This window comes from Camellia sinensis, chromosome 3 (assembly GCF_055761805.1).
Source record: "Camellia sinensis isolate YWXY chromosome 3, ASM5576180v1, whole genome shotgun sequence".
In the NCBI taxonomy this organism is placed as follows: domain Eukaryota; kingdom Viridiplantae; phylum Streptophyta; class Magnoliopsida; order Ericales; family Theaceae; genus Camellia; species Camellia sinensis.
In genome coordinates, this window is record NC_138963.1 from 223,172,084 (window position 1) to 223,244,172 (window position 72,089).

At 37.1% G+C, this 72,089-nt stretch overlaps 3 protein-coding genes, 1 non-coding gene and 1 pseudogene across 8 annotated transcripts; 2 read left to right on the plus strand and 3 right to left on the minus strand.

Moving 5' to 3' along the window:
- Positions 1-1,026: 1,026 nt before the first annotated feature.
- LOC114284243 (uncharacterized) lies at positions 1,027-3,654 on the plus strand. Its single transcript, XM_028227153.2, has 3 exons — positions 1,027-2,607; positions 2,697-2,827; positions 2,925-3,654. Exons 2-3 carry the CDS (start codon positions 2,716-2,718, stop codon positions 3,416-3,418), a joined length of 606 nt encoding a protein of 201 aa, XP_028082954.2. The 5' UTR covers positions 1,027-2,607; positions 2,697-2,715; the 3' UTR covers positions 3,419-3,654.
- A 4,414-nt stretch (positions 3,655-8,068) lies between these two features.
- LOC114284253 (dolichol-phosphate mannosyltransferase subunit 1-like) lies at positions 8,069-10,988 on the minus strand (annotated as a pseudogene). Its single transcript, XR_014365318.1, has 9 exons — positions 10,859-10,988; positions 10,630-10,781; positions 9,908-10,007; positions 9,777-9,810; positions 9,630-9,706; positions 9,345-9,370; positions 8,967-9,131; positions 8,763-8,877; positions 8,069-8,451 (listed from the first exon to the last, which is right to left on the minus strand). The product of XR_014365318.1 is annotated as a dolichol-phosphate mannosyltransferase subunit 1-like (transcript).
- Positions 10,989-34,589: 23,601 nt separating this feature from the next.
- Positions 34,590-46,039, minus strand: LOC114284252 (1,4-alpha-glucan-branching enzyme 1, chloroplastic/amyloplastic). Its single transcript, XM_082922339.1, has 14 exons — positions 45,674-46,039; positions 45,104-45,223; positions 44,613-44,823; positions 44,140-44,209; positions 43,775-44,044; positions 42,548-43,454; positions 42,137-42,253; positions 38,435-38,497; positions 37,815-37,922; positions 37,204-37,305; positions 36,699-36,766; positions 36,419-36,500; positions 35,617-35,733; positions 34,590-34,981 (listed from the first exon to the last, which is right to left on the minus strand). Exons 1-14 carry the CDS (start codon positions 45,749-45,751, stop codon positions 34,775-34,777), a joined length of 2,520 nt encoding a protein of 839 aa, XP_082778465.1. The 5' UTR covers positions 45,752-46,039; the 3' UTR covers positions 34,590-34,774.
- A 1,601-nt stretch (positions 46,040-47,640) lies between these two features.
- On the plus strand, positions 47,641-47,713 carry TRNAE-CUC (transfer RNA glutamic acid (anticodon CUC)). Its single transcript has one exon. It is a non-coding gene; the product is annotated as a tRNA-Glu (tRNA).
- Positions 47,714-48,550: 837 nt separating this feature from the next.
- Positions 48,551-52,560, minus strand: LOC114284251 (G2/mitotic-specific cyclin-2-like). 4 transcript variants are annotated; one of them, XM_082922340.1, is made up of 12 exons: positions 52,092-52,560; positions 51,850-51,913; positions 51,565-51,700; positions 51,380-51,448; positions 51,234-51,282; positions 50,986-51,138; positions 50,766-50,888; positions 50,033-50,122; positions 49,712-49,933; positions 49,345-49,443; positions 49,069-49,247; positions 48,551-48,953 (listed from the first exon to the last, which is right to left on the minus strand). In XM_082922340.1, exons 2-12 carry the CDS (start codon positions 51,902-51,904, stop codon positions 48,809-48,811), a joined length of 1,320 nt encoding a protein of 439 aa, XP_082778466.1. In that variant the 5' UTR covers positions 51,905-51,913; positions 52,092-52,560; the 3' UTR covers positions 48,551-48,808. The 4 variants fall into 4 exon arrangements, with proteins under 4 accessions (XP_082778466.1, XP_082778467.1, XP_082778469.1 ...); XM_082922341.1 differs by having other exon boundaries at positions 52,088-52,552; XM_082922343.1 differs by lacking the exon at positions 51,380-51,448 and having other exon boundaries at positions 52,088-52,377.
- Positions 52,561-72,089: the final 19,529 nt, after the last annotated feature.

Consider the following 72,089-nt stretch of genomic DNA (forward strand, 5'->3'; position numbering starts at 1 on the left):
TTCAAATAGGCGATCATGTATTCCTAAAGGTCTCACCAACAAGAGGGGTTATCCGATTTGGGAAGCGGGGAAAGTTAAACTCACGTTACATCAGGCCATTTGAGATACTAGAAAGGATTGATCCTGTGGCATATCGCCTAGCGCCTCCACCCGAACTATCCAACGTTTAAAATATGTTTCACGTTTCGATGCTTCGGCGGTATCTTTGAAATCTGGAGCATGTTGTTGATTATGAGAACTTGAAAGTTCAAGAAGACCTCTCTTATGAAGAACAACCCATGTAGATTCTTAATTGTCGTGATCAGGTCCTTCGAAACAAGACTATACCTCTTGTAAAAGTTTTATGGAGGAACCAACATGCCAAAGAAGCGACATGGGAAACTGAAAGTCAAATGCGAGCCAAATATCCACACCTTTTCGAAACCCAAGGTACGTCAAGTCTGGGACAAACTTCTTTTGAGGAGAAGAGAAATGTGACACTCGAATTTTTAATTTAATTCAATACCGTGATTTTATCAATTACTCATGAATAGGATATATATATATATATATAATAATAAATAAATACATAAATAAATAAATAGAATTCCTTAGTATATCAAAAAGTGTTTCGTGAAAGCTTGTGGTTTAAAATGTTGGCTGTTATTAATTTTAAAATAATAGAAATCTTTATTTAAAGAGATAGATTGTGGGACATCACATTTTTAATATTAAATATTTTAAGCAGTAAGTGATGTTTTATAGTTTGATGGTGAGATTGTTAGACGTGAACCTAATTTATAATTATACCTAATTTTAGAGAGCATTGTAAATTACCAAGAGGGTAATAACTGTACCAATTGCAAGAAGTCAAATCAAACTTTTTCTTGCGCCAAAGAGTTAAATGACTCTTGGAAAATTTAGGGGTTAAAACGTGAGGGGTGAAACAAGTGGCAAGAGGGGAAATTACGGATGTGTATGCTTCTCTTGCTTAGGCCTCACATTTAGTCATGTATAAATATGGAGGGTGGTGCTGTAGTAAGGGGCATCCAAGCAAGAATCACGCATATAAGGGGGTCAAGTTTTAGGGGAGCCTTAAAAATGGGGAGTGAGTCAAGGTTAATTTTGGAGTAATTGTAAGGTGAACTATATTATACCTTGAGCTACCATAACATGTTTTATATATGTCTTGAGTTATCATAATATATTTTACGAATGTTTTGAGTTTCCACAATTTATTTTATATAATTTATGCTTTATGGTTGAGTTAATGTTTTAATTACGTGGATTATTTTCTGAACTTTATTTGCTTAAATTGAAATCTATGAATATGTTTGTTTAAATTTTATAAATTATTTGACAATAATTTTATAAATAATTATTTTCTGTAAGTACCATTACGGGAGTCCCATACCATGGAGGACTTAAATAAATCATTGACTTCTATTTGGCCACTTTGTGGTTCTCTGTTTGTTATGGATTCATTGATCTCTGTTCTGTTTGTTACTCCAGTGACATTTGCTCTGTTCTATTCTGTACCGTGGTCGCAGTTATTTACATAATTTCTATATTTCAGTTTTTGCCACTTAAACAATTGGGTTATTTAAATTAAGTTAGGTTAATGTTTTAACTTAATAACTATCCATGATTATTTTGTGCCCCTATACTTACAGTATAATATTTCTCACTATATCATGTGCTTATAGCTATTACCCCTTTCAGGTGAAGAGATTTAGCGAGATCAAAATGGGAGATAAATTGCAGTGTTTTTTTTATTTATTATTTGTATTTTTGATAGGACTCTTTTAATAAAATAAAGCCAAATGATTATTTTTTTCCATTTTTAATAAACTTTTAGTACCTTTTTTATTTTATTTAATTTATCCACTTGCGTTACTATTACAAAATTTTTAGAATTATTTAATTTTTATTATCTTGTTGCGAAGCTGAACCTTTGGGTACCGGGTTTGGGTCGTGACAAAAATAATCAAAAAGACAAAATAAATTTTTAGCTAAATAAGACAAAATATCACATCCAAATCATAATCATTTTATTTTTTCACTCACAAAATCAAAAAAAACTAAAAAACATATCCCAAACAAAATTTTGTAACCCCAAATTAAAATAGTTAAAAAATTAAAAAGTAAAAAATCAACCCACATCCCAAATCAATCCTAACTCAAGGGGTGTTTGGAAAAGGTTTTATTTGACTTTTTAAACTAAAATTCACAAAATAACAAAATATAACTAAAATAATTAATAAGATAAAATATCACATTAAATTTATAATCATTTCATTTTTTTCTCACAAATATCACATCTAGCTACAAAAAAAAATCTATCTTTCTAAATATAAAAATTTTAATATACTAAAATAGTCAAAAATTAAAATAACAGCAATACTACAGACTTCCAGTGGAAGTGATCCAGTACCACGTGTCGACCTGAGATTGACTGAAAATTAAAAAAAAAAAATTATATTTTAGACCAATAGGAAGGGACCCAGTGAGCCCTCAGTGGGCCGGAAGCTTTATTCTTAAAATAACTTAGTAAAATAATAGTATCAGCCCACCCTCAATCTGCCCGTTGGAATTGGAGACGCTCCCGTGCTTTCAAAAATCAAAAAGGTATTTCCTTTTATTGAAGATTTGTAGAACAAAAAAAAAGGTAAAACTACTCTCTCTCTCTCTCTCTCTCTCATACACACATTCTGCAGATTTCTTTGAATTCTATCCATGTCCAAGATGAGATCCGATCGCAAGCCCCCACTCGCCGCTATATCTCCTTTGCGTCTTCGTCCTCGTCGAATCCTTCGCTCCAGTTCCAACACCGTCCAATCTCCGCCGGGTACGTTAAAATTCCCAATACACACTTCAAATTCACTTTATTTTCAATGTATTCGATTCAAATTTTAGTTTTTCCCGATTCTTGTTGAGCTATGCAGGTTTTTTGACGAAAACCCAATCGCCGAACCACCCTTGTGAAATCAAAGAATCGGTGCTTCGTCCCGAGTACCACACGATCTCTTGCGAGTTACGCGCCTTGGCGAAGATGGTGCAAGACGAATTTGCAAATGTGGGGTTTGGAAATACGTCTAGTGCTATTTCAAGTCCTCTTTTCGAGAGGGGTAGGTTTTACGATGAGTACTCTGCAAGAAGGAATGAGAGGCTGAAGAGGAAGAAGGGGGAAACAGGGGTTGAGAAGAAGACTGTGTATGATCTCGGTGTTAAAGTCGAATCTGCGAAGAGAAGGGACTCGAAGAGGTTCGGGGGATTGAGAAAAACAGTCCCATCTACACCGGTGATGACGGGTCGGACAGAGAATCAGCGGTATTTGCTGAGAAGCATGACCAAGAAACCCCCTTTGCCTGTGAATTTCGAGAAATCTGTGGCCGACGGTGACCGGAAAACTGTTGCTAGAAAGGGTCGGAAAATCTGATTTTTTTGAAATGGGTTTGTGAAAAAGGTCTCAAGTTTGACTTTTGCTTTAGGGGAATTGGGCTGTTTTGTTTGTGCTAGTTCTGTTTTCTTTGAAACTAGTTGTTTGATATGGTGATTGTGGTTGGTGGTGATTGAAAAAAACAGAGTTCGAAGAGCTCGGAAAAACTGAATCTGTGGAGTTTTTCCTTGGAAATTTTACTTCTGGTTTAAGGAAATTGGGGCTATATTTCATTAGATCTCTTCCTCCGGTTATGGCTCTCACTTTGATTATATTTTTGCTTGTCTGTCTTTTTTTTGTTTGGGTAGTCTATTATTTGAATGTGTGGAGGACATACATGCCTTCATGATTTGGCTGAATGACTGTGTTGCTCTCATTCAAATTACCAGTAGTGATTTAGACCCCCTTAAACTTCAACTTTCACCACCCACACACACCGTGTGTGTGGCGGGTGTTGATTGGAAGAGGAGAAAAAAAAGAAAAAGAAAAAGTGGCCAATCAAAAAAGAAAATGGGTCAAAAGGGGGTGGGGGAAAGGGGTAGCATTTTGACAAATAAGAGAGCTTCTAAATGTTATTTCAATTCAAAAAGAGAAGTATTGTTTGAAACGCTCTAATTATTAGGGTGGTTTGCTTTTACATTTGTGAAAAACTGCTTTACAAATAACCTCACTCCAACTCGTCAAATCTGAAATTTCAATCACTGCATTCCCAATCTCATCTCAAACCAAAAAGGGGGATCCAAAGACCCAAATTATGCTGGTGTGGTGGCCATCGCCATTAAACATTAGCTGGGACAATGGGCACAACAAAAGGGTCATCTCAATCAAAACTATCTTCTTCTTCCTTTCATTTTTTTATCCCTCGGCAAATAAAATAAGAAGTGATAACTGGTGCATGTCCATCCTATATGGACGTGAACATAATCGCCCTACATCTATTGGGAAATTGGACAAGATGGATCTAAACAAGCTCACAAACAAACATGGGAATTCATAACAAAAAACTGGTGATCACAAGATAAACTCATCTCCAAGCCACAAGTGAGAATCAAACTCATGCCCTGTTGCCACCAAGCCACATGGGAGGAAGCTTCACCACAAGGTCAATCAAACACACCTTTAACATGTGGAAGTTCATCACCCTTAAAATAAGTAAATTTGTAACCTTGTGATGCGAAATGAATCACCTAGAATTGCATTAGAGCAGTTGCAATCGTTTTTCACCAGCATAATATTTGTTAATATATATAATATATCTACATAGATAATATATATAATCTATATACATAGATTAGATTAATGTATAGTTAGTGGCAGTAGTGGCATTGTGCTTTCGGCTGCTTTTCCTTTCTGTCCCTTTCCTATGATGGTGTCTGTATAGCTTTAGCATCTTCCCATCTCCTATATATGAAGGAGTGTGTGTATCTATTGTAAATAAACAAATCAATACATAATTCATTTTCTCTATTTCTCTATACATAAACTCTAACATGGTATCAGAGCAAGGTTAAGAACTTAGTATTTTTCGCTTCACCGGCGGGCGGCAACCTCGCCTTGGCCGCCCGCCGGACCTCAACCTAGTCCGCTCGAATTTTCTACACATACCTTGAAATTTCCTTTCTTCAACCTGATGAGTGCACTACTGTTCAGTCGCCGGAGACCACCGCCGCTTGCACGTCGATGTCCCTTTGCCGAAGCTCCGTCGCGACACCGGCCTTCCTTGCGTCTGGTTTCAATCCTCTGCACATAGCCGCAACTCAATCCTCTCCCTGATCACACACAGATACATGCATACACTAGCTCTCTTCTCTTCCTCTCTCTAGCTGGGTCTCTCACGAGACACACCCATCACACACCCAACACATGGCAGAACACACACAGACCAGCCACACCCAACACAGACCAGCCACACATAGACACCATTCACACTCTTCTCTCTCAAGATCCGTACACACCAAAGAGGGACGCCCAGCAGATGCATACACACTGATACACAGACATACACTTCTCTTTGGGGTCGGGGGAGGACAGACGGAGCACTCACACACACACAGATGCACACACGGGTTTAGTGAGAGGGAGAAGAAACCATTAAGAGACACCCATGCACACCTACACACGGACATGCACTAGCTCTCTCTCTCTCTTCTCTCTCTAACACAAACCCAGCAGCTCACACACACACCCATCACCTCTCCTTCTCGGCATACACACACATATGCATGGCAGCTCTCTCCCTCTCGGCAACTCTCTCTTCCGGAAACCACACAGACAACCTCACCACCCCAGCTCCGCCGAATACTCTAGCTCCGACCCCAGCTCCTCAGGCAATGCTACCTACTGTAATATCATCTCCGTCAGCTGTTCCTCTACTTCTGCCGCCATGGAAGCTAGATTTGAAGCTTTGAGAGAGAGAGAGAGACTCTTCTTTCTCCATGGACCCAACTTCTTAATATAATATCACCCACTCATTTCTTATGATGAAAACATTTTCTTTTATTAATATAATATCACCCACTCATTTCTTATGATGAAAACATTTTCTTTTATTCAACCCACTCTCTCTCTCTCTCTTCCCTTTGGCAGTTTGAAAACACATGGGCATGTCCCTCCGCCAATGCTCCCATCATTTTTCTTTTTTATATATATATTTATTCCGCCAAACAATACCACTTTTTTAATTCCTTAATTTATTCTATATTTTAATAACATGAGTGGCCTCACTTTTCCACCACCTCTCTCTTTTTCTAAACAATATTTTTGTACCACCACCCACTCCATGATACCCATTTTATTATTATTATTATTATTTTTATTACTCCGGGTGACATCCCTCTCATCAACTATCTTTTATTTTCTATATATATCTATATCTATGTACTTTTCAACCCACCAGCGCACATGCTTTCGCCATTAATATATTATTATTATTATTATTCACAAAAAAAAAAATACCAAACACCATTGCAGGTTTAAACAAAACCGTGGGCCAAGAAACCCACGTGCACCAATATCCTTTTCCCCTCACTCTTTCGTTTTTGATTTCAAATATATTATTATTATTTCTTTCTGACAGGGATCAACCCTGATCACAATTTTACACACAAAAAAGAAAAAAAAAAAAAAAAACCCAAACAAACAAACCAACAAAAACAAAACAACCACATCCACAGGCGGGATTTTTCTTCTCTACTCTGTCGCCTGTCTCTTCTTCTTGCCTCCGTCCTGAGCGGTCCTTGACGGTGCTGCCTCCGTGTTTCCCACGCCACCGAGCACATTCACTCCCCCCTACTCCTCCACTACAACATATGGCGGACCTCCAAATCGGAACATAACGGTGGCCTTCCGCTTCAGCTCCTTATTTTCCGCCTTTAGCACACTTATCTCTGCTCGCGCATCCTTATACATGCACTGGAGCAGAGCCAGTTGGGCGTTTAACTGCTGCACCTCATTTGTCCTACTCTGAAGCCGGTGCGACAAGTTTGTGACCGCAGTCATGGTCTCCACGCATGACTTCAAAGTATACTGATTGGCTTCAATATCCGTTTGCACCGCCATTTTTTGCTCCACAGACAGCATCAGAAAGTTCAACGGAGCAAAACCGGAGGTGTTTGGTTGAGGTTCACTGGCCACCGCACCAGTTATCTCTCTTGTTGCCTCGTTGAGGTCGGGAAAGAGAGTGAGCAGACCACGTGACGACGAAGCCATTTTCTGGGCAACAGAGTGTTACAGAGTCTCTCTCTCAGAAACGGAAGAGCCGAGGCAGACACGCGCATCCGTCTTGGTTAAATAGCCGAGGCAGACACGCGCATCGCGCGCCACTTGACGCCAGACGACAAAACGGGCGCGCAAGCCAAGGTAGTCACGCGCCTCGCCATCATGTCCGGCACACCTTTTTATGGCTTGGGCACGCCTTTTGATGGCACGCCTTTTGAAAGATTGGGCACACCTTTTGAGGGCGCGACTTTTGAGGGCTCGATATATATATCTACATGTATATCTTTTGGGCAGCCTATATCCACATCATACAGTGTCATCTACATCGGTCCGACATGACCCCGTAAACTGTCACGACATTTATTCCGGTTAGCTTCTACAACAACGGTCTGACACGACCACACAGTGTCTGTTACATCGGTCCGGCATGACCTCGTAAACTGTCCTGCTACAACGGTCTGACACGACCATATCGTGTCTTCAACACCAATTTGACACAACCATACAGTGTCTCCTCTCCTATTTTATTTTATTTATCCGTTTACTTTCCTGTTTTGTTACTCTCTCCAAACTCAAGTTGGTTAGTACCTATCCTCCTTGAGTTTGAGGGGGGCTGTTAATATATATAATATATCTACATAGATAATATATATAATCTATATACATAGATTAGATTAATGTATAGTTAGTGGCAGTAGTGGCATTGTGCTTTCGGCTGCTTTTCCTTTCTGTCCCTTTCCTATGATGGTGTCTGTATAGCTTTAGCATCTTCCCATCTCCTATATATGAAGGAGTGTGTGTATCTATTGTAAATAAACAAATCAATACATAATTCATTTTCTCTATTTCTCTATACATAAACTCTAACAATATTGACAAATTCGTAACATCTAGGTTTAAAAAAAGAAAAAAAAACACTGCTGAAATCATCTATTTAACTAGAACAAAGTGTACAACCACATGGATTTCAATAAGTCAGTAAAATTCAACAAAGGCTTTGTCCCCGAGGTCACAAAGTTAGTAAAAAAGAAAACTCTTTATGATTATAAGTTAAAAGTGAGAATCAATGAGTCAAAAAGAAAAAATGATGATTTTTGCTGATCAAATTGAACCTATGATCAGTTGTTTCTCGACCAAAACTTTTGACTAGAGCAAAGACAATGACTCGCTATAGGTGAAAAAGATTACATGGATAACAATCTCCCTCCACCTCAAGTAGTAACCAAAAGATACACAAGACCCTTGAGATATTCTACTATTTCTGATCCCCCAAGCTTTGAACTTCCATATACCCTATCAACAAAAGTAATTGGAACCTGTGGACAAATGTCAAAGCCAAGTCAATTGCTCGAGCTATAGACAATAATTTTGGGTTAGCAGATGAAAAAATATCTTAAGTAAACACAATTCAGACACCATCCCACAAATCAAAGCAAAATTGCCAGTGTTTTGTGCAGGGCACCTGACTCATAAAGTTGCATGCCCATGTCTAGCTCACCAGAGACAAACCGAATGATAAGATTTGACACTAGGTTACTAACTCTTCAATACGGTAGCAGGAAAAGTTGACACAAACTCAGTTTGTAAATCATTGTCATCAACTCATATAATAAAAAATGAATACTACCTCTTCAATATGGTATCCTTTTCTTGAAACCCTTACAATCATCTCCATCTGAAAAACGTATCCCTTACTGAAACAAGAGCTTGTGACATCCTCAAGCATAGATTTCCTATAGAGCCTTCAAAAGAATGGAACAAAATATCAGTTTTTAAAATGTCAAAAGTGAGAGGAAGAGACAACTTTTTATCATAAGAAATTTAATAATACCGAAAAGATCCAGTTAAGTCTGATACACCCGGCCAAAGAAGTGTGTGCGCAAGTACATTAGCTCCTCAACTTGTCAATTTGCGCATCAGATTCCACCCATGCACACCGCCACCTTTGACATACCGGGTTCCAGTATCTATACTTGCACTAGTCTCCATTTGTTTCCTACAAAAGTATCACACAAACATCACTCACAATTTTTTTTTGGACTACTGCACACGATATAATATAACTCCAAGACTTAAAAGGAAGGTTTCTTACTTGATGAAGCTTGGCAGGTAAAGTATCACACAAACATCACTCACAATTTTTTTTTTTTTTTTTTACTACTACGCAGAATATAATATAACTCCAAGACTTAAGAGGAAGGTTTCTTACTTGATGAAGCTTGGCAGGTACTTTGGCTGTGGAACAAGAACCAAAACAACCAGACATTGAATATTAGAAAATATGGCAAACAGAAATAAATGCCTGTAAATGTACTTCACGTGGAAATCTGCAAAATGTGAGGAGATACAAAAAAATGCATATGGCAAAGAAATTACCCCAATGTTCACATGGAGCATATATGGTGGATTGCTGGATTTACGACTCAGCTTATATGTTCCTAATTTTTCCCCAAAGTAACTCAATTGTCATTTAAATACAAGAAAACATACTTACATGGTGTGATAAGTCAGCATCCATGATAACAACAAAATTTCCCGAAGCATGCTTCAAACCATGGACATAAGCAGTACCTAAAATTAAAACCCGCATCAGGGAACAACTCATTGTTTTCATTGCAAACAGAAGAACTTATATACATACCTAATCCAAGCTTCTTAGGTCTAGCTCTCAACAGCTGCATTTGTAGCAAAAAGTAAGGGTGGTTTACAAGTTAAGAATGAGAAAAAATCATTTATCATCAAAATATCTTTATTTGCTTTTATGATATTTACAATGCGATCTTCTCCATACACCTCCTGCAACTTTTTGACAACATCTTGAGTTCCATCAGGGCTTCCATCATCCACTATTATCATTTCAAAATCAACATCCCTAAACAGGGAAAAACAAGTATTGTGAGCCCGAAATTCCATACATACATGGAGGTTTGTAGTCAAATTCTTATTATGCAGCGAACAGAAGGGAAGTTTCATTAAACCAGCAAACAGATTGAAAAACGAACGAGTGATTAACTTCAGGAAGCTCCAACATAAATGTGGGAGTTTTGAAAGTAGATGCTAAGAGTTGAAGGGAACAAAAATACAAAAAGAATTTTTTTTTTCATAGAAACCACACTAGACCGCTCTTTTTATAGAACCCGGAATACACCATCATCCAAATAAACCTACTACCAAACAAAGCATAACTGAATCAGAGCTCACTCTAATGGAACCCTGAATCCACCATCATCCAAATAAACCAACTACCAAACAAAGCATAACTACCAAGTTATTCTTATTAAGAAAGCAAACACACATGCATAACGAGTTGGTCTACAATCTTTAATCATTCTTTTACATGCAATATCGTCTATGAATTACTAAATCCATTTAATTAATTGAATAATCATAAGGATGATTAAAAATTGTAACCCACAAAGATTATCTAATTCGAGATCCCAAAAAATCAGAAATTAGCCCCACAGTATAAATCAACAGAGAGAAAGAGAGAGTACGGGAGATGTTTGAAAACGAGATAGACAAGAAGGGCAATGTTGAGGCGTTCGTTGTAAGTGGGAACGATTATACTGTACTTGTTTCGCTCCTTGCTCTGCTTCTGTTCCTGTTCCTCCATTCCCATAACCTTATCAACTCAAACTTGGTTAGCCTGAAAGAGAAAAAAAAAGGTTAGATGGATCAGCGATACCCAATTTTCTCCGATTCTTGACGAACACTTCGATCAACCTTCTACGCAATCTCCGCTACAATAGAGCATAAAATTGAACACCCTCTCTGACACTGATTCTGATCATCAACACTTCGATCAACAGATACTGTAGAGATGATCTGGACACCCGGTTCGGACCCGAGTGCCTGTTATTAGTTTCACACTCAAGTTCTCAATATGGGTCGGGTATTGAACAACCCAGCTGGGGTCGAGAAAACAAAAAAGAAGAGAAATTTGGGTTTGAGTTCAAGTTTTGAAGATATTTTTTCAAGAATTGATGTCAAGTTTATTTAAATTATGCTTTCCAAAAGTTTCTTTTACAAATTTGATGAGAGTTTAGAGACAAATTTTCAATAGCCACTTTATCTTTTCAGAGAGGTTTGAGAAGAAATTTTTTGAATTTTTTGGGCTAAATTAACATTAAAAGACTAAATGAGTTTAAATAATTAATAATATAAAATATTAAATTAAATTTATAATTATTTTATTTTTTCCCTCACAAACATCACATGTAACTATTAAAAAAAAAAAACTTCAAATAAGACAAGTAATTACAATTATTGTGATTTAAAGCGGTTAAATTATCAAGATAATAGTATTTAGAATTTGTTTGATTTTCTTTAATTTTATCACATGATGTTTAAAGTTTAGCCTTGTCCTTCCACGCGTGCTTATTTAGACTTGTCTTTTGTTCCATTTAAGGACCAGTCACAAGTAATTGATGATTGGATGCAATTATTGGCCATCATTATTACCAATTATAAAAATAGTTGGTCAAAGGAAAAAATTCTTGATTATATTGCAGCAACTCACCCGAGAGATGTGTTGCAACAGTTAAGACAGTGAGAAAAATCTGAAATTGGAAAAAGTCAAAAAAAAGCTTTGTTGGCAAATTTTCTTACACTTGATACAATATTATCATAATTTACAAAAATCATAAAACAAAATTTATGTAGTTTTGCAGGAGATACGAATTTACAAGCAAATGCAAATTATATTTTGATTAAATTAGAATTATATAATATTTGTCTTTTTGAAGACTATATTCAAGTTTTAAAAAAATATTATTATCTTATTGATCCACTAGCAAATCAACTCTAGTTAGATCAATTTTTCCATAAACTCCCTAATCCTTTGAATGAATTATGTATTAAAACATATCCAGACTTTCTCAAAAAAATGGGGGAAGAAGAATATGATAATCTTAGTTTTCGCATTAATTATGTTCTAAGACTGATAATAGATCGATGTCTAGAAGCAAAGGCGAAAAAATAAATAAAAAATTAAATTTTCAACTCACAATATGGACAAAATTGTTGTGATAAAATTTTGAAAGAAAATTGAAAAATTGGTTGTAATACATCTTCCAAGCAAAAAAGATTTTCTAAAAAACAGAGAAAATATAAATGGAAACCTTGGAAAAAGAAAAATTATATTTGAAAAAAGAAACCAACAAGAGTTTCAAAAAAAAAAACTTGTAAATGTTACATTTGTAACGAAGAAAGTCACTATGCACTCGAATGCCCAAAAAGGGAAAAAGTGCAAAGAAAATGATCAAAAGTCTTGAAAAGCAAGATTTTGAAATAATATATGGCGAAAAAATTTTTGATGAAGAAGAAATCTTGTACGGAATTTCTAATGATAAAGAAAGTTCAAATTAAGAACTAATCTTCATGATGACTAATATTGATAGTCAAGAAATATCTTAAGAAGCAAATAGTGTATCTCAAGAAGGATTACAGGCAATTCGACTTGGAGATGTAATCGAAGAAGAAAAAATTTTTACCGACGAAGAATTAGCAAAATTCGAAAATATGCAAAAATTTGTTGTGCTAGAAATTTATAAAGTTTCACAATTCAACTTCTTTTCAGTAAGAGTGTTTGAACAATACAGTGGCAACACTGAAGCAAAATGGTCAAAAGAAAAAAATATTGACATTCCTTTTTTTGATAAGAAAAATGTTGCAAGATGGAAAAAGAAATATCCTGAGATTCAATATATTCATATTGGATTAATATAGGTAACCATAACAGCCTTATTCCTCCATGGGATAGATACTTTTATTTGACAGTAATTTTTTATAAAAGATATTCTGACCCAATGAAAGCAATCATTGGAAAAATTCAATCTAATTTAGCTAATGGAGTAGTTTGGTTTAATGTTAAACCAAATTTATTTATTTCCATAAATGATCATAATCTTGAAAACACAGTCAGAATAAGAATTAAAACACAAAGATTAGGAATGAAATCGAATTCCCATGATTTGGCTATCATTGGAAAACAATTTACGAATTGATCAAATTTCCTGATACAAAAACAAGATCAAACGATAATAAAATCGTTGAAATCTTTGAATCAAGACTATTTGACACGGTAATCCAACCTCGTCTAACGAATTGAAGGAATTTAGAAGTCCCTCGACAATAGTTAATTCATGACCTAGTGGGACAAGGAGAATCTTTTAAAATAAAAAATCCTGCACAAATACAAATGCAAGCATCAGGAAAAAATTTATATAGTGAAAATACAGTTCCAAAAATTAAAAGATCAACTTTTGTATTTGAAAAAGATTTTCCAAACAAATCATTTTCAAAATTAAGCATTGGTGAATCAAGTAATAATTCTAATCAGGAATCTATTATTTCAAACAATGTTCACATTCCTATTTTCCCAGGAACAAGAAGACAATCTAAACATATTAAGTCTGCATATATGTATCATTTTCAAACAAAAAAATTGTGATATTATTTTTTTCCTAACTAAGGAAAAAGAAGATACACATATGTATTGGAAACATTTAATTTTGTATGTTATAAACCCTATAGTCTCAGTGTTCTCATAGACACAGGAGCTACAATCAGCTCATGTAAATCGAATGTCATACCAAAAGAAAAATGAACATTAATGAAACATCCAATTTTGGTTACTGGAATTGATAGAAACCATACTTCCATACAATTCAAGGCTAAAAATATAAATATTTGGTCAAATGATAGTAAGTTCGTTATACCAAAAATTCTATGTTTTCCTTATATGCATGGAGATTTCCTTCTTGGAAATAATTTTATACATAAATACCTTGCAATGCAAATACAGGAAAAAACCATTTCATTAAGCATAAATAATGTCTTAATTCATATTCCATTGTTAGAACAACATAAATATATTTGTGATAAAGAGTTTGCGCTCGTTCCGCGTAGTGATTTAACTCTCATCATCAAAACTATAAACCCTATAGTCTCAGGTAAACAACCCGCTTAAGGAGATTGGATGACAATTGCTAAAAAAGCAATCCCCAAACAAGAAAAAGTTTATGTTGTGTTTGCAGGAAAACAACCTGAAATTTACACAGAATGGAATGAGTGCAATAAGCAAGTTTGCGGATTTCCAGGAGCAAGTTTTAAATCCTATGATAGTATGATCAAAGCTAAAAAAGTTTTTTACAGTGCACCAGCTATGCCTGTTTATCAAAATAATTTCTGTCAAATGAGAAGTAACATAATTCCAACTAATATTTAGACATCTAAACCAGATGAATCTGAAATAAAAGATTTTTTTAACCGTAGTATATCTAGAGAAATTTATACAAAACTTAATGGAGTTTGGAAAACTCACATTATAGAAAACAAAGTGAAATTTTGAAAACACATGAGAGTTCTGGCCAACAAAGTAGTTGAGCAAACAACTAAATTAAAAGATTTGCAAAATATTTGTTTCAATATCCTTAAACAAATAAATTAGAATGAAGATTTTAATTTTGAAAAAATAAATAATTTTCTTCAGCTATCAGACCTCATATCAGATGAGTTTTCTGATATAGTTTTTGAATAAATAAAAAGATTTGTCTTTTTGGAAAAGTAAGAACTTTGCTTCCAAAAGAAATTTTTCTGTTAATAAAAAATCGAGTTGAGGATCATCGTGATAAGATTAGACAAATCTTAGAACGATCTTACAATAAATTGAATTTTAAAGATGGAATTCCCAAAATAAATTTTATGGCAAATCATGACATGTGATAGTTTGAAGGTATAGATTGAGGAATAACTAATCAAGTTATTTTCTAAATTTTAGATCCAATCCAGTGGATAAAATATCCAAGCAATGCTCTCATAAGTAGTAAAAGTCTTCCGATAGAGTAAATATTTTACTTTCTGGATCTCCAACACTATTGGTTGGCGAGAACGAGAGCATTTTTTCCAACCATACCCAAATTGGTATCTCAAAGAAACTGAAGATTTTGAATTTGAAGATGATTATTTGGATGAAGATTTGGAGGGCAGCGATTGGAAAATATTCAAAAACTTTCTTTGACAGAATATTAGATAGACAGTCCAAAATCTGTTTCACAGGCATCATCCATTATCCATGGTTCAGCAAAATTGTCATTCATGGTCACAGATGGTAGAATACTATTTGTAACTCATTTTTTCATAACATATCAAAGGTCTCCTACACAAATTAATGAGGCCCTTGACATGTTATTAAATCTCAAAAAGATAAATAATTTGGATCTTTTGTTACAGCTAGCCATGACTACGGATGATATAGAACACTTTCGGAATGAGCGATACAGTCAGGATCTTGATTCCCCTCCATCAGAGACTGATGAAGAGTATCACAATCTCATCAACCGGATGGAAGCATAGTGGACCCTACTATTACATACAATTGTCTTCTGATCGACTCCAACCTTATCTAGGATACGTGGAGCAACTTGCATTATTAGGCGGTGTAACGCCCTAAAAAAAAAAACATAAAACCCATCTCTTTAGACATGCATTGATACAAAGAAACAAACCATCTTTCCATTAATCTGAGTAGTTCTTACAAAAGTATTACATGTTAATAACAAAAGCAAATGCCCTACGGGCTTACAGCTTTCCAAGTTAACACTTGGTTACAAAAAGGAGAGTACTAACTTAATACATATTAAGCCCTTGGCTTGAATTTACATGTAATACATCAAAAGAAAGCAAATAACAAAGCAGTCTGTCTGCCCCTAGCCTCCCAAGCTATGTCCTTGGAGGTGGCATGTTACTTGTACCTGAAAATGATATCCCATAAAGGGTGAGCCACAGCCCAGTAGAAATACACTAAACCAGCCATGAACAATGACTAAAAGATTAGTAGTTGATAGATGGTCAACACAAATACATCCACATATATCACATTTCGATTTCATGACATTAAGTCCATGTTACATTTCATTTCCCATGTCCTTTCCAACTTTGAGTTTGAAAACAAGGCTCAACACCTAACCAAATAACTTAATGAGATTTAGACTCATCGTTAAAACACTTTCAAAATTCATGAGGGATACACATTCTAATGCTGCATCTATAACACATAAACCATTCCCATACTTTGCGAAAGATACACATTTCGGTGCTGTATCAACATTACATAGAATCACTTCTATACTTTACAATTGATAACGATATACATTTTAGTGCTATATCAAATCAATTCAAACACTTCCATAATCAACACTTGATACACATTGTAGTGCTGTATCAATGTCACACGAAATCCGGTTTAGAGGTCCATCCTCTATCTTCCCCTAAACCGTGGAGTACATCCCCTATCTCCCCCCACACACACATAATGTATATAAACATAGATCATATACATAAGCAACCAATACATAAAGTCGATGTATTATTCCAACCGCTATATTCGATAGCATACTCAATCGATTAGTTTCAGTTTGCCTAATCATCATGCATTATCTACAACAATCATGACTATCCTCCACCGATAGCCCAAAGCAGTTATTTCTAAACAGGAAATAAATGTACAAATAGATATATTATCAACATTCGACCTAGATGAGTGATTAAGTGAATCCAACTACACCCGTTAATCCCATAATCTCTTTCAATTTGAATACTCTCAATTTAATTCCTCATTTCTCAAAATTAATTATACAAATTAATTTATCCAACTAATTAGGGCATTTTTCCATAATTAACATAACAACTCCAAGGCTCCACTTTTATCCATAGTCATCATCTATGTCATTTCTCCATACCAAACATGCATATAGGTTTAATTATAAATAAAATCCCATCTTTTGTAAAATTACACAAAGACCCAAACTTTCTCGAAATTACCCAACAACTCCCAACATATCGAAATGCTAAAATTCAAAGACAAAGCTCATAAAGAGGAGTAGGGTATCCCTACCTCGAAGTTAGAGCTCAAACGGGGAAGTTGAAGAAAACCAAAATACTCCAAACTCAAAGATCCACGGATCAAAATGAAGCCCTCGACGGTCAACACACTTTTTACAAAGGCCGGAGGATAGGGGGACACTCTAACTAGATCAAACCCTAGAGAGAAGGGAGTTTCTAGAGAGAGGAACTCTCAAAATATCTTTTTAGAAAGTAAGAAAGAGAGAGAGAATGTAAAAAGTGATTTTAAAATGCCCAACTGCCAACTGATATACGACATTCCCGCTCGAGCGGAGAACACAACGCTCGAGCGTCAAGAACAAAAAACTAGGTACGCTCGAGCGCCAAGACACAAGAATAAAGTACATCCGCTCGAGCGCGAAAACCAGTCCGCTCGACCATGGATTTCCCCCTCCCAGAACTTACACCAAAAAGTACTACCCGCTCGAGCGCCAGAGTACCCGCTCGAGCGCGACCGCTTGAGCATAAAGAAACCCGCTCGAGCGTAAAAATCACACCTGCAGAAGTTTTGTAGGGACACGGAAAACTGGGAGTGTGCAATCTCCGCTCGAGCACAACAAGGCCCGCTCGAGCAGAACGACCAAAAACCTGGCAACAAGATTTTAGACCAAGGTTCAACCCACCTGTTCGAAACATGCCCAACACATCCTAAAACTCAAACAAATGGAATTAAAGGTCGACAACAAGATAGATACAACTACCAACTCCACGAAACCGAGTCCGGAATACAACAGAACAGTAAAGGGACAACCGGGATCGCTATAACCTCCCCACCTTAAAGAATTTCGTCCCCGAAATTAAACACAAGTTTTTCAAAAATAGATTTTCTCCATTCTCAACAATATTACAACATAATATTAAACAATTCGACCCATTACCGGTCATTTCATCTCTTTTCAAGAGGCAGTTTACAACATTTTCCACAACATGCATTATAGTTATGCATTTCCTGAAATTCCACAAATTTCAATACTACATTCCACAATTCTATATCATATTCAGTATTCATGATATATTTCCATTTCTACAATACATCCAACATATGCAATGTTACATTAGACTTCCATTTTGAGGCAAGTTTCAAAATACTTCCATTAAATCAAAACATAAACCATGTTTTACAACCTAAGATATATTTAATACTCTTAAGGTTCAACAATACAAAATTACCAATGCATGGTTACACATCAACAAACAAGTCCGGATAATTCTCACGGACATCCGCCTCACGTTCCCAAATGGCTTCCTCCACTCCGTGATGTTTCCATAAAACCTTTACCAAGGGAATGGTCTTGCCTCGCAAGACTTGATCCCTCCTATCCAAGACCCGAACCGGTCTCTCCTCATACGAGGCATCCTCATCAACCTCTAAGTCAGTCCAATCCAACACATGGGATGGATTCGGCTCATATTTCCGAAACATACTCACATGAAACACGTCATGCACTCCAGACAACTGCGGTGGCAAAGCTAAACGATAGGCAACCTCGCCAATCCTCTCAAGGATTTCAAAAGGGCCAATAAACCGAGGGGACAACTTCTCACTCTTCCCAAACCTCATCAATCCCCGCCTAGGTGATATCTTCAGAAAGACATGATCACCCACCTCAAATACCAAAGGTCGCCTCCTACGGTCGGCATAAGATTTCTGACGACTCTGGGCTGTAACAAGCCTCCTACGGATAAGCTCAACTTTCTCCATCGTTTCCCTAACCAACTCCGGATCCAACAAAGGTGCATCACCCACCTCGGCCCAACACACTGGAGACCTACACGGTCGGCCATACAAGGCCTCAAATGGTGTCATACCGATACTAGACTGAAAACTGTTGTTGTAGGCAAACTCCACCAAGGGTAAGTGCCTCTCCCACGTCCCACTAAAGTCAAGGGCACAACCTCGAAGCATATCCTCAAGGATCTGAATAGTATGCTCGGACTGCCCGTCAGTCTGAGGATGATAAGCCGTACTAAAGGTCAACTTAGTGCCCAAGGTACTCTGCAAACTCTGCTACAACCTAGCAGTAAAATGAGGATCTCTATCTGAGACGATCGTCACTGGGACCCCGTGCAATCTCACTATGTCCCGAATATACAAGTCGGCGAGATGATCTACCGAATCTCTCACGTGCATAGGAATGAAGTGCGCCGACTTAGTCAACCGGTCTACAACCACCCAAATGGCATCACTACCCCGCTAAGTCCTCGGAAGACCTACAACAAAGTCCATAGTGACATGCTCCCACTTCCACTCGGCAATAGGTAAGGGTTACAACAAACCCGCTGGCCTCTGATGTTCGGCCTTCACTTGCTAGCAAGTAAGGCACTTCGATACGAAAACAGCCACATCTCTCTTCATACCCCGCCACCAAAACTAGTGACCCAAATCCCGATACATCTTAGTGCCTCCCGGATGCACCACAAGCCGTGAATGATGGAACTCTCGGAGTACTTCCTCTCGGCAAGACTCCGGCACAAACAAACGGTCTCGGTATCTCACACTCTGGTCGGGATACACCGTCAAACCCTTCTCAACTTTCTCACTGGAGATCTTCTCTCGGAAGGACTCTACCTCAAGGTCACCTCTCTGTGCCTCTAATACTCGGGTCACAAGTGTAGGCTGCGCAACAACAGAAAACAAGACCGCAACCTCAACAGATTCGCCCAAAAACAAATCAAACTCGCCAAGTGCACCCAACATCTCCCATTCCCGGATGGCTATACAAGCTACATCACTAATGGATTTCCTACTAAGGGCATCGGCCACAACATTGGCCTTTCCCGGGTGATAGTGCAACTCAAAATCATAGTCCTCAATGAACTCCATCCATCTCCTCTACCTCAAATTCAAGTCCCTCTGTATAAACAGATATCTCAAACTCTTGTGGTCCGAGAACACCTCGAACCTCTCACCATAAAGGTAGTGCCTCCAAATCTTCAAGGCGAAGATCACTGCTACTAACTCTAGGTCGTGTGTAAGCTAATTTTTCTCGTGTATTTTCAACTGACGTGAGCCATAAGCTACCACTTTCCCCTCTTGCATCAACACACAACCCAAACTCTCTCGTGAGGCATCACAATAAACCGCGTAACCCAACCCTCTCTCCGGAATAATCAAAACCGGAGCGGTGGTCAATCTAACCTTCAACTCCTGGAACGACTTTTTGCAAGTCTCACTCCACACAAACTTGACCCCTTTTCGCGTCAATCTAGTCAACGGCGAAGCTAGCCTGGAGAAATCTTTCACAAACCGACGGTAATACCCAGCTAATCCCAGAAAACTGCGGATCTCAAACACACTCTTAGGCTGTGCCCAATCTTGCACTGCCTTTACCTTGGATGTATCAACAGACACCCCTTCCCCGGATACCACATGGCCTAAGAATTTGACCTCTCCTAACCAGAACTCACACTTCCCAAACTTGGCATACAGCCTATGGGCTCTAAGCAACTCAAGCACCACTCTCAAGTGTTCCTCGTGCTCCTCCTCAGAAGGCGAATAGATAAGAATGTCGTCCACGAAAATGACTACAAATCGATCCAAGAATTCCCGGAAGATCCGGTTCATCAAGTCCATAAAGACTGCGGGTGCATTGGTAAGCCTGAATGGCATCACTAGAAACTCATAATGGCTATACCGCGTACGGAATGCCGTCTTAGGAATATCCTCCTCCCTGACTCTCAACTGGTGGTAACCCGATCTCAAGTCTATCTTAGAGAAACAACGGGAATCCTTCAACTGGTCAAACAGATCATCTATACGGGGCATAGGGTACTTATTCTTGACCGTAGCCTGATTCAACTTCCGGTAGTCTATACACAGTCTCAAGGCACCATCTTTCTTTTTAGCAAAGAGGGCCGGTGCTCCCCACAGCGAAACACTAGGGCAAACAAAACCCTTATCTAGCAATTCTTGGAGCTGAATCTTCAATTCACTCAACTCGGCTGGGTCAAAACGATAAGGTGCCATAGAAATCGGCATTGTGCCGGGCACTAAATCAATAGAGAACTTTATCTCTCGGTGAGGTGGCAAACTAATGAGACCCTCGGAAAAAACATCCGAATACTCACAAACCACCCTCGGCAATACAATCTGGGTCTCATCACACTCACCACTCAAAAAGCTAGCAAGTAGACCACTAAGCTCACTCCGCCCTCGCGGATCATACACTAGTGGCAACACACTACCAACCCGATCCCCCAAGAAATGGAAACACTCCCCGCTTAAGGTACAAACTGTGACCCTCTGGCGGTAGCAATCAATAACAGCCCGGTATGACGATAGCCAGTCCATACCCAAAATAACATCAAAATCCTCCATGGGCATGACAACAAAAGGAAAATGAAGCCTATGATCGGCGACCTCTATATCACAACCTCTAACACCTTGTTTTAAGATCAACTCACCACCAACAGGCGATACTACACATATAGGAGATGCTAACTGTGCTAACTCCAATTCCAAAACAGATGCAAATGCAGCAGATACAAAGGAATGAGATGCACCCGTATCAATCAATACACTAGCAACCGACTTACAAAACAGAAAGGTACCTCTCACTACTGATAGAGCCGGTACTAGGTCCTGCGCGGTAACAGCATACACGCACCCTGTAGGCCCCTGATCCAACTGCTCACCCCTCGGAGCAAACGAGTGCTGCACTGACTGGGACGACGAAGCTCCCGGATTGGCCCTCGAGGCCTGTACAGACTGAGCTGGCTGAAAACCCTGCGTCTGCCTAGAACCAGACGCGCCCGAAGTGGCACTCAACTGTGGGCAAAACCTCTTCAGGTGCCCAGGCTGACCACACTGATAACAAGACAAAGGCCGACCCCTGCCCTGACTCTGGCTCTGCGGTCTAGCTGAAGATGAAGCAGCTCTCTGACCTCCTCCCCTCTGTGGGCAAACTGAAGCCTTGTGGCCCAACTGACCACACTTGAAATAGGTGAACTCCCCCAGATTACCTCTCCCCGAGCCTGCACTCGGCACTGGAAAGGTCGACCTAACAACACCACCCTGAGACTGCTGAGGGCTAGCACCCCTCTGTCTCCTACCATCACCCTGACCATCTTGGCTCCTCTTGGAACCTCTCTGTCCCTCCTCTTCCTGCATCATGATCTCCATATGGGTTGCAGCATCAACCAAGCGCCCATAATCTCGGATCATCGAACCTCCAACTCTCATCTTGAGGCCACGTCTCAACCTCTTCTCGAACTCGATACAGCGGCGTTCCTCAGATGCCACAAGTTCAGGCGCGAACCTGGACAAGCTAGTAAAAGCAGCCTCATACTCGGCTACTGAAGAACTCAACTGCAAAAGCTGACAGAACTGGTCTCTTAGCTTCTCCCTGACTGCTGGAGACAAATACTTCTCCTGAAAGGCCTCCACAAAAGCCTCCCATGTGCCAGCAATACGACCCTTCATGTATTTCCACTACTGACCTGCACCCCCTTTAAGCTGGAAGGATGCCAAGGTCACTTTCAACGCTCCGTCCTCGATGCCAAGCATCTCGAATGTCTTACTCATTTGCTCTAACCACTCGTCAGCCTTCAGTGGCTCCTTCGGATCCCCAATAAACTCGTCCGGGTTGGACCGGAAGAACTCCCTTTCCAAGAAAGAAGTCCTTGCCTCAACAACCTCCTGAACTGGAGCCTAAACTGGATTCTCAGCTCGGAAAATACCCACAGACTCCCTCAAAGCATCGGCTATCCCTCGGGCTAAAGCGCCCATAGCCTCCTAACCTGCTGGTTCGGCCACATTGGCCTGGCCAACCCCCTCCTGCTGTGCTGGAATATCATCCGGTAAAGGCATCTCCTGCCTACCACGTCTGCCACGTCTACCACGTCATCGTCCTGACATCCTAATAAAGGTAATGAAGAGCGTTAACACATTCATAAATGTGCCAAAACTAAACACTCGCGTCCTAATACATGGACAACTGTAATTCACTCCACGTAAGCACATAAACACATAAGCACTTACGAATTTCATTTCCGGATAATAATAGTCCCGAGGCGTTACTAGAGTTCCGGTTAGAAACAGCATTGATCAAGTGCTTTTCCAACAAGACTCACAGAAACCCAAGGATCCAATCAACATCCTAGAAACTAAATCCCGTACCCAAGTAGTCACATAAACATGTTATCAAATAAACACATAATGTCGCACATAAGTCTCTAACAAGTGAGACAAACCCATTGTGATACTAATCACTTCCCATGTACCCAAAGTATTCGAACCCGGTACGCTCTGATACCAAGTTGTAACGCCCTCAAAAAAAAACATAAAACCCATCTCTTTAGACATGCATTGATACAAAGAAACCAACCATGTTTCCATTAATCTGAGTAGTTCTTACAAAAGTATTACATGTTAACAACAAAAGCAAATGCCCTACGGGCTTACAGCTTTCCAAGTTAACACTTGGTTACAAAAAGGAGAGTACTAACTTAATACATATTAAGCCCTTGGCTTAAATTTACATGTAATACATCAAAAGAAAGCAAATAACAAAGCAGTCTGTCTGCCCCTAGCCTGCCAATCTATGTCCTTGGAGGTGGCATGCTACCTGTACCTAAAAATGATGTCCCATAAAGGGTGAGCCACAGCCCAGTAGAAATACACTAAACCAGCCATGAACAATGACTAAAAGATTAGCAGTTAATAGATGTTCAACACAGATACATCCACATATATCACATTTCGATTTCATGACATTAAGTCCATGTTACATTTCATTTCCCATGTCCTTTCCAACTTTGAGTTTGAAAACAAGGCTCAACACCTAACCAAATAACTTAATGAGATTTAGACTAATCGTTAAAACACTTTCAAAATTCATGAGGGATACACATTGTAATGCTGCATCTATAACACATAAACCATTCCCACACTTTGCGAAAGATACACATTTCGGTGCTGTATCAACATTACATAGAATCACTTCTATACTTTACAATTGATAACGATATACATTTTAGTGCTATATCAAATCAATTCAAACACTTCCATAATCAACACTTGATACATATTGTAGTGCTGTATCAATGTCACACGAAATCCGGTTTAGAGGTCCATCCCCTATCTTCCCCTAAACCGTGGAGTACATCCCATATCTCCTCCCACACACACACAATGTATATAAACATAGATCATATACATAAGCAACCAATACATAAAGTCGATGTATTATTCCAACCGCTGTATTCGATAGCATACTCAATCGATTAGTTTCAGTTTGCCTAATCATCATGCATTATCTACAACAATCATGACTATCCTCCACCGATAGCCCAAAGCAGTTATTTTTAAACAGGAAATAAATGCACAAATGGATATATTATCAACATTCGACCTGGGTGAGCGATTAAGTGAATCCAACTACACCCGTTAATCCCATAATCTCTTTCAATTTGAATACTCTCAATTCAATTCCTCATTTCTCAAAATTAATTATACAAATTAATTTATCCAACTAATTAGGGCATTTTCCCATAATTAACATAACAACTCCAAGGTTCCACTTTTATCCATAGTTATCATCTATGTCATTTCTCCATGCCAAACATGCATATAGGTTTAATTATAAATAAAACCCCATCTTTTGTAAAATTACACAAAGACCCAAACTTTCTCAAAATTACCCAACAACCCCCAACATATCGAAATGCTAAAATTCAAAGACAAAGCTCATAAAGAGGAGTAGGGTATCCCTACCTCGAAGTTAGAGCTCAAACGAGGAAGTTGAAGAAAACCAAAATACTCCAAACTCAAAGATCCACGGATCAAAATGGAGCCCTCGACGGTCAACACACTTTTTACAAAAGCCGGAGGATAGGGGGACACTCTAACTAAATCAAATCCTAAAGAGAAGGGAGTTTTTAGAGAGAGGAACTCTCAAAATATCTTTTTAGAAAGTAAGAGAGAGAGAGAGAATGTAAAAAGTGATTTTAAAATGCCCAGCTGCCAACTGATATACGACATTCCCGCTCGAGCGGAGAACACAATGCTCGAGCGTCAAGAACAAAAAACTAGGTACGCTCGAGCGCAAGAAGGCCCGCTCGAGCGCTAAGACACAAGAATAAAGTACATCCACTCGAGCGCGAAAACCAGTCCGCTCGAGCGTGGTTTTCCCCTCCCAGAACTTACACCAAAAAGTACTACCCGCTCGAGCACCAGAGTACCTGCTCGAGCGCCAGAGTACCCGCTCGAGCGTAAAAATCACACCTGCAGAAGTTTTGTAGGGACACGAAAAACTAGGAGTGTGCAATCTCCGCTCGAGCGCAACAAGGCCCGCTTGAGCGGAACGACCAAAAACCTGACAACAAGATTTTAGACCAAGGTTCGACCCACCTGTTCGAAACATGCCCAACACATCCTAAAACTCAAACAAATGGAATTAAAGGACGACAACAAGATAGATACAATTACCAACTCTACGGAACCGTGTCCGGAATACAACAGAACAGTAAAGGGACAACCGGGATCGCTATAGGCAGAAAGTGGTCAAACAAATCTTTTCAACTGACACTACAAGACAAATAAGATCAGCCAAATCTTACCTATATCGATCTATCGCTTTGAACAACGGGGATGGTAGACAGTGTGTACATATATAATTGTAGAAGTGTATATAATTGTAGAGGTTGTCAGAAGATATGGAATAGAAAGTCAATATAATTATTATTGTTTAGACTTTTGTATTCTATTTTATTTATTATGTTAGGAATTTTTTGATTTCTAGTCTTTGGAAAAACAAAAAAGCCTACGGTTAGGCTTAATGACTTTTGTTTGTATCTATAAAGTTGTAGTCTATAAATTGGCATAGATGCCAACATAATAAAGCAATGTAAATTCTCTCCATCTTCGTTGCCTAAACTTCTCCTTTCCTTGTTCCGTTTTTGTTTTTGTTGCTTAACTTGATAAAATAAAAAAAATAGTAGAATAGACATAGTAGAAAGCTCCTTTTCTTTGTCATTGTAATTCGTATCAGAGCTTGGTGAAGAGCTTTTGAAAGCAAGATCAAGCTATGCAGGTATTTCTATCTACGTATAAATTTTGATATATATAAGTGTGTAAGATGTTCTTAATGATATAAAATATATATATATATATATATTTTTTCAAAAAAATATTATTAGTCAAGTTTAGTCTTTAATTGTGTATCCTTTGTATTTTATATCTTCATAATTATTTGTTTCATTTATAGTTGTTGTAAAACCTATATGCTTGGTGCATGTCAAAGCCCATATACTCATTAAGATCTTTTGACTATTATCCATAATTAGGCAGTTTTAAGTCTTTAAAATCATAAAGAGAGGTTTTAGGCACCAGATAAATACACTAGAAGGGTCTTAGGTACTAACAACAATCTATAATGACAATTAACCCCGAAGATATAATATGTTTTGGAAATACAAAAAATAACATTAATAATAAATATGATCATAGCTTGCATATTACCAAAGAATCTGCAAATATAAACAGTGTGTGTTCTAATTTAAAAAATATTACTGATATTGTGTGTTCTTGGTTTTCTAAATTAGATAAAAATCAAAAAATAAATCAAAATTTTCTAGAATCCAAAGTGGAGTCTATTGAATCTAAAATAGACAATTTAGGTTTTATAATAAATATTGACTTAAACAAAGAAGCAAAAACCTAAATAAATAATTTGGTGACAAAATTAGAAGCTATATTCTTCATAAACAATGATGGAATGAATAGTTCAGAAGATAACTCCATTCCTAGGCTATTTTATGATACAAAAGATATTCTGGTACTTCAAACCAATACCTATAATAGGACTGAATATGAAAATATTGTTGAAATATTGGATTATTGGAGAAAATTATACAAAGATCCAGATTTAGGTATTGATGAAATAAATAGGCTACTAGATCAGATAAGAGAAACTTATCTAGAACATGAAACCCTTTTACAACACTTTAATTATGATATTAATATGTCAACTAATGATGATGATAGTCAATCATCCTCATATGAAGAAACAATAGATCAAGATGTTTCACCAGAAATAAATAAGGGGAAAAGAAAGACAGAAAAGCCAATTGATCCCGAATTATTTGGCACATGGGGAGATGGAGAAAATCTTGACTTTATTCAAACAAATGAAGTTAAAAATGATACTAACACTGGAAGTACCTTCAATCCTACACCTGAGCCAATAATATCTAGAAAAGATAAAAACTATAAGTATCCAATAGCTCAAAATGGAACTTATTTAGACTTATCCAACCACAAGCAATTGATGATTCGGCACAATCATTGTCCATCATTATTACTAATTATAAAAATAGTTGGTCAAAAGAAAAATTCTTTGATTATATTGCAGCAACTTTCTAGGGAGATGTGTTGCAATGGTTAAAATAGTGGGAAAAATATGAAATTAGAAAAAGTCAAAAAACAGCTTTGTTGGCAAATTTTCTCACACATGATACAATATTAGCAAAATTTGCAAAAATCATAAAACAAAATTTATGTGGTTTTGCAAGAGATACGAATTTGCAAGTAGATGCAAATTATATTTTGACTAAATTAGAATTGTGTAATATTTGTCTTTTTGAAGACTATGTTCAAACTTTTAAAAAATATTATTATCTTATTGATTTATCGGCAAATCAACCCTAGTTAGGTCAATTTTTCCATAAGCTCCCTAATCCATATAATGAATTATGTATTAAAACATATCCTGACTTTTTTTAAAAAATGGGGGAGGAAGAATATGATAATCTTTGATTTTGCATTGATTATGTTCTAAGACTAATAGTAGATCGGTGCCTAGAAGCAAAGGTGAAAAAACAAATACTCACAATATGCTCAAAAATGTTGTGATAAAATTTTGAAAGAAAATTAAAAAATTGGTTGTAATACATTTTCCAAGCGAAAAAGATTTTCCAAAAAACGGAGAAAATATAAATGGAAACCTTGAAAAAAGAACAAAATTTTTTCAAAAAAGAAAAAGTACATTCGAAAAAAAAAAAACAAGTGTTTCAAAAAAGAAAACTTGTAAATGTTATATTTGTAATGAAGAAAGTCACTATGCACCCGAATGCCCAAAAAGGGGAAAAAGTGCAAAGAAAATGATCAAAGTTCTTAAAGAGCAAGATTTTGAAACAATATATGGCGAATAAATTTTTGATGAAGAAGAAATCTTGTACGAAATTTCTAATGATAAAGAAAGTTCAGATGAAGAACTAATCTTCATGATGACTAATGTGGGGATATATTTTCTGAGTACCAACACGTAGCCAAGGTGACGCCGACGCGCAGCCGACATGCCACATGTCCTGATTGTTATGCCGAGGTCATCTTGGATAGGCCGAGGTTACCTCCGAAGATATCGAAATCCGAGATAAGCGGACGAGGGGCAAGAGTCCTAGAATAAGAGAAAACTTCAGTTTGTGTTAAGATAAGGCTCTTAGAGAACTTATCCTAATCTTACTAGGAGTCCAAGATTAGCAGTAATCCTGAGTCCATAGAAGTTAGTCTTCTATTGGGACTAAGATTGAGTTGGCTATAAAAGAAAGGCACCCCCATGGGTCTAAGGTATACTTTTGATACTCAAGCTTGTGAGTTTAGCACTTGATTTATCTTTGAGAGATATACTGACTTGATCGTCGGAGTGCCCCCGGGTGGACGAACCACCGCTGGAATCTTCTCTTTCTGTTGCAGGTCAGCTAGGTGCCATCTATTCTGCCGGTGCTCTCCAACTGGTTACTAAGCGGGCAATGTGGTCAGAAAATCACTCACACAATTTGGCGCTGTCTGTGGGAACGAAAGGAGAATAGATGGCCAACGACAGACCGAAAGAGAAGGTTGGGGACGACACCCCTACTGAGAGTGGGAAACTTATTGACCTTGGCATCGAAAAAGACAACTACAACGAAGAAACTCGTGATAAGAATCATGGAGAAGATGACGTCGGCCAGGAGGGCGACGTGCCGAAGAAATCAGACCGAAGCAAGTATTATAACGAGGACGACCTCCAGCCACCGTTCACGTCACAAGATACGCTGATTCCAGTAGTCAAGAAAGATGCCCAGGCAGGGGGGCAGAAGACAACTCCTACGACTCCTCAGCACGATAGGACCAAGGAACATTCTCACCGGCTTTCAAGGGAGGTCGGACGAGGAGAATCAAGAAGGGGAAATTCACAGAGGACACATCGCACCAAGGAAGCTGACTCCAAAGAACATCGGCATGTTCAGGGAAGGGACCTCTGTTTTGACACGACCAATGGAGGAAGGTCTAAAAGGATTCGCAATGACACAAGAAGTAGTGCACCAAAGAGGCTGAAATCCGGAGATAGCCGAGCTCCTGGACGAACCAAGAAGGATCTGAGGGATTACCTCCAGAGAAAGAGACAAGATGCCGAGGTGACCTCACCTCTCAAGCTGAGATAACACTGGATATGAGAAGACAAGAAGCTCAGCCCAAGTAAGCCGATCCCGGATTCCAGATCTCGGATCCCAGATCCCAGAAGACAAGATCTCGGCCTAAGATGATTAAGTCCGAGAAGAGAAGAGTTAACCGAGATGATGTTTAACACTTGTTGAAATTTGTGGACAATTTACAAGTTGAAGTTAAACCGAAATCATTATTTAACACTTGTTGAAATTTGTGGACAATTTACAAGTTGAAGTTAAACCGAAATCATTGTTTAACACTTGTTGAAATTCTGTGTGAATTTACAAGTTAAGTTAAACCGAAATCATTATTTAATATTTGTTAAAACTTGTGGACAATTTACAAGTTGAAGTTAAACCAAAATCATTGTTTAACACTTGTTGAAATTTGTGGACAATTTACAAGTTAAGTTAAACTGAAATCATTGTTTAAACTTGTTGAAATTTGTAGCAATTTACAAGTTGGTTAAACCGATATGATGTTTACCACTTGTTGAAATTCTGTGTGAATTTACAAGTTGGTTAAACCGATATGATGTTTAACACTTGTTGAAATTCTGTGTGAATTTACAAGTTGAAGTTAAACCGATGTGATATTTAACACTTGTTGAAATTCTGTGTGAATTTACAAGTTAAAGTTAAACCGAGATGATGTTTAACACTTGTTGAAATTCTGTGTGAATTTACAAGTTGAAGTTAAACCGAGATCATATTTAACACTTGTTGAAATTCTGTGTGAATTTACAAGTTATAGTTAAACCGAGGTCGTATCGAAAGGGAGATGGTTTAACACTTGTTGAAATTTTGAGAAAAATTTACAAGCTGAAGTTAAGCCGAGGTTATGATAAAGGACGATGGTTAAAACACTTGTTGAAATTTTTTAGAAAAATTTACAAGTCAAGCTCAAGCAATATCTGCGTACTTGCCGAAGCTACTAGGTTGTCAAAACTTGAAATATGGAAAACTGAAGTCTTAATAGAAGACATTGAGAAAGTGACAAGTCCTAAGCAACACTTGTAAAAATATTTGTTATAATATTTTCAAGTGTTAGGACAAGGCCGAGATGAGCAAGATTAGAAGTTGTGACAGAGGTATTTTACCCGAAGAGATTGAACGGTCAAGGTGTACTTTGAAGACATGCAAATAATTCTAAGTGTAGAATCATACAAGAACAGAAAAAAAAAGACATTCATTCAAAGAAGAAATTAGAGAAATGCATTTAAAGAAGAAAGAAGGCACTTCGGCCTGAACATTGAAAAATAAATTATTCAGACTACAAAAATGGCACGTCGACCGGATTAAAAGCATACAAAGAAAGACAAAGTACAAGGTACAAGGTACAAGGAGTAAAAGAAGGAAACAAAACTACTCGGCATCAATGGCAAGATATAGAAGACAGTTGGGAAGACTTCTCAGTAGCCTTTTCGGCCTCGAGCTCAGCATTGATCTCCCGAAAAGTTTGATCAAAGCTCTTCTCGGCGATTGGCACCTCGGAGTTTGAAGGCAAGGATTGAAAGCAAGAATCTGAAAAAAGACACTGAAAACAAGAATGTAATTCGTAATCAAGAATGGTGATAAAGCTATCAGGAGATCAAGACAAAAAGATTGCACAGGTGTGTCAAGCCAAGAACAGTGGCAGAAATCAACAGATGTGTGAACAGTGTGCATTCAAGAAGATGATTTGGAAACAACGGGTAAAACAGCAATGGTGATTAACAATGAAGCAGAGCTTCTTGGAAAGCAACAAGAAATAAAACTAGGAGGAACAGTGGCTTACTAGAAAGAGGGAAGCCGGAATGAGAATTGCCGAAGTCTGACGACGGATGCGAAAATGACAGAATGACGTAAGCTTCACCAGAGGAGAGGAACGAAAACAGTTGCAGAGCTTGAAAGCTTGGAACAATGACGGATTTAAGCAAAAGAGTTAGAAAAAAAAAAGGCTAGAAGATTGAAAGAAAAAAGAGAAAAATCAGAGTCAAGAAGACGACAAAGTTCAAGAATAAGGCCACGTACACAGGCACTAAGTAAGTATGTGAAGAACAATAAAGTAATGACCCAGACACGATACTAGCAACAGAAAGCGGATATGGCAAGGACAGTGCCGGGCGTTCAAACAATTCAAAACTTGAAAACAGACGAAAATAGAAGACAACAGAGAGCAAGTAAACGGATTCAGAAGAGTTATGAAAGATTGAGCTTAATAAAAGAGTTTATGAACCTACCAAGAGAAATGAACGCCGATATGAATATCGCCGGAGTCAAATAGATGACTGGAAGTCGGGAACCCACCGAAGAATGTGAGTGGAGCAGTTGCAAAGCTCTTGGAGTTTACGAATTAATGGAACAAGAACCTCGGCTAGGAGGTGTGATCTCGAGCCGCTTGGAAAGCATGAAGCTTGATACTTGACAAAAGTGGACAGTAAAGTCCAGGAAACTTTGAGGTCGACGAGTTTGATCTCGGACAGAGGGGCACAGATGAACGAACAGTGTAGGTTCCATCACCTCAGAATACCGAGGTAATAGAACCTAGGGGCAGTTGTGGGGATATATTTTCTAAGTACCAACACGTGGCCAAGGTGACGCCAACGTGTCAGCCGAGGTGCCACATGTCCTGATTGTTATGCCGAGGTCATCTCGGATAGGCCGAGGTTACTTCCGAAGATATCAGAATCCGAGATAAGCAGATAAGGGGCAAGAGTCCTAGAATAAGAGAAGACTTCAGTTTGTATTAAGATAAGACTCTTAGAGAGTTTATCCTAATCTTACTAGGAGTCCAAGATTAGCAGTAATCCTGAGTCCATAGAAGTTAGGCTTCTATTGGGACTAGGATTGAGTTGGCTATAAAAGAGAGGCACCCCCATGGGTCTAAGGTATACTTTTGATACTCAAGCTTATGAGTTTAGCACTTGATTTATCTTTGAGAGATATATTGATTTGATCGTCGGAGTGCCCCCGGGTGGACGAACTACCGCCGGAATCTTCTCTTTCTATTGCAGGTCAACCAGGTGCCATCTATTCTGCCGGTGCTCTCCAGCTGGTTACTAAGCGGGCAGTGTGGTCAGAAAATCACTCACACAACTAATATTGATAGTCAAGAAATATCTCAAGAAGCAAATAGTATATCTCAAAAAGAATTACAGGCAATTCGACTTGGAGATGTAATCAGAGAAGAAAAACTTTTATCGACGAAGAATTAGCAAAGTTTGAAAAAATGCACGAAGTTGTTGTGCCAGAAATTTATAAACTTTCAAAATTCAACTTCTTTTCAGCAAGAGTGTTTGAACAATACAATGACAACACTCAAGCAAAATGGTCAGAAGAAGGAAGTATTGGCATTCCTTTTTTTGATAAGAAAAATGTTGCAAGATGTAAAAAGAAATATCCTGAGATTCAATATATTCATATTGGATTAATACAGGTAACCATAACAGCCTTATTCCACCAAGGGATAGATACTCCTATTTTGGCAATAATTTTTTATAAAATATTTTCCGACCTAATGAAAGCAATCATTAGAGGAATTTAATCTAATTTGGCTAATGTAGTAGTTTGGTTTAATGTTAGACCAAATTTCTTTATTTCCATAAATGATCATAATCTTGAAGACACAGTCAGAATATGAATTAAAACACAAAGATCAGGAATGAAATCGAATTCCCATGATTTGACTATTCGTTGGAAAACAATTCACGAATTGACTAAATTTCCTGAAACAAAAACAATATCAAACGATAATAAAATTCTTGGAATCTTTAAATCAAAGACCATTTGACACGGTAATCTAACCTCGTCTAATGAATTAGAGCGATTTAGAAGTCCCTCGACAATGGTTAATCCATGACCTTATGGGACAAGGAGAATCTTCTAAAATAAAAAAAATCGTACACAAATACAAATGCAAGCATCAGGAAAAAATTTATATATTAAAAATACAGTTTCAAAAATTAAAAGATCAACATCTGTATTTAAAAAAGATTTTCCTAACAGATCATTTTCAAAATTAAGCACTGGTGAATCGAGTAATAATTCTAATTAAGAATCTATTACTTCAAACAATGTTCACATTCCTATTTTCCCAAGAACAAGAAGACAATTTGAACATATTAAGTTTGCATATATGTATCATTTTCAAACAAAAAATTATAATATTATTTTTTCTCCTAACCAAGGAAAAAGAAGATATACATATGTATTGGGAACATTTAATTTTGTAGGTTATAAACCGTATAGTCTCAGTGTTCTCATAGACACAAGAGTTACAATCAGCTCAAGTAAATAGAATGCCATACCAAAAGAAAAATGGACATTAATGAAACATCCAATTTTGGTTACTGGAATTGATGGAAACCATACTTCCATACAATTCAAGGCTAAAAATATATAGCTATTTGGTTAAATGATAGCAAGTTCATTATACCAAAAATTCTATGTTTTCCTTATATGTATTGAGATTTCCTTCTTGAAAATAATTTTATATATAAATACCTTCCAATGTAAATACAAGAAAAAATTATTTCATTAAGCATAAATAATGTTTTAATTTATATTCCATTGTTAAAATAACATAAATATATTTGTAATAAAGAGTTTGCACTTATCATCAATATTTGCCTCAACAAGATTCGTGAGTACTAACTCAAATGACAAGTCCAGAGAAAAATAACATTTATTTGGTAAAAAATTTGAGACTTATAACATTTTCTAAAGTATAAAATTATGTGAGACATTTGATCCTTTATTTGATAAAAAATTTGAGACCTAAAATATTTTCTAAAATATAAAGTTTGAGCTAATAGGTCATCTCACATTCGAAATTTTATCCTACAACCCATCAAAGGATAATGGTTACTTTTTATCCCCCAAAAAAAAACAAACAAACAAACAAACACAATGTCTCAACAAGAAAAACATTTAAATACCTTCTCCATGCAAGTACCCTCCTTTCAATGGTGATCTGATCCTAAAATATATGCCCCTTGAACAAAACTAGCTATGAAGTAGGCAAAGAAATTTAGAAGGAAGCATTACAAGGTGCTGTCCTACATACATAAACCTACAAAATAGTTCTAGACAACCTCTAAGCAACGAAAAAAGCTCTAAGTTGAATCCATCTGCAACAATTATCTGACAGTGGGACATATTTTTATTATTATGTACAAATTATTACAAAGGCCCAGTATTTGTCATCAGGGAAATTTTACAAACAAAAGATCCTGTGATAGGTCTTTTTAACTTTAGTAACTCACACCGATACATGTACACACATGTGGACTAAATATTTTATTGAATTCATGAAGCGAAAGATCATTATCAATCATCTGATGTGCCTTCTCCAATCTTTTCCATTTCTAAATCTCCTACCTCACTTGGATTGGCATCAACATCTTCATCAGGAGCTGATTCTTCACTGAGTCTCTTGTCGCTATCTACAACATTTTTTGCCTCAACTGTCTCATTTACACTCAATGTTTCACTATCATTGCTTTCTTCCACCATTTCTTCAACTCTATAATAAACCTTTACAGGAAAATAAGGGAATGTCAGCCTTCTGCTTAATCATCATTATAAACATGGAAAATTTTACCATAACTACTTTTGAATTAATAATTCACTAGGTCAAGCTTCGAGAGAGAGAGAGACTTGACTCTGTTGGGAAGCTATACAGTCATAGTAAGCCATCTTAACCGATTAAAACAATAAGATTTCAGTGTATCTTTTAGCATCATTCAAAACAGCATTAATTTTAGTAAGTCATAGACTGAGATTAAACCAGCGAAGTCATTATCACAATTGATTAAATTTCCTGCATGTGACATGCCCAGCTGCACATACAACAAAAAAGCAGAAGCTATTTACTGTTATTTTCTGTAATTAGTCATGATTTCAATTATTTAAACCAAAAAAAATCTTAATTCTTTATTTTTTTTTTAAGGGGCATTTCATCATTTTTGTATGGTAAAAAGAGATGCATGCACTCATTTGACAGATAACAACTCTGTCAAATGAGTAATTAATCAACTCATCCATGGCATTCCTTAGCCAATAAATGGTTTCCATAGCAACAAATTGAGCCTTTCTGTTTTGATGCATTTGATCACTTATTCTGGCAAAAACATAAAGTAGAAACAGAAAAGACCCAAAGAGAAGCATACCACACAAGTGCGCGGCGGTGAGAGTACTTTTAAGGAATTGGGACGGTTGTTAAAATTTGTTTCAGGAACTCCAGGTATTCCTTCAGGGGATGTGAAATGATCTGCATCATGGCCCACCTGCCAAACAAAATTATCCACTATATCAAGAGATGCGTACATGTTTCTGACCATCAATGAGAATTGAAGTAGCTTAGAAGAAGGGTAAAAATGATTTTTTTTTTCATTAATTTAATTAGGGGTCCATGGAAATTATGGGATGTAAAGAGGTTTTCAAACCCCATAAAAATGCTCCATAACCCCGAGGCTGTGGCTCCATTTGAATTAATCGTCCAGCCAACTGGACAAGAATGGCGGCTCATGGTTGGCCCTTCAGGCAATGGAGTTTACTGTAAAATGTATACCATCTTTGTACGCATGGGCGATAGCAAGTGATCAATCGGGACAGTAAAACTTTTAGCACAACTAAAGTCCAGATACATCATTGTTAAGCATAATTAAGAGTTCCATTTGGAGATTCTGTTAAAGATGTAAGCCCAAAGATGACATCAGCCTGTTCGGATAACAACTCTGGAAAATCATCTTAAAGACTTGTGTGCAAGTCTCCCCATGAGTTTGGAGGTCCCAATTCTTAGTCATCCCACTTTGGGCCACCCCTAAAAAAGTTTCCTGGAAATTACCTAATGGATGCTGCATTTGGAGACTACATGTGCCCATGGGTCAATTGGGTGCTCCAAGAGGCAAGGACAACTAGTCCGCAAAAGTGCAAAACAATGAAAGAACAAAAACAAAAAGGGATCCTTACTCTTCCATGTCCACCAAACTCCCAAGCATCACTATCCAGTGCAACCCTATACTTTCCAGGCAGGTCACACCCAACTTTGTACCTGTATGTTTCATAGCACAGATCACATAAAGAATTTTAAAAAGCTCATAACTATAACCTTACCACCATCATCACAATCATCAAGCATAATTTAAAAATATTCTAAACTTAATTCCACAAATTCAGTTCTTCCATTCAGTCTATATGGAACCACATTCACATACAAAAAAGCAACTACCCTGAATATATTGATACATACCCATCGTATGTATTCTCTGGATGAAAGTTGAACACAAAAACTAGATCACCTCGTTCAAAAACAATAACCTGAAGGTGAAACAAACAATCAACATTTCAAACATTAGTGAAGCTGTTTGAATGATATTCTTCTTCCTTGAATAAACCACAGTCCACACCAATAAGAATCCCGAACATATGGAAAAGCAGAAGACTTTAACTAGCAGCATGGCACCCAGACCACTCTATGGCCATTATTCTTGTTCATATAGTTAAAGATATACACAAAGATATCTATAGTGTGAAGGTTCCATCAAATTAACTCCCACTCCCACACAAATGCACAAGTTCAATGAATTGCTTGGATTTGATTACAACATCCCAAATACCTACCTGTGTAAACCCTTATGGAATGAATACTTCTCGGAAGTAATCTTTCCCGACTAAATTAAAAATTAAGTTATGTATTTTCAGCATTTAAAATTCTACGTGAAAAAAAAGAGTATAAATCATGAGCATATCTGTACCTTGTCATCTTCATTTGAGCTGCTCACAATCAGTTTTGTAGATGCAAGGAACGAATATTTATCATCAAGAGAATTCATAGCTCTGTCAAAAGCATTCATAAACTGCAGAATTTCCAATCAAAAAGCATGAAAAACTTATTAGAATTCAATTACAAGAAGCAAAAAAAAAAACTAAATATGAAATAGCAAACAACATTATTGTCAGCAGGGAGGACTAGAAGTTAACAACAAGATTCTTAATGATTTCTACAGCAGTAGCGGCATCCCGCCATATAGCAACACAACACAGCCTACTGTCATAAGCTGAGCTAAGTAGGTTCTTGAGGCATTAGTAATATGGATTTTAGCTAAACCATAAATGAAAATAATTTCAAATTTTGCAAATGTTAAAAAAAATTGAGAAGTCAAGGCCACAAAAGTCCAGCTATAATCTAAGGAATCTCAACGGAGTGACCGTAATAAATTTTAGCTGACATCCTTCTGTGAGGACCTTATTTGTATGTGGAAGTGGGTAGGGTTGAGGTTGCCGAATAATGTCCGGAACCAAGTACTGTATGAAAGCAACAAACCAAAGATAACAAACAATTAAATTAGTAAAAATTAACTTTAACCTTGAATCTCAAATGATCTGTATCCACCAGGTCCCATTGACGCCTGCATTTGCCATAACTCCAATCATTGCCTTCTCTTGGGAAGTCAATCCAATCAGGATGGCCAAACTATAATCAGCATTCAGGACAGAGAATATTAATATAAACACATTTTTAAAAGTACATGTATAAAGTGAAATAACTGTATTTGTTTGTCAGCCTCATTCTACAAATGGGTTCCCCAAAACAGATTTATACTGAGCAGACTCAGCAGAGGGAGTAAACTCACCCTTGGAGAAGAGTGTCCGGGCTTCTTTTCACTTTTTAATATGATTTCTTTAAGCCTATTTAAAAAAGAAGGATCCAAAAAAGTGGCTTTCCAACCTGTGCTTGTTTTATCTATTTTGCTCATTTATTCGCATGTTTTGAACTTTGAGCAATGTTTCACAAGAGCATCCTTACAAATCTTATTTGAGCAGAAATTCATCTTTCTTTTAAAAATGAATTTTCTCAAAGGAATCCAAATTAAAATCTTAATGTGATACTACAACTTTATTATTTCACATATATCTGAGCCTTGATATGCATTAAATCCGTGAATTTAGCAGGTTAGGGTGGGGGGCTGGGGACCTACTACTTACCTCATTTCCCATGAAGTTAAGGTAGCCCTCTCCTCCTAATGCCATTGTTATAAAATGAATCATCTGCGCACACACAAAAAAAGTTGCAACAAGAAGAAATATGTCACGCCGCAAAATTTGGATAATAAAATATTAAATTAGGACTAAATACCAATCAATATTCCATCATCCAAATCCTAAGGGTGAAACAAAATCTAAATGTTTTCGTCATAATTTGGTTTAAGTAAATTTCAATGCTAAAAAAAAATTACAAGGGATAAATAAATAAATAAACAAAACGTCAATCAAACCATCCATCATAAATTCATTACTATCCAATTCCTCCAACATTAAAGTAGCAACAAATAGTCAAAACAATTTAAATAATGTAAGATTAGAAAATAACCTACAATGCCAAATTATCAAAATATTAAGGTAAAAAAAAATACATAAATAAATAAATTAATATCAACCCTAAACTCAAGAAAATAAAAGAAGTCCAAAAAACATGTCCTACAACCATAGTTATTTCTCGTTACCATCGTAGTCCTAACTAATCCTGCAAAGGAAGGTCGGTTGCGTTCAAACAGAACGCACTCGACATGCAAATAGACAAAATGGGTCAGTATATAAGTATACTGCTATGAGTACAAGATTTGACACCTAAAGGTACATTTAATTCTTGTTACGGCACAAGACAAGTAGTTCCACCCGCATCGAGACGAATAGGCAGTTTCTTGAGATATGGTGACATTTAGTTTCTTGCTTGTACACAAGTAAATATAAATTGAGTATAAAAAAAAAATATGGTGGGTTAGTCCTGCATAAAAAGTTAGTAAGACACACCATTCTACAAAAAAATAAAGTTAGTATAATTTAATCATAAGTAAATTATTGAAGAAGTATAAAAATGCACAGTTTCATACTTAAATCATTCGAACTGACCAAAACTCAAAGAACCAAAGTTGTACAGAATCCAATTTCCTAAAAGGCAACGCGGAAGAATTTAGTAGAAACTGAACAGGTTGAGAGAAAAACTTGATAGAAGAACCTAGACGGAAATCAAACAAAAAACCTGAAGCTGAAAACGAAAAGAAATTGTCCTAAAATGATTTTTCTCGAAAAAGTCCAAAACACAAAAAGTGTTCAGAATAATGTTTTACTTCAGTTTATGCGAAATCAATGAAAATGAGCTCGTTTTGTAGGTTAAAACAGTATCTAAAGTCTGCATTGCTAAAATAAATAAAAACTATCAAATTGATCTTTTTAGTAAACAATTAAAATACAAAAGTTGTCTAGGATTACGTTTACATGCTTCTATCTAAATTTCATAATTTATCAAGGTCGTTTACTATTTTTCGAGATGTATAAATCAAAACAATCCAAACTATACCAATAAGTTCGTATTTAATTCTTTGTACCTTAATTCCACCACTTCGACCCTTCACTTCCAGCCTACACATATATCCCATGTGTCTCCCGCTAGGAAGCACGGATACGGATACGGGATACGGATACGATACGATACGGATACGGCGATACGACAAAATTTGAAAAACTAAGATACGGGTACGGCGGGGATACGTTCGTAAAAAATATTATTTTAACAATTTTTAGTTATGCAGTATGCATAAAAATAAAACTTAAAGCAAAAGACAACTTGATAAAGAAGAAAGATTCCTATAAAACTAAGAGTCTTCAAGGTCAATAGCTTCAACTTGTTCCCCTTCATCATTGAATATCACAAGACCTTAGCTAAAGCCAAAAAATCATTCTTAAATAAAAATTTCAGCAAATATACTTTTTTAAGTCATCAATGATAGCCTAGGAAGCACGGATACGAATATGGTGATATGGGGATGTGGCTATGGCGATATGTCAAAATTTGAAAAAGTACGATACGGGTACAGCGGGGATACATTCATAATTTTTTTTTAAAATATAATTTTAATAATGTAATATGCATGAAAATAAAACTTAAAGTAAATTAATAAATAAGGAGAGGGATTCCTATTAACCTAAAAGTGCTCAAACATTCATAAAACATCCAAAACTAAAAGCAAAAGCAAAAGCAAATGCAAATGCAAATTAAACATCATCCTTACATGCCAACACTAAAAAAAGAATGAGAGCAGAGAGAAGAAACGTGAGAGAGTGAAAAAGCGAGAGAGAAGTGAGAGAGACAACAAGGATACATCAATTTGACAAATTTTATTACTTTAACTCTCACTATATTCCTCTTATCAAAGAACTAAACAAAATATTATAAGTAATATATAACTTCGAGTATCCGATACTTCAAAATTAAGTATCCGATACTTCAAAATTAATTAAGAAGTATCTGATACTTTTAAGAAGTATCTGATACGTATCCGCGAGTATCCGAGGCGTATCGGTATCCGATAAGTATCCGATACGGATACGTCACCCTTTTTGAAGTATCCGTGCTTCATAGGTCTCCCGTATACCTAACACCGCTCCGAAGTCAAACTTACACAGGGATATCGTCCCGAGTTTGACCCACACTCCCCGATGGTTAGCATATACGTACGAGCGTAAATTAAAGCACTCGTCTACTCCTAATAACGAGGCAACAATATATATATATATACACAACCCCTTATCTACTCGTGAGAACAAACATAACAATGCCGAGCCTAAGGTATTCAAATAAAACTCATAATCCTCACCTTTTTTTTTTTTACACTATTTCTCCTTAACACTTAAATAAAACAACAATTCACGGAGTCATGATGGAGTATACGGAATTTATCAATGGGTTCCTAATTTATTTTAATTTTATTCATATATCCATGAGTGTGATTACATCCATAAAATAAACATATATATATATATAAATTCTAAACCATACATACACAACTAATCAATCCATCATCTACATGCAAGTACAATATCAACCCAATATCAAATAAATAAATAATAACAACAAAATAAACATAAATCAAGGAAAGTGGGTTTTGCATTCACAATTATTTTTTTGAAGATCAAAGAAATACTTGGAGAATTAATAAAGCCACTAAAATAAAACCCTCACCCTTTTTTTTTTTTCCTCTACCTCTCCTCTCTCTCCCCGCCGTCTCTCTTTCTCGGAAATTCTTCCGCACACAGAGCACTCCCTTTTTTTTTTCTTTTTTTTTTTCACCCCCTAGTGACAACAACACTCTTAAGATTATAACCTAATTTACTATTATATTATATTTTATTATATAAATACAACATATATAAATATGCTATATACGATCAATATATATATATATAAATATTTGGATTAATTATATATGATTAAATATCACATTAAATTCTCATGTATTCGCGCCATTAATAAAGCAAAAAAATAAAGTAATAATAATAAATAATGACTTAACAAAAATTAAGGTTGCTACAAAATATGATAAGAAAAACATGAAGGCTTTGATGACGCCAATTCATATTAGGGAAAGGAGAGTGAGGGGAACAGGGGGCAGCCCTTGTGAGTCCCTTATTATGTAATGTATTAGAAATTATAAAAAACTCGTTGTTTCTGGATTGAATGTCTAAACCAGTACCAGACATATTGCTAAAAGAATCATAATTTTACTAATGCGTCCCTTAGCCAGGTTGGACTTGAGATGTGTAACCTCAGTTGTGTAGAGACCGTCAGCCAAATTGAGGACACAACCCTAAGAAAAAAAGGTCAATAAAAATGTGTAGAACAGAACAGACCTTATGAAGTGCAATCCCTCGTTCAATAGTGGGAGAGGCATCCACCAAACAAGACATGCCAGAATACATTTCTACATCCATCAGAAGAAATGCAATAGTTTTGTCACCCACAATGGCCTACACAACAGTGCAAACAAAAAAATCCAGAAACATATGAGAAAAAGAAGTTTCAATTGATCATAGTCCTGAGATGAATGGAAGTAATGATTAGATGATGTCAAGATTTAGCAAACAAAATAAGATCCACCAAACTTTTGTGTTCCATTTTCTGTGGCAAGGGAGTTGAGACATCAAGTTTGAAATATTTCCAAAAGGACCAAGAGCTGGGAACCAGTCCAAGGATTTTCAAGATGAACATTCATCAAAAACTAATCCAAAAAAAAAAATCATCAAAAACAGAAAATCCCATACCTGGTCATGACTCTCAGCATAAGCTATACACTTCTCGCTGTATCTCCTATTCGTTAAACTCCATGATATTTCCTGCATTGACCACTCATCATCTGTCTTGTTCTTTACGTAATCAATCCACTTGTCAGGAATAGCCATTGCCAGGCGGTAATCAAAGCCAATTCCCCCCTCAGAGACTGGCCGACCAAGTCCAGGCATACCAGAAACATCTTCTGCTATTACAGTTGCATCTGGCAAGACATTACGAATCAAGCAATTGGCCATCATCAAATAAACAACGGCATCAACATCTGTTTCCTCACTAAAATACTCATTATAATTGCCCGTGAATGCCATGTCGATTCCATGGTGATGATACAACATGGATGTTACTCCATCAAATCGAAAGCCATCAAACTTGTACTCCTCTAGCCACCACCTCAGGTTAGATAGAAGAAAACGGAGAACTTCCCAATTAGCATAGTTAAACAGTCTGCTATCCCATAAGTTATGGTAGCCCCGTTCTCCAGTGTGGAAGTAAGAATCTTGTGAGCTCTGGCCAACATCAAAGCCATTAAGGCCATCCGTACTATTATTACCTGCATGGCTGTGAACAGCATCCATCAAAACCTGTAAACCTAAGCTATGGGCTTTATCAATCAAATACTTGAGGTCCTCAGGGGTTCCAGATCTATTGCTGACAGCAAAGAAGTTTGTAACATGATACCCAAATGACCCATAGTAGGAATGCTCCATTATGGCCATCAACTGGACTGTGTTATAGTTATTTGCTCGAATACGAGGCAAGACATCATCGGCAAACTCTCTGTATGAATTAATACGGGGTTCTGAGCTGCTCATCCCAACATGAGCTTCATATATCCGTGGGGCCTCGGGCTTTGGAGGACGAGGAAATTTAAATTGGTACCTGCATGGTTGATGAAAGTATGGGTTAAAAATCAACCAGAAATTTTTATTTGTACTTCAATCCACGATAATACATAATATTAGCTTCATCATTATGATGAAATTTAAACAAGTGAATGATTGAAACATCGATGATGTAAACTTTATTTTACAACTAAATTATCAAGCAATGCTAACAGCCCAGGAAAGACTGCCTCATAATTATGGGTCCCATTGTTTGTCAAGTAATGTTAAGAGCCCAAAAACTCTGCCTCATAATTATGGCCCCTTCATTTTGGCTCTTCCAATGGTCTTTTTGTTCTTGAAGGAAGATATTAGCACCTTTCTGAGGACGGTGGATCCCAGTAAACACCATCATATGGTGCAGCAAATTTTGCAGGGTCCACAGTAGCATACTTTATCCACGCTGGGATTCGATCAACCCAAACTCCATCACCGTGCTTGAATCGAAACTTGACTCTAGAATTGTGAGGAATAGCTGGATTCCCACCAGAATCAGGAATCTTGATACTCCAAACTCCAAATTCATTCTTTTCCATCACGTGGTTCGAACCATTCCATTCATTGAAATCCCCAATAACTTGTGCTTCCCTACATCATTGTAAGGTCAACTTCAAAGTCAGCACCCACAGAAAATACCAAAAGTACAGATATCACGTTCTATTTATGTAAGCTGAAGATCTTACTGAGCAGCAGGGGCCCACTCACGATACACTATGCCACCTTCTTCTCTATTAAAACCAAATTTCAAATAACCTGCAACATAGATCCAATGATAGTCAGGAGCTCTATACTGAAGAAGCAGTTAGTAACCAAATCAAAGGTTTATTTAAGTCATTGAACAAAAATTTGAAATCCAACTAGTACATTGAAGGAGAAATACACTTTCATAAGAAATGATGATCAAATCTTCCTTTCCTTCAATGGAATTCATTGGATTGTAAGAATTAAAACCATATGCTTCAGCTGATTGCAAGGAAAATTCATAGCATCCAGCTGATGAAGTAGATGATAAAGTATCAATGAGACATGCTTAATCTCCTGTTTGTTGCAGTCTCCAGCAATTACAGATGTACAACAAGTGGATCCCACCATTTCACAAGCTGGAAATAAAAAGGAAAAGTGGAAATTATTTGCATTGCTGATATAGAAACATCACCTAGTGCAAATTCCTCAAGGCTTCCTTCATATTTCTCGATGAACTTTTTCTGATCCACGTATCTTTTCACTCTGTATCTGAAGTGATCTATAAATGGTTCCAAACCAGGATCTGTGCCCAGGAGACCAATATTTTCAGTATCATCTTCAGAGGTTGTCATTGTTGAGTTGTCATCAGTCAAGATAGCCGAGGTTGTGGAACTGAGGCCCGCCTAGTTTAGCAAACCTATCAGATAAGTACTGACTTACAAAAGCATATTGCAAAGACTAATTAGGTTGATGCTTCCTAAATAGTCATCAAACAAGAATTTATTCTTCAATTGAATCAAGATGCTAAAAGTTGGATTCTGGTTTTCGTAAAAAAAATTGTGTGTTTCATTTCTAATGTAAAGACAGCCAAACTAGAGATGAATACTAATATAATGGTCCGATTATGAGAAAGAAATTAGCAGTCCCTGCAATCTGTCAGAAATGTCAAAAACTCAAACATACCCTCCAATATGTTGAGATTTTTGAGGAAGAAAGTAATTTGCGATGCCCAAGCAAAATTCGAGACCCACTGAAAGCTCCAATTGTCTTCTGCGTGGAAAGGTACTGTTTATGGTTTGAGGCCTGTGCGAAAAATTAGTCAAGATTATACAGATCACTACATCACTCAAATTGAATCAAATCTGGAAGGTAAAATACAATAAAATTAAAAAAGGGTGCTATACATAACCATGAAATAGCATCTTGTAGAATAATATATGTGGCAAACTTGAAAACAACACTCCTGAATTACTTTATTGTAAAAGGCTTGTAAAAATTGGTCTTCGCTAGGTTTATGTTGAAGTTCTACAATGTTTTGTGCTTCACATCAAATTTTCTGCAAACCTGAAGCTTTTTTTTTTTGGCAACGAGTACATTGATAAATATGGTGAAAGATAACAGTCAACCCTTCCCAAACAACCCCTTAATCATTAGCTGATTATCAAAAACAGTTAATTCTACAAACTAGAACTACAGAATCAACTCGATCCAACAAAACAAAAACTGAAAGAATAAAATCAAATTAGGAATCACCGTCGCAGAATCTTTGCTGGTGAAGGGTGTTAAACACCCAATAACAGGTGTCCAAAGAAGACCCAACGATCCGTACATTTTCTCCAAATCAGCCTCTCTCTCTCTCTCTCACACACACACACTCTCTCTCCCTCTCTCTCTAATAATCTCAATCCCTGCAAAATACCACTCTGAAAATATATACATCTGAAAACAAAGTTATGGCCGTCGGATGCATCTGCTGGATAGAGACGTTATAACTACGATCACGATCGTGACATGAATCAGGGAAAAGTGAGCCGTGAATTATTGGGTTCCACAGTCTCCCTCCAACATAGCAAGCAAAGCATATGCCCCTCCACCACCAACACGTCACCTCAAATTTAGCCGTGAAAAAAAATAACAAAAATGCTTTAGAGCTCTAATATAGAAGCTCTAATAGCTCTAATGGGAATGTGAGACCCACTCTGATATGATGTTTGTGCCTTGCCTTGTTTTTTTTTTTTTTACTTGGACACATCACTAGAGCTCAAATTAGAGCTCTAGATTTAGAGCTCTCTAGCATTTCCCAAAAAATAATAATAATAAAATTCGTTATAATAAAAAATAAAAATCCGGTTAATTTCCTACTGATTCAAAGTATTCACAAGGGACGGTCATGATCAAGTGTCGCACGAGCATGTATCTCTACAAAAATTATTTAATAATTTCAAAATATTACGTACTGCAAGTTAATTATCAATTATTTAATCTTATGTTATTTCCTTCCATTCTTTATCAATCAAAACTTTATAAAATATCACATGTGCATATTTCAAGACCACCGCTAGAATTGCCCTTCGTTGTATTGTATGCTAAGGAAGGGAGAAGGGATGGTTGGGATTTTAATTTATTCCATAGATCCGATAGACTATAATATTGAATCGGAAATGAGCCGTAGCTCGAATCCAATGGCTCGAATTGGCTCGAAAGAGAGAGAGAACAGAGGAGGAAGAAGCAGAGGAGAAAGAGAGAGAGAAGAGAGGAAGAAGAGAGGAGGAAGAACAAAGGAGAAAGAAGGAAAGAAGATCGTCGTTGCTCGCCTCGCCACCACCACCGTCACTGCCGTCGCCTCGCTGCCAGCGATCGTCGCAGCACCAGCGATCGCCGGCTCTACCTCGCCTCCGCCCCCCGGCCCCCGCTTCCAGCCCCAAATGTTGGGGCCCCTCCAGTCTCTCCTCCTCCTCCCCTCCTCCTCCTCCCTCCCCTACTTCTGGTTCTGCTTCACCTTCATCTCAAAAACGAGGTCGTTTTTGAATTCGAGCCATTTCGAGCCGCTCGGTTTCGAGCTACCTATCACTGCCGAATATTGAATATGCCCGATCAATAGAAACAATAAGTGGAGAAATTTGAAAATTGTTAAAAAATTTAAGGAAAGTTACATGTAAATTCTTATAGGTCAACTTGCTATTCAATAAATTTTATGATAATTAATAGAATTTTTTATCCACCATTAGTAAAAAAAAATAGTTAATTTTTAGCGGCAGTAAAAAATTTTATCATAAAAAATGTCATTAATTATAAGTTTTAACAATAGTTTTCATCGACAGTTTTAAAAAAATATCATTAATTATAAATTTTGGCGACAATTTATTAAAACAGACAAAAAAATACTAATTGTTAATTTTTAGCGACATATATAAAAAAATTGTTACAAAAAAATTATTTTTAACAACAATTTTACTAGAATTTATTTTCAATAGGAATTATTGGGAATTAAGTCCAAGACTTAATTATAAGTTTACCTAAAACAGACAAAAGATTACTAATTGTTAATTTTTAGCAACATATGTAGAAAATCGTTACAAAAAATTATTTTTAATAATGATTTTATTAGGACTTAATGGAAATTTTGGTAGTTTATCTAAAAATTTATTGATTTAACCCAAGTACCGGACCTACTGAAAAGATAATAGTATTAATTTACATTGAAGATCAATACTGCAAAATCCGTTGTAGTCTAGTTGGTTAGGATACTCGGCTCTCACCCGAGAGACCCGGGTTCAAGTCCCGGCAACGGAAGTTGTTCCGTTTTTCCTAAATCTGTTTACTATTTTCTGTGTTTCTTTTTTACCAGGTTAAGGTCTTGAGTTAGTGCCACTGGTCAAGGACTAATGAAATTGTTGATGTGTGTTTTGGGTCTTGAATTGTGTCTTTTTCTGATGTGTGTTTTGGGTCTTGAATTGTGTCTTTTTCTGATCATTCGAAACTAATGACTTTTTGTGTTTTGAACAGTAGTGCCATCATTGGTGTGCAATTTAATGTCTTTTTTGTGATCATTTCGAACTGGTATATATCTTCGTGTCTTCTTAATGGCAGGCAATGCTAAGGTGTTTTGATAATGCTAAGGTGCCATCATTGGTGTCCAAATTGTTAATATCCATTTTTGATCATTTGAAACTGTCAATATATATATTTTTGTGTCTTTTCGTAATCATTTGAAACTATTAATATATATTTTGATATAATATATATTTTTGAGCAATGCTATATCGTTCGAATTTTTGTTTGTCCGAATCGAATTTTGGTTTATCAGTCGTCCGGCAGTCATCCAGCAACAAGATGATTTAAACTGCAAATGAACTGAGCTGAGCCTTTGCTGGATTTGAGATCGGCTCGCTCACTTATTGAGTTCGTTTATTAAGTTCGAGCTCAGCAAGGAATTGGGCTCGAGTCTGGCTCGGCTTGTTAAATATTAATGAAACTCGATCTCGACAAACGTGACAACCACGGTAGACAAATGTTGCAGATCCAGCAAGTCAATCGGCATGCACAAATTCGAACAATTGAGACAAACTCAAATTAGACCTCCCAATCATTTTTGTGTCTTCTTAAAGGCATTGGCAAGGCCAGAAAATATATCCAATAAATGAGTCATTAATTTATCTCATTCACATTCACAGGAACTACTGGTTCAAATATTCATTATTTGTTCAAAAAAACAAACATTAAAGTGAACGAACATCAAATAAAAATTAAAACTTTCAAACAACATTAATTTGCGCCCAGGGGCAACTTATGTTGCTCAAATTTGCACCCCCCACCTGGTTACTACTTGATTCCCTTGAAGTTAGTTACCGTTTATTGGGTTATCAATTTCAGCTATTACATCCTCTGCTAAAATCCATCCTCTAACAGAAAGTAAGCAGGTTCTGATTTCGCAGCATAACCATATTTAGACGTGCTATACTTTCGATGCACACCAGTGAGCTTCCCGGTGCCTGCTTTCTGATGGAAAGTAACCATCAGTCTCGAACATTCCCTATAAAAAACCAGGAACACATATCAGTCAATACTCAATACAACAACACACAGAGAATGTTGCATAAATAGTCATGAATTTTGACGATAAACGAAGACAGAGAGCGTGCACTTACAGGAGCTGATTTTCAGAGTACTTGGTATGCCTCTCGCTTGTCTTAGTCCACAGCTTCGATCCATTGAGAGCACACTGAGCGGTGAAGACTGCTGCAGCAGCTAATAAAGAAGGCGGGAACTTGACCATTTCATACTCAACCAAGGACAACTCGATTATAAAGAAAGACAGAAGCTCCAACTGGTTTTTCAGGTCATTTAGAAAATCATCTATCAGAATGTATAATTTTTGAACCGCAAAAAAAAAAAAATCTGAATTGCCACTACAAAGTACAAACCTTTTTGTCAGATTGAGCAGCTTTGAGGAACCTCCTCATAAACACATATGGAGTGGGAACTGATAGATTAAACTGCAATGTGTTGACCATTAATTTCTCCTGCAATCGATAGAAAATGCTGTTAGGTCCCCACTAGAGAAGAAAAAATACAAACAAGAAAACAAGGAATGCAAATGGAGAGGAAACCCTAGTGATAACCACGTTAAATTATCACTAGTACCAAAAGCTTTAGTAGTTAGGAAATGTGTCCAACAATATATATATATCAAACTGCCCAACAAACATTGTGTAAATCTATCTATCTAATATACAAAAATGTGAAAATAGTAAAACACATTTTTGGACAATGCATTAGGTAGAAATTTACCATCTGAAGCATTTCTTTTCTGCTGTAAGCCTTGTCAGAAATCAGAATGAGATCCTCCATAACAGGAACCGAGACTTCTTCGTATTTGCAAGCAAGAAGCATTGCCGTCACCCCAACAAGCTGTAGTTTCTTCCTCACCACCGGTTGGACTGCTAAGAATCTATCAATAAGATTCACAGTCAGATATAAGGTCTCATCCATCAGTTCGAACTTGTAGTGCACCTGTTCATCCATTGATCAAACGGTTATGGTTATCAAGGCTGTTTATAGTTATATCCTGGAAATTAATTAAGCCACTAACTAATACAGCATTTCATATACCTCAATGAGCCAGTCAATCAGAATACCTCTCATCCTTTCATTAATGTCAAATTGCTGTCCAATATAGTTTGGCAAGACACAGCTAGAACTCTACATTTAGAAACCAAAAAATATTGCTTAGTTTTATAGACAAACAAGCCCCATGAAAATGTGGGTGGGATTAAAAAATATATATATACAGTTACACTTCACAAATCTGTGTCTCAATGATAAAACTGTTTTAGCCGAGTGGTTACTGATATAAAGTGATCCTCTAATGCTGTGTTTGGTTGGAGTTTTTGAGGTGGGATTTGGAAAATGAATGAGAAATGTAATCCTATTTATGTTTGGTTATAATAAAAAATATATGGGAAAAGAAAGGGGGTGAGAAATAAATAAAGAAATAGGATACCTTTTAAGACATCAATTGTATTTTATAACCAACACAACCAAACATAGTTGGGATTTGGAATTCTATTAATTCTTTCTTCTTTTCCTTTCATTTCCATTTCCCTTTCCATTTCCCTTCCCAAATCCCCCAACCAAACATAGCGTAAAAGAATGACAATTGAAACCACAACTTTGGTGAGAAACCAAATTAGCTGAGTTCAAAGTAAGATCTAGTGCACCAAGATAACAAATCCATCAAGTTCAGTGATAAATACATGTATCAGTCCAAAGTAATGAGAAAATTATGTTTTAACAGTTTGGAAGGAAACATTCAAGCAGGTATAATGGAAACTATATATACTACCTCAACTTTCTTGTAGTAGGCATATATGTCATCAATATACTCAACAACAGCAAGTGGATTCCTCTTATCACTGGTGTCTATGTCATCAACTGGGTCATCAGTTGTATCTTCCATTTCAACCTCCTACCAAAAAATAAAATTAAATTAAAAAGAAAAATTTATAGTATTGTCCCCGCTAGAGAAATTAACTCAATCTTTATAGTAAAAAGAATATAATTACCATCCGATCTATTTCCTCTAGCATTGCCTCAGTGTGCTGCACAAACATTGGGACAGGGGAGTCACCGGCAGCCTTGTAGTCATCCACATCTATGATGCTACAATCTCCTGATTCAGTCGGAACGGGAAGTGATTGGACCACTTTTTTCGTTTCCTATGGATAAGTACCATCACCATGATTAAAACCAACCCAAACGTATATGTACTCTAATAAAATAAATTAATTTTCTCTGTTCACACAGAAAGTACCTCTGGTAATGGCTGCTTCTGTTTACCAGCCATTTGTGCAGCAAACTTCCTGTAGTAACCGAAAGAATCAAACACACAAAGCTCAATGAGGGCATACAATTTTTGAGTGCGTCATCAGAACCAACAGAAGAGGGTCAGTTACCGACCTAGTAATTGGTCTATGTGCCGGAATAGGCGGGATAGGCGGGTGGTTCTTATTAGATAGTCCATTGTTTCTGAATATTAAAGATTTGAATGAAGGAGATCAAAATGGGTACTCAGAAAGAAGACTCTTGGTGGACTATCAAAGAAAATGTTCGAAACCATCAAAGAAAAGGGTTTAAGAAATTACTCAGACAAGGCTGGCCTCTTGTTCACTGCACAAGGGTAAGGATGAGCTCCAACTATGTTGCGATTAATCGTACTCAACGCTCTCCGGTTGTGCCCCATTCCTGCTGCCAACTTTCCAGCTCCCGGATGTAATCCCCCTATAATAGATCAGAAAAAATTCCCAATGTTGTTAAAATTAGGGTTTAAACCCTTAAATCAACGGGTATTACTATAAACCAAATGAGTCATCTCAATACCGATCCAAGAGGGGGAAACAAACTCATAAACGGTTCAAATTTCAAATTACCTTGAATATTTGTGGGCCTGATTACACCTGGAAGATTCTCATCTGATCCAACCATTTTGAATGCCTACAAAGAACGCAACAGAGAATGTAAAAATCCGGTCACAGGCACAAGAAATCACTCAATAACTCAACGGCCAAAATGCACAATTGACAAAACATCGGAAATCAAAAGGAAGCTCAATCAAGAAGAATAGGGATCGACAAAGAAAACCCAGATCATAAAATTGAAGAACTCAACCTACAAATCAAGAATCTCTCGAGAAGTCCGTATTCGATTTCAATCAAACAAGCAAAGACAGACAATCCAGTGGGCGTTCGCGAAGAAGAGAGAGACTAATCAGAATACTCCATCAAATCGGACAATGGAGTGTTTGATCTTGAACTCTCTCTCTCTCTCTCTCTCTCTCTCTCTCTCAAACCCTCTTTCTCTACTGGTTCTTCGCTAGGTCTTGTGCCATAGCAAAAGAAGAAGAAGGAGAATCCAAAAAACAAAATCAGTAACTGGATGTGCGAGATTAAGTCGCAAACAGCGGATATATGTCCGCACATGCCCCTTTGATATTTTTAAAACTAACGGCTAGTAAGTTATAGCCGTCCGATCGTCAAGATGAAAAGTCGCGATTGTTCTGCCTCAACGGTTACCTCTCACCCCATGTGCTTTCAAATTTGTTTCTTTTTTATTTTTTCACATTAACTCTCCAACCCCGCAATGCAATGGTGTTGTTGTATTAAAAAGCATGGGTCTCTTAGTTTTTTAATAATTCTTTATTACTAATTATTAATACAGCAACGCTAGGTATTACAAAAAAAATTTCATAAAAATAATTATAAAAATTTTGTGACCCTTAGATTACACTTAAAATAAAACACTGCACTAATCAAGGTAATTCAAGAATCATAAATTTTTCATGATCACTTTCATGAAAAAAATTTCATGATTCCTAACTTTTCCCTTATAACTTGTGGATAACGTAAGAATGTTATAGGCAAGGTCAGGTTGCAAAAAAAAAAATTTAAGTTTTTTAAAAATTGAATTTTTTTGATTTTCATTTTTTTTTTAGTAAATATTTTTAAAATTTTAAGCATTTTTTTTTAAACTTTTTTAGATGCATCTTATTTAGATGCATCTAAAAAGTAAAATATTTGTGAAAAAATATTTAAAAAAATTAATAAATACACAAAAATACAAAAGATATACTGAATTTTTGTATTTTTTTTTGGGCAAATTATATATACCTTCATCGAGGTTTAGTTAAATTACAGATATCCCCCTGAGGTTTTAGAAATTACAGATACCCCCTGAGGTTTATATTTTCATAACAAATTGCCCCTTGAGATTTATATTTTCATAACAATTTGCCTCATAATTTGCCCCTGGGGGTATCTATAATTTCTCAAACCTCAGGGGGTATCTGTAATTTTACTAAATCTCGAGGGGTATATGTAATTTGCCCCTTTTTTTATATGGTTAGTATTTAGTGAATTTTTTAAAATTTTTTTACAAAAAATATACTTTTAAGTATATTTATGTTAAGTGTGTCTAAAAGTTAAAAAAAATGTTTAAAATATTTAAAAAATTTAGTAAAAATAAAAAAAAAATATGAAAAACAAAAAAAGAAAATTTTCTAAAAAATATTTTAAAAAAATCCAAATCAAGTTTTGTCAAAAAAATATTATATGAATTAATAGATTTTATAAATTATTCTTATGCAATAAAAAAATTAAAATTTAAGGCATGATCAGCTTCGATAATATGACAACAGCCATGTGTCACGAGTAAGAAAAATTAATATTTGTGAATAAGATGACGACAATGTGATGCACAATACCAACAAGCACGTAGCTTAGTTAATAAGGGGCTATGCTAGCTTAATTAAGATCTTGGGTTTGAGACTTGGGAACGTAACTGTGTTAAAAACTTGTTGGGAGAGCTTTGCCGCCCTTGTGGTCCTACCCGACTCGAACCGGATTAGTCGGGGTCCTGTGGTCGAACCGGATTAGTCGGGGTCCTGTAGACTTCCGGATACCGGTGGTTTAGACCTAAAAAAGACAATGTGATGTACAATGTCTTTAAGAATTTTTGAAGTGTAATTTTGTCACGTTGCAAGAAAATCATTTTTATCAAAAAAAAATATACAAATTGATAATTTTATGAACTTTTCTTATGTAATTAATCAAAATTTTTTTTTTTTAATTTGAAACTGGTAACTTCAATAATGTGACAAGTGCCATGAGTAAGAAAAATTTGTAATATTTAAAATATATATAGCATTACAAATGCAATATTATTATATTATGTTAATCATATTACTTGTCAATACAACTAGACTTTGTGCACAAAATCTCTCCTAGGAGAGTGAAGCCCACACATATTGTACCCTTTTGTGAGATATCCTATGCACATAATTTCCCTGCAAGTAGTGTTAGAATAAATTATATAAGAAGATTATGTGGTCGTGTGTTATTCAACAATATCTTATTATTTATGGATAAAGTATCAATAAATTTTAAGTTAGGAACTTGTGAATCAATTAATCCTGTGTTTTATCTTTGAAATCCATAAGTACCAATGTAATGTTAATGACCTATTTGTATACATTTCGAGCGCGTGTCAGCCAAATGGGAGGGGTATATGGGGCTTTTTTGTGATGTGAAAATTATTGGTGTGTCCCAACAGCATTTTGGTCCCCCCCCCGATCGAAATAGAAGGAAATAATATGGAAGGTTCTATGTGTTGAAATGTTTGTGTGTTTTGATTTTGGTAATGTTGGATCCTCAATTTTACATTTGAAATTAACATCCATATCTTTGATAAACCCTAGAACTGCAAGATACCAATGGTGAGATTACAATTCTGTTGTCGACCCATAGCGAACACTGAATCCATTGACGTGTGGAGCGATGATAGGGTGTGTGTGGCACGTCATTTCACATACGATCGTTGACGTTGATCGCCGGTTGAGTTTGGTAACCCATGGCGTCAAGTACGTTTTGCACGATGTTGTGTCAAAGGTTTCGTACAAATGTGTTGATGTTAAATCAAAAATTGTGTGTGTGTGGCATTTAGGATAATTTGTTGATGTCGCATACCGGCTAGTAATGTTTTTTACATTCGGAATGTGTCGAGTTTAGTGGCACATCAGGTTGGGGTGTTTTTGTTCTGGTTTTATCCCTTGGTATAGTGTGTTGTTGTAATGTTTTCACATGGGTCTCTGTGGTCCCAACTTTGTTATGGGTGTGTTTAATGGGTCTTGTAAACATGAATACAAAATCAATACACAATCAACATTAAGGGCAAACAAGTCATACTACATACCTTAAATCAAAATAAATATAATATACTAAAAATAAAAAGGATTAAATTGTTTGAAAAAAATATCTACGACTACATGGACTAATATTTTCCTAAAAAGGATTTATGAATACTTTTCTCATTATTTATTCATCATTTTCTTATTTGTAATGCTATGTAATTTTATAGGCCTTTATTGTTGATTGTACACACTATCAATATTACAAATATGATAATTACTCGTTGATGAGGGTTTACTTATGAGACACGTGAATGAATTTCATTTAACTGTTTAGATATAATTCGTAGGGGGAATTTGTAAATCAGTGGTCAGAAAAAAAAAATGTAAAATCATGAAAAAATTCATGACTTTAATTATTAAAATTGATAAGTTTTATTATTGATTTATGTTACCCAAAAGACAACTTAAGAGTTACAATTAAAATTAATAATACCTTAATAAAAATTATGACTAGCACAATAGATAAATATAATTAATGAAATAAAAATAACTAAAACAAGTGTCTTAATAATTATGTCAGTTAATGATTTTAGCACAGTAAAAATGTGAAATATAACTATGACAATTTAAAATAAAATATAGAGATAAGGGAGAGAGAGGCAAACAAATTTATAGTGGTTCGGTTTCAACTCAGCCTACGTCCACTCCTCAAGCTTCACTTGAGATTTTTCACTATCTTCTAGTTTCACAGGGGTGCTAGCAACCTCTTTACAAATAGAGCAATCCTCCACGGATTTTACACAGATTTCACAAGTCCAAACCCTTACAAATCTTAGGTGATTCACAATCACTCTCAAGATTTCAAGAATACAGTGTTTACAACACTTTTACAAGATGAAATGATATTTTTGCTTTCAAAGAAAGCTTACAATAAATATCTCTCAAAGATAGATATATAAAATGAAATTTTGATTTTTCTGTAAATCTCACACAAGAAAGATGGGCTTAAAACTATAATGCTCCGTGTATAATTTCTGAGAATAGATGTGAGTGATTATAGATCAAAGAATATTTTCAGATTTTTGTAACTTGTTTACATTAGAGGCTTTGGTATATATAATGAAAATTATAGCCGTTTATAGCCGTTGTACTCATTTGAATTTATAGCCGTTGTACTTCCATCATTACCAACTTGAATATCTTCCACTCCATCATTACAAATTTAAATATTTTCCACTTAAACCTTTTGAACCTTTTGGTATTTTGAACCTTTATAGTCGTTTATAGCCGTTGTACTTCCATCATTACTAATTTGAATATCTTCTACTTGAACCTTTTGAACCTTTTGGCCTGCTGCTGTGCTAGGTTGTTTGAACCTTTGTTTTGAACCGTTTGAACTCCTGATTTAATCAAATATTAAATACATTCTAACAACATTTAGGATATACGTTTAGGTGAGAAATAATGGGACAAAATAAATTTTGATTCTATTTTTCTCTTTCAAAAAAATTATCAAAATAAATTTTGATTCAAATATAATTAAATAAATCATCAAAATAAATTTTGGATTCTATTTTTTTCTTTCAAATAAATTAAAACATAATTAAATAAATCATCAAAATAAATAAGTCTAACAATCTCCCCCTTTTTGATGATGACACACAATGATGTTTTGATTTGATTTGAGAGTAACAAGAGCTCCCCCTCAAGTCATGCTCCCTGAATTCATTTCTAAATACATAAGTTAGCACATGTGTAATAAATAAGCTATAATTAATAACATGATATAAGATTAAGATATCAAACTATAAATATATAATCATCAAATTAGTTTTCAAATAATACTATAATACATAACATCATATAATTTCTCCCCCTGTGACATTATCAAAAGAAAATTATGGGTCAGAATATGGAGAAGAATGAGGAGAAGGAGGAGGAAAATGATAGTGATAAATGGCATCAAAAAAATATATATAGCAAAATATATATATCAATCAACGGTCAATCAACAAATATATATATATATATATATATATATATTACATATATAATTCTCCCGCGTCGCTCTCGTTTTTTGCAAAACGCGGTTGCTACGCGGCCTGGCTTTTGCTTCATTGGTTAACAAAAGCAGCTCTCCTCGATTGCCGCTCGCCTCGGCTATCTCGCCCTCCTTGTCTTCTTTTCTTCAGCCTCTTCTCTTCAGCCTTCTTCTAAATCACACACTCGTCCATTTTCTTTTTCATCATTCTCTTCTATCTCTTCTTCACCACTCTCGTTTGTTTCGTCTTCCTCATCGAGGGACAAAAAAAAACTGAACGGAGGAGGCCAAACCTCAGTCTGTTCTCTTCTATTTCTCTGTAACTCATTTCGTTTACAGCTCTCACCTCTAAACCATGGCTTCCTCATCCTGTCCCCTCACTCTATTTCCGGACCTGAACGATCCCATAAGCTCTGCTGGACCGAGTGCCCCTACTCCTATTCTTCCTGTCATTCCTTTGCCTAACCTTCCTATGATGTCGATTGAGCAAATCATGGCAGCTCAATCAGACATTGAAGCCAATCATTTCACACTAACGTCCTGTATAGAGGCGGTGACTGCAATCACAAAATTGGCTCACCGATTGCAGAACAGGAGGAGTGAGCTCCACCAGGTCAACGCCCAACTTTCTCTGCTTCAGCGTATTTACAAGGATGCACGAGCAGAAATAGGCGCATTGAAAGCCGAAAATAAAAAGCTTAAATGGAAGACCACCTCCATGGCTCGATTTGGAGCAACGTCGTTTTTTGCCTTTGATAGTCAGCAGGGAGTCGTCGCTCTCGACGAAAGCACAGGGGCAAGGGCGTCAAGGTAGCCCAAAGTGATAAAAAGAAGAAGAAAACAATGGAAGAGACGAGTAAGTAAGATCGGCGTATGACCGGAAAAAAATAAATATTTTTTTTTTGTATGTTTATTTTGATCAGCGTGTGGCCGTAAAAAAAAATGGTGTTTTTTTTTATGTAAATATTTGCATTTTGATTTGTTTTTGTTTTTATGTTAAAGTACTGAAAAATGAAATTAAAAAGCAGAATGAGAAAAAAATAAAAATAAAAGAAATTAAGCCTAATAGCAAAATAAAAAATAAAATAAAATAAAATAATAATAAGAGACCAAATTGTTAATGAGTATATGAGAAGCATTTGAGCATGATCTAATTCTCAATTTCTTAGCAAGAGCATACCAATCTCAAGACTATAATAGACATAACAGTGCATAGATCAAACAAGGTTGCCAAGCAAGAGCATAAATATAGAGTTAAAGTTCAAGTCACTCCTCCTTGAGGAAAACGATATTCCTCTTACATTATCAGCAACTAATCAGCTCAAAGGTCATGTTGAAAGAATTAAGATACCAAAAATATAGGGATATCAAAATAATCAGAGATACTAAAACAATCAAGTCTCTTTTTCTCTCCCGATGACATTTTCAACAAAATCAAGCACAAGGAAAGAGTATGGTACAACATATAGGATGAAAGAATGTAAGTCTCATTATAGCACAAATAATTATCCATATCAAGGTCGCTCTATGATACCAAAAAAATGATAGCACATAATGATCATACAATTGAAACTCATACCATTTGACAATAATGGGCAAAAAAAAAATAGTAACATGTGAAGATCCAAGCCCATAAGTTTGATATCAAAAATAGAATAGAAACTGAGGGGATTTTAAAAAATAATCAAGTTTAAATTCTTCCCCTTGTTTCATTTGGCAAAATCAATAGGAGATATGATAAATGAAAGTTCATAACTGAAATGTTCTCATCAATAATACCAAATAGAATGTCAAAATGATACCAACATGCAATCTACCAAGGATTCTAATATGCAATCTAGAAGGTTTAGCAATCATAACTTAAGCATTATGTAGAATACCAAATATTACTCATAATAGGTTAAACTCAATATAATCTCATAGAGCTAATGTAATTCCAAAAAAAAAATGAAGCATGTTCAAGGTATAACAATCTATATGCCAAGAAAAATCATGAATTTCAATATGTACCACACATTTAAGTATAGGCATGATTTTTAGGTAAGAGCATCATCAAAGAGTATACATTGCAAATCATATGAAGCACAATCAATCTTTTCCATATCAAAGTAATAACAGTATTAGCTCAAGGGATATAAGATAGAATTTTTACCTCAAAAGCTTAAGAGAGTATATGAGGCATACCTTAGGTTCAAGAAATGGAAGCTTTTCAATTTTCAATTTTCTTTCATGAGGAGTTTATCTCAAAAGGGTTTAACAAGTATGTTAGCAAAATGATTTCTCCCCCTAAGTTAGTGCTACCCTTTTCTATTTTGGGTAAATATAGCATTCATAGAACAATCACTATTACTCAATAAAAATACAACACAAATCACTTCTTATCACAAACTAAAAAGGTGAATAATAATTCAATAATCAAACAAGAGTTTGAAATGCTATTTTTCAGAATTTTCAAGTTGTAACGCATAGCATAATATGCATAAGAAAATAGTTTTATGCTCTTTGTTTTATTAAGAAACGATGCAACAATTTCATTTAATCACATAACATTATCAAGAGACATTTTCATCAATTCAATCCACATGCTCAAGTGTGATAAAATATTTTACTCAATATGGAATACAACATGAATGTTATAAGCAATTAATTCAACAATTTATCAATCAAAAGCATTTCATGAGATATATGCCAATATAATCCACATTCAAAAGATATTCAATAGGATAGATGCAATGTCTCTACAAACGTATGATACTTCTTTTCATTTAGACATTGTTGATGGATCATAATCAAGGAATTTCACAACTCATTCAAATATTCCAATGTAAAGCATATAAGCATGAAATTTTCATATTGAGCATATTCTTGAGATCACAAATGTAGAATTCAAAATAAGATAGTATACATCTCAAAAACATGCTATGATATTAAAATTGATTCTACAAAGATATGACTCAAAAAGGAATTAATATATTAGTATGAAGTCATATATAAGATGTGAAAAGTATACTCACAAAAAAATTTATCACTTCTTATCTCTTTTTCATAGCAATGGATGACATGATATAAAATGTTAATGAATACATGAATCATTTATATTCTAATAGGCATTCATCAAAATAATATAATTTTTATTTTTGAAATCAATGAATGTTTGAAAGAACCTAGCAGAACATGACTTAGCAAACTTAGTACAATTAGGTTACATGGAAGCAATGATTAGATACAACCTATTGTACACAAATCACACCTTAAAGAATATAGAACTTTAAGCTTAAAGGTGTGTTAGGAGTTATACTTTCATTTACCTCTTTGGAATCTTCACTCATACATTACCTCTATTGTTTATCTTGGTGATTTTCATTTCATCATTCTTCTTCTTGTATGAGCTAATTTTGCTCTTTAGATTGAACACTCTTATTGTGCATTTCCTCTCGAAGTCCTTGGTGTTCTTTGAGATTCCACCTACAAAATATCTTGATTTCTATCTTGGTACCCATACTTTCTTGGGTCCATGGGGTTAGTCTCAAGAACATTTAATCTCATAAAAGGTTTAGGAGAATCAAACCCAATGCCTACTTTGTTAAAAACACATATTTTATTTCCAAGAAGCTTGTTGATATTTTTTTTTCCTTTTAAAATTTTTTCAAGAGTTTTGTTTAAATCCTCAATATTGTTTTTCAAAATATTTTTCTCATTGGTAATAGACGTAAAGTCATTTTGCAAAATCGCATTTTCCATTTTTGAAACATCCACATCATTTGAAAGAGAAGTAACTAATTTTTTAATTTAAAATTTTTAACACAAACATTTCTAAATATGTCATGTAATTCATTGAAATACTTTCAAGTTCTACATAATTAGAAATTACCTCATCTTGAGTGAATTCTTCTTTTCCAAGAGCCATGAGACACAAATTGGCTATTCCATCGTTTTCTCCCCAAATGGCTTCCTTTTTGCTGTCATACATCATTGAAAGTTTATGAGCCATGAGTGGGCCTAGGAGTTCTTCAATACTTAATTTTGTTAGGTCTTTTGCTTCTTGTCCCATTCATTTGGCAAAGACCTAAGTATTTTTCTTACAAGCTCACAATTAGTATAAGATTTACCAAGAGATTTTAGAGTATTAATAATATTGGTAAATTTATAAAACATTTCAGAAATAGATTCAAATGTTTCCATAGTAAAGAGTTCATAATCATGAATAAGCATGTCAATCCGAGACTCTTTTATTTGGCTAGTTCCTTCATAGGTGATTTCAAGTTTATCCCAAATTTCTTTAGCAGTAATACACTCAGAAATTCTATTGTACTCATTTGCATCTAGTCCACACACAATAATAAACTTGGTTTTAGCATTAGCTTGAAGGAGTTTATAACCATGCTCATCAAATTCATCCTCAAGTTTAGGCACACTGATATGGTCTACTACCTTGGTAGGGATTTTAAGACCTTTAGTGATAAAGAGCCACAAAGCATAATTGGTAGCTTGAAGATAGAAAGTCATTTTTTCTTTCCAATGAATGTAATTACTACCATCAAAGAGATGTGGCCTATTGCTAGCTTGTCCTACAGTAGAGTAAGTAGAATACATGATTGCTATGGATAAAAAACTCAAGATTGTTAAATCTAAATAAGAGCCCCAGGATCTGATACCAATTGTTACCCAAAAGACAACCTCAGAGGGGGGTGAATTAAGTTTTTACAATTAAAATTAATAATACCCTAATAAAAATTATGACTAGCACAATAGATAAATATAATTAATGAAATAAAAATAACTAAAACAAGTGTCTTAACAATTATGTTAGTTAATGATTTTAGCACAGTAAAAATATGAAATATAGTTATGGTAATTTAAAATAAAATATAGAGATAAGGGAGAGAGAGGCAAACAAATTTATAATGGTTCGACTTCAACTCGGCCTACGTCCACTCCTCAAACTTCACTTGAGATTTTTCACTATCTTCCAACTTCACAGGGGTGCTATTAACCTCTTTACAAATGGAGCAATCCATTACGGATTTTACACAGACTTCATAAATCCAAACCCTTGCAAATCTTAGGTGATTCACAATCACTCTCAAGATTTCATGAACACAGTGTTTGCAATACTTTTACAAGATGAAATGGTATTTTTGCTTTCAAAGAAAGCTTACAATAAATATCTCTCAAAGATAGATATATAAAATGAAACTTTGATTTTTCTATAAATCTCACATAGGAAAGATGGACTTAAAGCTATAAGGCTCAGTGTATAATTTCTGAGAATAGATGTGAGTGATTATCGATCAAAGAATATTTTCAGATTTTTGTAACTTGTTTACATTAGAGGCTTTGGTATATATGATGAAAATTATAACCGTTTATAGCCGTTATACTCATTTGAATTTATAGTCGTTGTACTTCCATCATTACCAATTTAAATATCTTCCACTCCATCATTATAAATTTAAATATCTTCCACTTAAACCTTTTGAACCTTTTGGCATTTTGAACCTTTATAGCCGTTGTATTTCCATCATTACTAATTTGAATATCTTCCACTTGAACCTTTTGGCCTGCTGCTGTGCTAGATTGTTTGAACCTTTGTTTTGGGCTATTTGAACTCCTGATTTAATCAAATATTAAATACATTCTAACAACATTTAGGATAAAGGTTTAGGCGAGAAATAATGGGACAAAATAAATTTTGATTCTATTTTTCTCTTTCAAATAAATCATCAAAATAAATTTTGATTAAAATATAATTAAATAAATCATCAAAATAAATTTTGGATTCTATTTTTTCTTTCAAATAAATTAAAACATAATTAAATAAATTATCAAAATAAATAAGTCTAACATTTATAATTTATTTTAAAAACTTATACTAAATGGTAATTTTTCCTAATTCGTTACTGTCCTGTCATCGTATGAGGCAAAATTATTTTTTAATACCTTTTTAGAATGAGATACGTTCTTCATTGCTGGTCCACTAGAGCCCCTTACTCTTAGGAGCTGCTTGTTGACAATGACACTGTCACCATTAGCAACTTGCAAGTTTACCAAGGACTCCTGAGATAATGGCATCAAAAATATACATACATATATATATATATATATATATATATATATATATGCTCTATTCCACCACTATCGCTCTAATAAGCTTGAAAAATCAATTTCCTTATTTTTGTCATCAAACTCATTTTGATTTTCTTATGAATTCTTCAATTTTTTTTGCTTAATTCCCCATCCAAACCAGTATTCTTTCATTTAAATCGTAGTAACACTTCAACAGGGTTTGTACTCTGTAGTTTGAGATCGGATCATTCTGTGGTAACCTCATCCAAAAATTCCAATTTGTTCATGAGTTCACCATTGAGGTAATAGATTTATTTATTTATTTATTTATATTTGTTTTGTATTCGGTAGATATATATATATATATATGTGTGTGTGTGTGTGTGTGTGTGTCTATATAGTTTTTTTTTTAGGATTAGTGTTAAAAGTGTTTTCGAAATTGGTGAAAAATGTTGAGAAGAGTTTAAATTTGTAGAATGTATTGTGAAATTGGTGAACATTGATTAGTGTCTTGTGGTATGGTATAGAATCTAATTAAGCTTTGGAGATAAATTGATATGGTATTATAGTGTGTCTTATTGGTTGGATATTTTAGTGAATATAAACGTTCACACTCATTGAAATCATTGTTATTGTGGATTATCAGATTTTAATATTTTACATTTGATAATGTGAACAGTACAACATGAAGATGTGAATGTTCACATCAACATAACATTTTAATAGTACAACATAAAGATGTGAATGTTCACATTAACATTGCATTTACCACAATGCACACTAAATCAATAGTTATGTGTACACAATAACAAGCAACTACCAACCATGTGAATGTTCATAGTGTCTCTATAATAACAAAACAACATGACAATATTAACAATGCATTACTCATAAATTACAATCAATGTTAATGTTCACATTAAAAAATAAAGATGTGAATGTTCACATTAACATTGCATTTACTAGGGGTGAGCATGGTCCGGATTGGACCAGATTTGGATAAAATCAGGACCAATCCGTTATCTACGGTTCTTAGAAAATTAGAACCAATCCAATCCGTTTAAATCATGGAACTAATCTGAACCAATCCATTTAAACACGGATTGGATCGGTTTAGGACCACGGATTCACATAATTAAATAACAAAATATATATATATATATATAACACTTTAATTTCATAAAAACATAAATATAGCGCTATATTAGTTCGACAATAGTAACATGCCTTTCCATAATAGCGACATACTGTTCTAGAATTTAAACAACCATAAGAAAACTGGTTTCATCATAAGTATTTAAACCATTACAAATTAAAACTAAAAACTAACAAACAAAATTAATAAAAGAAGATATTATGCGGGTTTAGGTTTGAGTTAAGATTTTATATGGAATAAGAGAAAATATTGTGGGGGAGGATGTATAATAAAAATATAGATTATTTGTATACGGTCCGGATCGGTTCTAATCCGGAACCGTGGGGATCAATCTAGAACCAATCCGTGGACTACGAATTTTTAATTCTTCAATCCGGAACCGAACCACGGATTCAAAAAACCAATTCAAACCTATCGGATTGGACTGGACTTGATCGGATTACGGATTTCACAGATTCCTTACTCAACCCTAACATTTACCACAATGCACACTAAATCAATAGTTATGTGTACACAATAACAAGCAACTACCAACCGTGTGAATGTTCATAGTGTCTCTATAATAACAAAACAACATGACAATATTAACAATGTATTACTCACCAATTACAATCAATGTTAATGGTCACATTAAAAAATAGTTGTACTAGTACAAACAATAATGTATTATTTTGATTACAAACATAGTGTGTACATAATGTCCATTTTAATACTGTAATACAAATAGGTAGTCGCATCCAATGTTAATGGTCACATTCTCATGTGTATGGTTTCATGAGGGGATAATATTGTGTTGATTTAAATGCAGTTCATTACAAGTTAAATGATATTATTGAATCATCCGCTCATGCATTTTTTTCTTTGATAATATGTGAATTGCTTATTAGTTGATTTTGTCTTTGTCATTCATTATTTTTTTTTAATCCTAGAATGACAGAGGTTTTCTCCATATAATAAAGGGGATATTTTCTTTTGAAATGAGGAAGAGCTTTTTTTCCTAAAATGAGGGACGCTTGTTAATTTATTTATTTTAATTGTATTTCGGTTTCAAAATGAAAACCCATGCAAAAAGTTTGGAATGATAATTTGGTCCTATTATCTTAAGAGGGAGAATTACGAGCCGGTTATAGGCCGAGTTAGAAGCCGAGCAAATTGGAGGCCCAATGGTGCGTTGGGCCACGATAACTTTGGATTTGCCTGGAGTTGGGGCTGTTCAGAGATGGACCGAGCCACTTGGATTTGCGCAGGTGATAACCGCGCAACTTGCGTTGCTCGGTCAAGGGCTCGCACCGTTAGCCCGATCGAGAAGCTTGTGCCAGAAGCCCGGCTGGATGGCCTTTGGTTGACCGATACGACCAGTCTGAAGGTTGGCTCCGCCGGAATGCTGCTGAGCATGGCTGGAAAGGATCTCAGTTCTTGGAGCAATTGGGCATGGAACACAGCATGGCCGTCGACAACCGAGAAGATTCAGCCCGGCTGCCGAGCTCCCAGTAGAATGGGCAGGCAGTCGGGTTAGGTGATGTTCAGCAAGATTTATGCTGATAGATGGGATAGCAGAACCACGTGTCAAGAAATCACTGGGAGTAGATTTGGGGCACAGAAGGTATATAAGCAAGTCTGTGCCCCCTATGCCGAGGGGACAAAAAATTGGGTAAGAGAAATATTTACACTCCATTCACTCCTCATTCTCTCTATCCTCAGGTGTGTGCTAACTTGATCGTCGGAGGGATTTTCCGGCCACACACCGCCGGGTAGCTCACCGCTGTTGTGCACGCAGGTGATCGGATAGAAACGGAGCTCAGAAGCTAGGAGTGCGGGCTTGCTTGAATATTTGCTCCCCGCACAATTGGCGCCGTCTGTGGGAATTCGACAAACAAAACCTTGTCTTCCAGGCTCATCTGATCGCCATCCCTGGCGAACATCGAGGAGATTCCACTGTCCGCCGTCGACGGAGTTACCCCGGAGTCGGGCAGACGGAGAGAAGGACATCCCGCCATCATTCCTCTGATGGCGGACCTGGAGATTTCTCCAAGAGGACATTCAAGGGATGCGCGGGATAAGCGCGGAAGAAGTTATGGTCATTCACGGTGTCCAGACGGTCATCGGCAGCGGAGAGAATCACATGCCAGACGTCTGGAACACAAGTTAAGGGACCAGGACGCCGTCATCCGGCGAATGGTGGCGGAGATGGAGGAGCTGAGGCGACATGTCAAAGGAAAGGGTGTAACTGGAGAGGGAGACCACAGTGAGCGCACCTAACCCCGCCGTTCAAGCAGTCAGAGCCAGCGACGTACACCGTCCATCTCAAATCACCAGAAGTTACAAGGTTGGAGATTCTGACGCGCACGAAGAGAAATCCAGCGCGCAAGATAGTACCTACCGACCCTCACGTCCGGTGACGACGTTGAGGTATTCATATTCTGCTCATTCAGAAGATTTGCGGGCAGTTTTGAAGGAGCGGGCTCGCCGGTAGGAGGCTCAAAGGGTGCCGGCGTTCTAGCGGCTATCCTATGGGGTTCACGCCAGTGAGGAGGTCGGAATGCCTCTACCTCGCCCAGCCGTGCCTCTCCTTGTAGATATAGACTTGGAAAGGCTGAGTGCCACTCCATTCTCCGTGGATATTGAGACCGCACCACTTCCGGCGGGCTTCCACCAGCCAAAGTTCACACTCTATGATGGAAAAATCGACCCGTATATGTATGTAAGTCATTTCCGACAGGTCATGGCCGGACATAGGCGGAATGACGCTCTTATGTGCTTGATCTTCCCGTCGAGTTTGGGTGAGATGGGTTTGAAGTGGTTTGAGAGGCTATCGAAGGGGAGCATTGAAAGGTGGCAGCAGTTGGCCGAAGCCTTTGTGACGGGCTTCAAGACCAACACCAAAACCCCAAAGGAAGTTGATCACCTCCTGAGTGTCAAGATGGAACCGAGCGACACGTTAAAGGCATACAACTCCAGATATTAGGAGACCTTCAACGAGATTTTGGATTGCCCGACCAACCTTGCAATCACACAATATAAGCGAGGTCTCCCGGTCGGACATAAACTGCGGGACTCGCTTACCATGCACCAGCCGACATCCATGGGACAGCTAATGCAGCGCATCAATGAGCACATCCGAGTGGAGGATGATGCGTCAGCATCTACCGTGAAGGCACCTCCGGTAGCAACAGACAAGCGGTCAGCTGGCAAAGTGCACGCGATCGGGCAGGAGGCCGGCCGATCCAGCGACCGCGTTGAGGACTCGGACCGTGGCACTAATCGCAAAAACCGCGGTAGGGGACGTCGGAATGACCGGGATGACTACCCCCGGGATGACGTAGCCGATGCTAACAGAAGGTTGAAAGCAAGGACATGCATCACCACGGTCTTTAAGATTCCAATCTATCGCATACTTAGTGAAATCCGTGACGAGGAGTATGCCCGGTTTCCTGCTAAGTTAGGCGACGGACAGAAGGGCTTCAATCCGCGGTACCGTTGCACGTTTCACCGGGACTGAGGCTATCGGACAGAGGATTGTTTGCCTTTGAGGTAACACTTGGAAGAGCTAGTCGCAGCCGGACACTTGGACCTTTACATTGATGGCGACGTGAAGGCCAATCAAGCTCCGGTTGATCCGCGGGGACCGAATGACCAAGATGCGCCTCCCCAAGGGGTTATTAATGTCATCCACGGCATAGTGGAACCAGCGCGTGTATGCGAACTCCGAGGAATGATTAAGAAGACAGAACACATGAGGGAAGGTTTGTCAGTTTAGCTTACAATCAAAAGGGAGAAGACCGAAGAGAAAGGCATGATCAATTTCTCCTCAAGAGACCTAGAGCGCATTCAGATGCCGCACAATGATGCCCTAGTGGTAACACTCCGCATCAAAGAATTCGATGTCAAACAGATCTTGATCGATCAGGGAAGCTCAGTCGAGATCATGTACTACAACGCTTTCAAACAGCTCAAGCTCCGGGATACAGATTTGGCCCCGGCAACTTCGCCACTGGTTGGCTTCAACTCACAACCGGAGTGGTCTTTGGGAAAGATTATCCTGCTGGTCAAAGCGGGATCCGTTGTCAAACAAGTGGAGTTCTGGGTGTTGCAAGTGCCATCCACTTATAATTTGATCCTTGGAAGGGGATGGCTTCACGCTATGCAAGCCGTAGCGTCGACCTATCACCAGGTGATGAGATTTTCCTTGGTTATGGGGGCAACCGAGGAGATTTGGGGCGATCAAGTCATGTCGAAGCAATGCTTCGTGGCGGTCAACGGGAGCCGAGCTACCAAAGGCTTCGTTCAAATAATTAAGGGACCGGGAGACCGGGGAGTCCTTGACAATGTGGGCACCAAGGCCGAGGACAAAGCTGTCGAGGAATTGGTGGAAGTACGCATCGATACAGAGCATCCAGACAGGTTCTTCTTGCTCGGCTCAAGCCTTACAGCCCAAGAAAGGACCGACATGGTTGAATTTTTGATGGCCAATATCGAAGTCTTCGCATGGTCACCTTACGACATTCCCGGTCTCGATCCAAGTTTTATATGTCATCATCTTAATGTCTTCCCCGGAGCAAAGCCAGTCATTCAGCGCACAAGGAGATCGGCGTTGCATCACGCCGAGGTAGTTGCCGAGGAGGTGAAGAACTTGCTTGAAGCGCGAGCAATTCAGGAAGTGCACTACCCTTGGTGGATTTCAAACACGGTTGTGGTGCCCAAGAAGAATGGGAAGTGGCGAGTTTGCGGTGACTACAAGACCGTCAACCGAGCTTGTCCGAAAGACAGCTTTCCTTTGCCTAGAATAGACCAGCTTGTAGACTTGACGGCTGGGCATAACAGGCTCAGTTTCTTGGACGCCTACCGCGGCTACCATCAGATTTCCATGCATGGGCCCGACCGAGAGATCACCTCGTTTACTACACCAAGGGGACTCTTCTGCTACCGAGTCATGCCTTTTGGTTTGAAGAACGCCGGGGCAACTTTTCAAAGGATGGTGACCAAGATGTTCGCTCCGCTGTTGGGCCGGACAATGGAGGCTTATATTGATGATATGGTGGTTAAGAACCGGCATCAAGCAGACCATTTGTCCGATTTGGCCGAGATGTTCGCCATTCTCAAAAAACACAAGCTACGCCTGAATGCGTCTAAGTGTGCCTTCGGTGTGGGATCCGAAAATTTTCTGGGTTTCCTAGTCACGAACCGAGGTATCGAAGAAGACCCTACACAAATCCGAGTTGTGCAAGAGTTAGAACAGCCTAGCTCGGCTAAGGATGTGCAGCATCTGGCCGGAATGGCCGCCGCGCTTAACCGATTTATAAGCCGATCATCAGATCGCTGCCGCCCTTTTTTTCAAGCCTTGAAGTCAAAGTTCTCATGGGATGAAGAGTGTGACCGGGCTTTGGCCGAGCGCAAGGAGTATTTGTCTTCTGCGCCGTTGTTGGTCACACCGAAACACGGAGAAGAACTTTACCTTTATCTGGCCGTATCGCAGCATGCAGTCAGTGTAGTGCTTGTCCGGTCGGAAGGAATCAAACATCTACTCATCTTCTACGTCAACAAAACCTTGCTACCGGTGGAGTCGAGGTACTTGCCGCTGGAAAAACTTGCGTTAGCATTGATGATGGCTTCAAGGAAGTTGGCACACTATTTCTATGCCCATACCATCATCGTCTTGACCGAGTTCCCTCTCAAAGCTTTGTTCGAACGGGCAGACTTCTCCGGTCGGATTCTTAAGTGGGCGGTCGAATTGGGACAGTTTGATGTGAAGTTCCAGCCGCGCACAGCCATAAAAGCCCAGACTCTGGCCGATTTCGTTGTTGAGTTCTCACCTGGAACTCATCCGGCGTGCCCGGTCGATATTGCTGTGGCAGATGAAGAAATGAATGCAAGCTCGACCGAAATATCACAACTTGGCAGCATTGACGACGCGGAGCTTGCGCGCCCCGCCGAAGCCCCTTTAGTTAATACGGTACTACAACTCGGTGATGCGATGGCCGAGTTGGCTGTCATCGACCAACCCGCTTTGTCCGACACCCCATCACCGAGGAGGATAGAAATGGCACCACTCAACATAGAGCCTGCGGCCGACATAATACCGCAACCTGGCGATTCGCCTACGGACTTAAGCATTATGGAGCAACATGCCGAGTCCAGCGCCGAATCACCAAGGGGGGCTGAAGTAGAACTGCTCAGCACGGGACTGGAAGTCGAACAGCTGAGCAACCGTGATCCCATCAACCTTCAAGCTTCTCAGGACCCCTCAGAGTGTTGGAAGCTCTTTGTTGGCGAAATGTGGAAACTTTTTTGTTGATGGAGCCTCGAACCGTCACGGTGCCGGGCTGGGTATAATCCTGATTTCGCCCGACGGACTGACTATTGAACATTCTATCACTCTTGGCTTCCCAGCATCCAACAATGAGGCCGAGTATGAGGCGCTATTGGCCGGTCTCAAGAGCGCGCTTCAAATGCAAACATCCGAACTAATGGTTTACAGTGATTCCCAGCTTGTGGTTAACCAAGTTTCTGGAGTTTACGAGGCGAAGGATGACAGAATGATGAAGTACCAGGCTCTGGTCAGAGACCTCATCAAACGATTTCAGGCGATCAGGGTCCAACAGATTGGCCGAGAAGACAACGGCCGAGCAGATGAGTTGGCCGGCCTTGCTTCTATGGTCGACAACATATCTCCCAATCCTCTTCTGATCAAATTCCTTCCGCGGCCCAGCATTGAAGATGCCGGGCAGACAGAAGTACTCTACGCCGAGCTAGGTCCTTCTTGGATGGACCCCATAATCCTCTTTCTCAGAGAACGGACCCTTCCAGCGGACAAAAAGGAAGTGCATAAAGTGCGGGTGAAGTCTGAGCGGTTTTGGCTCTCTCCATCAGGCGTTTTATACAAGAAGTCTTTTACCGGCCCCTACCTAAAGTGTGTGCACCCTAGTAGCGTGGAAGCCTTCCTTTGCGAGATATACGAAGGCATCTGTGGCAGTCACATAGGGGGCAGGTCCTTGGCCTACCGAGCTATTTCGCAATGCTACTAGTGGCCGTGCATGCAAGCCGACGCCCAGAAATATGTTCACAGGTGTGAGAAATGCCAGAAATTTGCCCACCAGATCCATCGGTCGGCCAGGGAACTTCTTCCCCTCACTAGCCCTTGGCCCTTTGCTATGTGAGGGCTAGATATAGTGGGGTCGCTCCCAACAGCACCAGGCAACCAGAAGTTCTTCATCGCGGCCACAGACTACTTCACCAAATGGGTTGAAACGGAGCCTTTGGCAACAATTAAGGAGAAAGACGTGAAGCGGTTTGTCTGGCAGAACGTGGTCACGCGGTTTGGCATCCCCAAAATTCTGATCTCTGATAACGGCACCCAGTTCGACGGACGCCTATTCAGAGGGTTTTGTGAGGATTTAAAGATCAAATTCTACAACTCTACTCTGGCTTACCCGCAGTCCAACGGTCAAGTTGAGGCTTCGAACAAGACCATTCTTGATGGACTGAAGAAGAGGCTTGAGAAAGCCAAAGGAAAGTGGGCTGAGGAACTCCCTAGTGTCCTTTGGGCATACCGAACAACCCCGCGGCGATCTACCGGGGAAACTCCTTTTGATTTGGCATATGGCATGGAGGCGGTCATCCCTTTGGAAGTTGGTATGCCCACTCTCAGAAGTGAAAGTTTTGAGCCTGAGCTGAACGCTGAAGCCATGGCCTTGGAATTGGACCTAGTGGAAGAACGCCGGGAAAA

Excerpts from the sequence above, each read along its gene's own strand:
- LOC114284251 (XM_082922340.1), bottom strand. The coding sequence starts at position 51,904 with ATGGTTGGATCAGATGAGAATCTTCCAGGTGTAATCAGGCCCACAAAT. Across the intron at positions 51,449-51,564 it reads AAGAGGCCAGCCTTGTCTGA|AAACAATGGACTATCTAATA; the intron begins GTAATTTCTTAA and ends TTTAATATTCAG. Across the intron at positions 49,934-50,032 it reads TGATTGACTGGCTCATTGAG|GTGCACTACAAGTTCGAACT; the intron begins GTATATGAAATG and ends ATGGATGAACAG.
- LOC114284243 (XM_028227153.2), top strand. The coding sequence starts at position 2,716 with ATGTCCAAGATGAGATCCGATCGCAAGCCCCCACTCGCCGCTATATCT. Across the intron at positions 2,828-2,924 it reads CACCGTCCAATCTCCGCCGG|GTTTTTTGACGAAAACCCAA; the intron begins GTACGTTAAAAT and ends TGAGCTATGCAG.
- LOC114284252 (XM_082922339.1), bottom strand. The coding sequence starts at position 45,751 with ATGTACGGATCGTTGGGTCTTCTTTGGACACCTGTTATTGGGTGTTTA. Across the intron at positions 36,767-37,203 it reads GCTCAAATGAAGATGACAAG|GTTATTGTTTTTGAACGAGG; the intron begins GTACAGATATGC and ends TTTCACCTTCAG. Across the intron at positions 36,501-36,698 it reads CCAGAGAATACATACGATGG|GTACAAAGTTGGGTGTGACC; the intron begins GTATGTATCAAT and ends TGAAACATACAG.